The sequence below is a fragment of the Arabidopsis lyrata genome, assembly GCF_000004255.2.
Source record: "Arabidopsis lyrata subsp. lyrata unplaced genomic scaffold ARALYscaffold_8, whole genome shotgun sequence".
Lineage (NCBI taxonomy): Eukaryota > Viridiplantae > Streptophyta > Magnoliopsida > Brassicales > Brassicaceae > Arabidopsis > Arabidopsis lyrata.
In genome coordinates, this window is record NW_003302548.1 from 12317011 (window position 1) to 12387907 (window position 70897).

Here is a 70897-nt window from a genome sequence, read left to right on the forward strand (position 1 = left end):
TCTCTTCTTGGATGCTTAGGAACTTCATATTTTAAAACTACTTCGATGCTTAGGAACCTATTTATTAATAATCCTACTTATATAACTCTAATCTTTCTTTCTAATCTTAACTCATATTTTTCTTTGTTTTTCCTTATATAAATCATAGAATTCATGGACGATATCACGTTGTCCCCCGATAGAAATCATGGACGATATTTTGGCTATCAACCTTATTAAAACAAGGAAACTACATATTTAAATACCCAATAACAATGTCAGAATCTAGCTGCTTTCCACTGTTCTCTCCCCTAATGCCTTACGCTTCCCCATGATTTTTGCCTTCTGTGTTATCACATCAGCTAAAAGGTAACTTTTTATAAATTTATATTATTTTTTCGAGATTTTGGGGCCTAACTTAAAATCCTGTATTTATTCCTCTGCCTTAATGGTCCGAAACTCCACACAGCTTACTCCATCATTTCTACCATCATCTTGTTTTCCACGGACTATGGGCCTCCATAGTTATTCACAGCCATCAGATTCATTCCAAGAATCTCTTAGTTCTTAATTATGGACCTGTTTATCCGGCGCCAATGGCCCTTGACAATCTTGGCGTTCTTGCGAATTCTCTCTCCGAAGACAACCCGGATAGGCAGTTCTATCAGTGCGAGAAGAGACTGGTAAGATTTTCATCACACCTTTACTATATTCGTTGAATGATTCGATCTACTATAGTTACATTTGCTCTCTTTGTATTCAGGACCGACCTGGGCGCCATCTTGTTAAATTGTTGGACGAAGTTTTGATGGACGAGATTTCAGCGATAAAGTGCTCTATTAGGGAATAGGATAAACACCTTAAGTTCCTACTTACCGCCCCTAACGGTGATCACATTGATCTTCCATTGATGTGCGATCGGCTGGACCTTTACCAGGAAGACATTAAATCGCTTCAGCATACTGTTGATCTTCTGCAACGCTCCCCTCGTACCATTGTCGACGTCGTTCGTTTATGTCCTCAAAACCTCATTATCGTCCTCACTCTCATTGTCCTCGTAGCCGCTTTCATGCTTGGCACTTAAATGTAGCGTTCAGAGCTTTACTAGCTCTTTTTTCATCCTTCGGCTCTTATGTTTCCTTCGGCTATTATGTCCCCGACTTGTTATATCGTATTGTTTATCGGGGGGACTAACGTGATATGTTTGTCCCTTTGTACTTGTACCCGAATTCAATATAAAGAAGAAATTTATTTTTATGATTGCCCAGAAATATTTATTTATATGCCAATGTAAATATTTATCTCCATGTCCCCCAATACATTACGAAACAGCCATCCCTTAGAATAGTTATTTACCTAATAATTAGAGAAGTCTTGTCACTTTTGTTAGTATTTATTTTACTACATTCATTGTCCCAACTACTAATTCCAATACTCTAACAACAGCCCTTTAATTTTGTATAGGTTTTTGTCACTTCTAACTTATTAGTTACTTTTCCACATTCAATTGTCCCCAATTACTAATTCATGTACTATAATATTGTCCTCGCCTGTTAATCCCATCTATATATAGTTGTTGTGGCTATATGAAAGCCAACGGTCTTTTAAAGTAAACCATACTGCCAATATGTTTTTCTGGCAAAAGCTTCCCAAACATCTTAGACTTTCGATTGTCCTTCTTGTTGGTAAGTGATGTTACCGGCACTTACGACCGCTAATTCTCTCTGGTAACGCTGGTTGTCGTCTCGCACTTGATCCTTATGTTTTGCGGGAGACTTCTCTGGCTCTCCTTGAAGCGCATCCTCAATATGTTTTCATCGGTTCACCCATTCACTTGTTTGTTTTACGATGTGTAAAGGCTGGGAATCTCGTTGCTTGTTACTTAGAGAACATTAGGCTCGCTGCAGTCGATGGGTTAATCAAAGATGCAATGGACATGCTCGCTCTTTTACCCGATCCATCCCCCAAAATTCTATTCACCAAGGGTCTCTACCTTGTCTCTGTTAATAGACCTATGGAGGCCATCACCGCCATGAATCTTTTCAAACAAGAAGTTATCTCTTCCCGCAACGCTGATCGTGTGGCCACGCAAGTGATGTCCGATATTAAGCTTATCGCCCCAGACCAACTTAGATTCAACTGGACTGGCTGGACGTGCTACTTGATCCACCCCCTCGTCGATATTCAGAATGTTACAAATGTAATTTTTGGAACACTTGTCCTCTATGTGTTAATTGGTGGGTCTTATGATTAATTATATTGTCTCCCGTCCCCCTTTGTCTTCGTAGACCTTTCTATTTAATAACTATAGTACTATTTAAACTTTGAATCAGGATAAAAGCTAGTATTTTTCTTTCAATTATCTTTATATTACATCAACTTTCCCGATACTACATGTCATACTACATCTATTTACCAAAAGATAACCACATGGATTTTATATTCCAAAGGGACCAAAATATGCCGTTGTTTATCCATGGACTAAAAAATATATCCGTTAACTATCCAAACTATAAAACCAAAAAATTTTGGGGATGGATTCTAATCTCTATAAGGAAGAAAGCATTACCAATTACTAAAATCGAATCTCACATGCATGTAGCATGATGATGAGTTAATTGTTTGGTGATTGTGTCTCACGTGCTTAGAGAGAGCATGGGAACGAAAGAGAGGAAGAATAAATAAGTAGATAGAGATGGCTCGAAATGAAAACTCACCAAAACCCTAATTTGTTTTGCTTTAAAACCCCCTCTCAACTCTCTCTTTTTTTTTATCGAAACCATCACCCAGCTCTTTCTTACTACTCTCTCTCTCTCTACCAAACTTTGCTTTTTCTCAAGTTTCTAAATCAATGGAGAAATTCACACTTTCCAAGCTCAAAGCTCGATGGGTAATTTCTGGACTGCTTACTATCTCTGCGATGATGATGAAGATCTTAAGGAATTTGCTTCTAAAGATCTAGCAAGTTTTCCACAAGGGTAAGTATTAGCTACTTTTTCTTTTATTTTTTGTGTTTCTTCTCCTGGTTTTCGTTTTGGCTTGAATCTGTATATGTACTTTTGTTTTGGTTTGTATTTTTGTTTGCATTTGTACGTAGTAGAACCTGATCTTCTTATGTAGTTTTTGTTTTGGTTTGCTTGCATCTGGAAATGTGTTTTTTTTTTTGATCTGTACGTAGTAAAACTGATCTTCTCTTTTTTTTTTTTTTGCATGGATGGATTCTAATCTCTATCCAACCTTAGAAAGGATTTTTGCAAGTTGCTCTGTTGTGGTCATCCTATCCACACGTGGTGCATTTGTTTAGTTTCTTTTTTTTCCTCTTTTGCCCTACACATCCATGGACACAGTTTGTTAGATTTTTATAAAATGTCCTACTTACTTGCTGCTCTCCCTGCGATGGTATGCGTACTGTCCTACGTCTCCCGCCTGGTCTTCTTGTTTTTGGTGGATTCACAACCACCTCACTAATATCGTTCGGGACCTCGGTGTCCTTTTCCTTTGGCAGAGGTAGAATATGCGTACGCCATAGCTTACGCCACTCCGTCACGAATGCATAGCTCCCGACCAGTGAGTACATGTCCACGTTCCTTATCCCCATCGCAGCCAAAGCGTGACAACACGGCACCATTAGCACATCAAATACCCTGCAAGTACATGTCTTCTTCTCTAGATCCACCGTGAAAACGATACCAAAACCGTCATTTACTTGATAAATCCATTCACTTGCTGCTATGACAGCACAATCATTAGCTAATTTAAGATGATCTATTAGCATTTCCTTGATTTCCGGCGTACATCTTGTCCGAGTTCTTGTTGCAACTTCTCTTCTCTCGCAAAACCAACACATTAACATTGTCCTTATGAATTCCACCATCGTCACTATCGAAAAATCTATGGCTTTTTGCATTGCAGCATTTAGGGACTTCGAGATATTGCTGCTCCTCACATTGTATCGCATGCCCGAGAAGTAAGCAAGTGTCCAATGAGAAATCCCAATATCGTAAATCTCCCACAATGTAAGATCTAGCCGCATTAGATACCATTTTTGCAAGCCCCTCACACTTAAAATGGTGGACAACGTTTCTAAACAAATGAACAGTGCATCAAGTATGTTTTGCGAGAGGGTACACTGTCCTTAGTCCAACATAAATGGTTGCATGTCTATCAGAGACGAAGACAAGATCTTCCTCATCAGGGATAAACTTCGACGGCTGTTCGAAAAACCACGTCCACCCTGCTATGTTCTCACTGTCAATAATACCGAATGCTAATGGGAATATTTGGTAATATCTGTCTTGTCCACTCGCAGCAACCAAACAGCTTTTGTATTTTCCTTTCGTCTGTGTTCCATCTATCACTATTACTTTCCTCAAATACTTATACCCAGCAATTGAAGCCCCAAACGAAAAAATAGATATTTGAACCGAATATTCCCCTCCTCAGTGTAATCCGTATGGACTGTGGACATCGTACCTGGATTAGCTGTCCTCAACAGATGCAGATATGTCTACAAGAACTTATAGCTTTCTTCCTCACTGCCACGAACACTTTTCATTGACATCTCTTTCGCGTTCCAAGCTTTCATGTATGATATCGTTACGTTTAGCTCTGCCAATACTATCTCTGGTAGTTCACAAGCCCTCGGTCCCTTCTTCCCTTGCACATATTTTGCTTTTAGCAAATCACCTAGAATTGATTGTGTTGCTTTCATCCCGTACTTAGACCGTGATTTCACATCACAAGTATGTTTTAGAGTTGCTGTTCGAATTTCCACATTCTTCGAGTTCTCGTGAAACGTTGCATATATCCTCCAGTGACATTTTGAATCATGGCATATCACAATTACCCAGATTTTGTCTGAAGCCTTTATTCGGAAATTGAATACCCTTTCATAAAGTACACACACAATGCCCTATGCAACTCGGCTTTGTTCTTGAATACCCGTCCAATATATATTGAATCGCCAGCCTTCCTAAGATTCATGTTTGATGTGTCTTGAGCAACTCCTTTTGCGTTGTCCCTGAACGGTGTGGCATCTCTAATCATCTCAATATCGTCCCCCACCAGTTAAGTAAACATGTTTTCCCCTAATGTAAGTTGCGAACTTGTCTGCCCTATTTGGAATGATATTTATGCACTTTCCTCTCCACCACTACAACCCATGACCTCCTCCTCTAAATTTCCTTGTCCTTCTCCGCCATCAAAAGCTGAAGCATCTGGTCTTTTTTCCAGAAGTCCTATCTTTCTCTGACTTTGTCCACTAGTGTCCCAAGTGGTCCTTACATTATCAATATCAAACGTTTTTGTCCGTTGCGAATTTGTCCCTACTTGTCTCATTTTTCTCTGCCCCATTTGAATTGATATCTCTGGACTTTCCTCTCCAACCCTACAACCCAAGCCCTCCTCCTTGTCCTTCTCCGTCATCAAAAGCTGAAGCATCTTCTCTTCTTGACAACGCTGTAACCGGAACATCCACTAGTCATATCGCTGTCTGACTTCGTCCACATCATGTAGTCCCTCTTCCACAACTACTATCCCAAGAAGGAATTAAATTATCACTATCCGACGTTTTTGTCCCCTGCAAATTTGTCCCTATTTTGCCTCATTCTTATCTGCCCCATTTGGATTGACATTTCAACACTTCCCTCTCCACCACTACAACCTATGTCCTTCTCTAAATTTCCTTGTCCTCCACTTTCTCTTACGCCCATCTCAGTAACCTCAACTTCGACTAGTAAGGGCTCCGGTTGTCCCCTCATTAAATAGTCGATCTCGTCCCCCATCTCATTTTCCTGCATTTTTCCCCGCGATCTTCCGTCTTCAGTCGTTACTGTTTTCTCCCTCGAATTCTTCCAAGGATTCCAATCCGGCGGGTACTCTGTATCTATCAACTCCCTCATGTTATCAAAATCATAGTCTTCTGAATCTTCTCCCTCACTTAACATATTATCTTCTGAGTTGGATGCCCATCCCACGCCTTCACTATCCGTATCCAATTCTCCAACCAGTTCCTTTTCTCGTCGCTTCTTTGCATTTTCCTTTTCAAGCAAAGCTTTTTTCCTCTTAAAAGATTTTTCAAACTCATATATTTCAGCCAAAAAGTCCTCTTCCTCAAAAGTCACTAGGATAAACTGTGTGCTTTCCCCATCACCTATGCGCTCTCTTTCCATGTCTCCCGCACCTCCCACTTCTGCGCTGTCCCCGACAACATTAGAATCTGGTCCACTAATTCCACGTTGTCCCCTGGTGCTTGACAAATCTTTATCGTCTTCTACTAAAGTTAGATACTTGTTCATACCTCCTTTATCTACCCTTATCTTTTTGAACTTCGACAATGAACTCTCGCTATCAACAGAGACATGCGGCATCTTTTGTTGCGTGAAGACAGTGTCTCCTCCTTCGAACCAAAAACTCAGCTCCAATTTTGTCATTTTCCTGTCTACTCCAAACACTGTACAATTTTCTGTTCAACATCAGTAATGTGTCTCCTTCTCCTACATCTACACACTTTGCATATTTCTTTGCCGACATCTTGAATCGCCACTCACCACTTTCTTTGCATTCCCAGGCTCCGACCAATATCATTACTCCTTCGTCCATTGAAACCTATCGTCCTCCATTAAATACACCAAATTAGTATGTGAGTTGGATGCATTTATGACAAACAAACAATCTTACCGTTTTTCGAAGGACTAAACTTTAACAATAAATTTACCTTCAAAAGCTTTTACTGTCCCCTCCTTTTACCACAACTTCAATTTCGTCCAGCATAAGCGTTTTATCCCCAAAATTCCAGTGTATCCAGATCTACACACAAACCTCTTTTACCTGATGTATTAGTAGAGCAATTATGGCCTAATCCTACTCTATTAACATAATATTAAAATTCATAAATCAGCAATTGTAAACGTGCAGCATTAAATGCAGACTGCTCCCTCTTCTCCCACGTCGTCCCAAGTTTTCCTTTTCTCTGACATACACTTCTGTCTCCATCAAGGGCAATTTCGTCTGGCTTTAGACATGTGGCAGGGAAATATGGTACATTTCTAAAGTTTTTCCCAAATGTGGTAGATTTGGAATGCCACATCTCGAAATGTGGTAGATTCAGTCAAATCTCCTTCAATTAAACCAAACCAACTTACAATTAACCAAACCAATATTGAAAACGCTTGGGTTTTTCTAAAAACCAAACCAAATGCAGAACCGATACTTAATTCTTTTTCTTTTTTTGGACAAATAATTCTATTTTTCTTATACACATCTCTAATTAATTCATATTCATATATTTTCTTCATAATTCTTCTTATACTGTTTCAATTCAACGGCTATAATAATAGAGAAAAGCTTCTTATACTGTTCTATATGAATTGTCGTGTACCATTTTCACTTTCAAAAATTTACATTTGTTGCCTAAGAAAAAAAAAATTACCACACATCTAAAACAATGAATTTATTTGATGGACCATTACACACATCTAGAACTTCTCTTTTACGTCTCTATATCTTCCACTCTTGTTTTTTTTTTCTTATTGTGAAATTTTTTTGAATGAGAAAGAACCATTTACAAAGCTATTAAGCAGAGACAAAACAGAGGAGAGAAAAAAAGAAAATAAAGAAAGAAACAGAGAAAAGCAGAGCATAAACAATAAGAAACAAAACTAATCTTAACATTTACACACAAACAAAAAAACAAAACAAAACAAAACTACCAGACGTCATTACGTCAGTCCAACGGTTTAGTAGTTTCCCAAACTTGCTATTAGCCGTGTAATGCAGAGAGATTATGCGATCATGAACCATGGCTCTGATCTTGAAACTAATGGAATTATGCCCTTGTTTTTTTTTAAATTATGCCCTTGTTGATTACGACGACAAGTTTATTGGCCAATATGCTATATGGGCTTAGCCCTTTACGTGTTTAATGTCGGTTTATAAGATAATTATGTCGAATACTATGCTTGTGTTCTTGGCCAATAATATATAAGGCTATACTTTGTTAACTTGAGACTTAAGAAATTAGATTATACTATCAAGGGTTTGTTGACAAAGTTATATATGAATCTTTAAAATCCTGTACCGATCCAAATTTGAATTTTCAAATTAATTAAAACTGAATATATATATATTATGAACGAAAGATATATATATATATATATATATATATATTATGAACGAAAGATGTATCTATGAGCTTCCCTCTGTTAGCTACACCTATTGTTATGATTTCAAACGGTACCTGATAATATGAAACGTCACCATAACAAATTTCAGCCAATTGGTGCCAGTACTAAAACATTGATATTCACATAATAAAGGATTTAATAGAGACTTTTTAGTTTCAACTATGAGCTATAGAGAGGTGTAATTATGGACTTAATTAGCTTTTTCAATTCCAACAGGCACACGAAACTTAAATCCTTTTATCTTAAACGTTTATTTCTTTTGTTTACTTCTTAGAACATCTCCAATACTACTCTATTACAGAGCGATGAAAAAAAAAAAAAAACACTCTATTACAGAGTAACATTTTCTCCAATTTCATTCTATATTTTATTCAAAAATAGAGTAAATAGTAAAATTGCTCTATATATATAGGGCAACTCTATTATCTACTCTATTTTTTTACACTAACTCTATTTTAGAATAAAACAATAGAGATAGAAAAATTTATATGAAAAAAGGAAATACTAATGAAAATGTTACCTTCGAAAAAATTCCTACAAGTATTTGTTCCATCCGTCCTTATTTTCCCAGGCTCTTGGTTTCTTATAATTTGTAGCAAACTAGATTTTACCCCGCGGTACACCGCGGGTCGATTTTTTTATAACTAAAAAATTATTTATCAAAATTTTAAGTTGTATTTGTTTTGTTAATATTGTTTATTTTGTTTAGTGTTTCTGATTTATAATTAAATTTTGATTTTTAATTCTAAAATTTCATCCATAGTATATTGTTTAATATTAATATCAATCTAACCCTGTTGCACCATATAACTCCGTCCCGTAAAATTAAACATCATTTGTTATTTTTTGAATAATATTTTTATCCACTACGGGTCGCAGGTTCATGCGGATAAGCCCGTAGAGAGTTGTGGGTTTGCGTGTCGACCCACCAAAAGAGAAGCTATCTTTTGAAACCTTTTGTTTTATTTAGAGGTTTTGAGAAAGTATCCCTAAAAATAATTTTCATTATATGAAAAAAAAGAAGTAGAAGAAATTGTAATATCAACATTCCCGATTTTTACATCACTCGTTACTATTAATTTTTTTTTTTGCAGATAAAAATCAGAAGTTAACTAAGTTGAGATTTTTAAAAAGATTGTGTAGAGATTTTTGGTAAATTGTTGAGAACATATTTGATTTCAAAATCTTTACTTAAATAGATAAGGAAAGATTTTGTAGAGACTTTTGCTAAATATATGAAAAATGAATTTCATTTAAAAATCTTTACTTAAATAAAACAAATCTAAATAATTAATGCTAATGGCATGCCATTGTAAATATTTCTCAACTTCAGGATTTATTTGCTAATTGTGATCCAAAAATGTATAGATGCATTTTGATATTTTCTTGAATAAAAACTTTGAGACTTAATTCATCATTTACCTTTTTTTACATTTCATCAACATTTTTTTTTATTTTATCTCGTTTCTAAATTACTCACTAAAAATTTCAATTCTTATCAATGTTGAGCTAGCAAAGAAACAACAGAGTTTGTGTATACACAAGGAAAGATTCTCCCGTCTTTTATGTTTACTTTCACCAATAATCCATGCACGAGCATGAGCCATCTTGGAAATGGTGAAAACGTTTCCGGTCTCGTACCGTTATCTTTCTCTTGTAAACTTTGGAGATGAGTTTGATGGACGAATGACAATCCTCACAGATGCGTAGGTTCTTAACAATGCGTATCGGTTTGCCAGGGCTCGTGCTTATCAACCCAAACGCAGTAGCCATCTTCTCGCTGTGATAATGAAGTGCGTTTTCTTTATCCTCTTCCTCTAAATTTAACAGAACCTGTGTGGTGATCGGTCTATACCCGGCTAGTCTCAGTTTGTCTGAGATTTCTACGAGCATTGAGTTGATTTCTTTGGCTCTTGGGTGAGAATCATCTTCCACAAGAAACTCATGAAGCACACCATCTATGTCAATCCAACTACATCCGGGATCTTTTCTTATATCCATCTCCTTCATTCTCAGCCTCATCTCTGAAACCTCTGACCAGTTTCCTTGAGAAGCATACATGTTTGAGAGAGCAACATAAGCTCCACTGTCATGAGGAACCATATCCATCAGAATGTTGGCCACACGCTTGCCCATCTCGACATTTCTGTGCATTCTGCAAGCACCCAAAAGTGCTTTCCAAATAACATCATCTGGTTTTATAGGCATATTAAGTATAAACTCCTCAGCCTCATCAAGAAGACCCAAACGACCCAATAGATCAACCATACACCCGTAGTGTTCAATCCTAGGCTCTAAACCATCTACACTCACCATTTGACTGAAATATCTCCTTCCTTCTTCTACCAAACCAGCATGGCTACAAGCAGTCAAGAGATTAATGTAGGCAACATCGCTAGGCCGAACTCCAGCCTGCCTCATTTTACAAAAACAGTCAATAGCATCACCTGCCTGGCCGTGTATAGCAAACCCGTTTATCATCGCACTCCAAGTAATCACGTTCTCTCGAGGTAATCTCTCAAACACCATAATCGCTTTCTCAATGATCCCACATTTCGAGTACATATCAATCAAAGCAGAGCCAAGCACATCATCAATCCTAATTCCGCTATCCTCAGCATACAAATGCAACCATTCTCCTAACTCTAACGACCCAAGCCGTGAAACCGCAGGAAGAACACTAACCAAAGTAACATAATTCGGACGGATATCCTCCCCTTTCTTCATCTCACGAAAAACCTCAACAGCATCCTTAAAAAAACCGTTCTGCGAATAGCCCGATATCATCGTATTCCACGAAACAACGCTTCTTTGACGCATTTTATCAAACAACATCCTTGCAGCTTTACAATCACCAAGTCTCATATAACCATCAATCATAACATTCCATAAAACAACTTCACCATCTCTCTTTCTTCTATCAATCATCATCACCATCTCTCTCTCAATAATGTTCTTATAAAACAAAACACAAGCATCTTTCATCAAACCACAAATCACATACATTCTAACAAGATTACTCATCACAAACTCATCACCACCAAATCCATACTTCAAAGCCAAACCATGAATCTGCTTACCTTGTTGAATCTTCCCAGTTTTCGCACACGCCTTAAGCACAGACGGAAACGTAAACCGGTTCGGTTCGATAAACTCATCACTCATCATCTCACAGAACAATGTGATTGCAATTAGAGCTTTGTCTTCGTCACTCTCACTAAAACCTCTGATTATAGTATTCCAAGAGAAGCAATTTCGTTGAGGCATTTGATTAAAGATCTTGTGTGCGTAATCAAGGTCACGGTGGTGGAGATCGGAGGTAGCACAGAAACGGAGAATCTCTGCGGCGGCGAGAGTGTCTCGAATTTGACCAGATTTGATGAAAACGGCATGGATTTGAGAGAGGTCTCTTATAGTTCGACAGGTGTTGATTTGAGGAAAGAGGGAAGATGCCGGAGAATTACCGCCGGGAGAGTAAAGGGTCTGTGTTGGGTTCATTGAGAATCAAGAAGAGATTCGTGTGGCTATGTAAGACGCATAACAAGATATAACGATTGTGGCAACAGTCTTTAAGTCTAGTCTTAACGCTTGGGCTACAAATTGTCCAATTAAGCTTTGGTTTTTAGAGAAATTTATTTTATCTTTTTTTCTATCAAACTGAATTTATATTAAATTGGTAAAGTCAATACATAAATTTTATATTGATGTCTATTTGCAGCCACTTATCATAGAATTGAAGGAATTATGGTTTGATGGGATTAAAATGTTAGATGCTTCCACAAAACAAACATTTGATATGCGAGCAACCGTCATGTGGACAATTAGTGATTTTGGAAATTTGCCAGGTTGGAATATTTATACAACATCTGCTTGTCCAAGCTGCAATTATGATGGAACCGCTCAACGTTTAAGCCATGGAAAAAAAATTGTGGAAAAGGAGAAGGTTTTGATGAGTTGCTTGTTGATTTTAATCAAGAGCTATATACTGGATGCACCAAGTTCATGAAGTTGTCATTTATATTGAAGTTGTACCATATCAAGTGTATGTGTGGGATTAGTGACAAGGGGATATCCATGGTGCTTGATTTGCTAAAAGAAGCATTTACACATGCTAATTTGCCACATTCATGTAATGACATGAAAAAGGTAATTCGTAAGTTAGGATTGACTAATGAGTCAATTCATGCATGTCCAAATGATTGCATGTTATATTGGGAAGCAGATGCAGGAAGGGAGAATTGCAAAGTTTGTGAACTCTTGTTGTAAAGAAAATATTTTTACAGAGAGTACGGTATCTGGATCAGAGAATAGAAAAAAGAAAGCTCATGCAAAGGTTTTGCGATGTTTTTCTCTAAAGCCACGATTGCAACATTTATTCATGTCATCGAAAACTGCTACCCACATGAGATGGCATGCAACTGATAGTAAGAATGATGGCAAGCTTCGAGATCGATGAGACGGAGAAGCTTGGAAACCATTTGATCAAAAGTATCCCAAATTTGCATCGCATCCAAGAAATGTAAGATTAGCCTTGGCGATAGAGGGTTTTAACCCATTTGGTACAATGAATAGTAGTTATAGCGTATAGCCAGTGATACTAGTTCCTTATAATTTTCTACCGTGGAGGTCAATGAAGCAAACATCAATGATCCTCTCTATGGTTATCCCTCGAAAGCACATGCATGGTAATGATATTGATGTATCTATTTGCAGCCACTTATCAAAGAATTGAAGGAATTATGGGTTGATGGGATTAAAACGCTAGATGCTTCCACAAAACAAATATTTGATATGCGAGCAACCGTCATGTGGACAATTAGTAATTTTCCTGATCTTCGAAATTTGTCAGGTTGGAATATTTATACATCTGCTTGTCCAAACTGCAACCATGATGGAACCGGTCAACGTTTAAACCATGAAAAAAAAAATTGTTTTATGGGTCATCGTCGTTTTCTTCCTCAAGATCATGGCTTTCGTCAAAATAGAAATAATTTTGACGGAAAGATAGAAATCAGATCTCCGCCAGTCACGTTGTCTGATTCTACAATTATTCATCAACTAGAACAAGTTAATGTTAGTTTTGGTAAGAAGCGTGGTTTAGTTGCAGTTGGAGGAAAGAGATATCGAAGTCATGTAGGAAGATCTAGTTCTCAAGCAGTGGAAGAAAAAAAGTATACCCTTTGGGTTGCCTTATTGGGAATTTATTATATTACGACATAATTTAGATGTCATGCGCATAGAGAAAAATGTGTTTGGCAATCTAGTCTACATATTGTTGGGTGACAAAAAAAAATCCAAAGATAATCGGAGTGCTAGAAAAGATCTTTGTGAGCTAGGTATACGTTATGACTTGTGGTCTGATGATAATGAGAAGTATCAAGCAACATGTTTTACTCTGAACAATGATGGGAAAGACACTTTCTTAAGTGTCTTAAAGAATATAAAACTCCCTGATTGTTATGCTTCTAACTTATCAAGTTGTGTTGATGTTAATAGTCGGAAGGTAGGAGGCTTAAAAAGTCATGACTGTCACATGGTTATGAGAGATTTATTTTCAGTTGCCATTCGGACTATGCTGCCAACAGATGTGACATCAGCCATTGTGGAGCTTTGTCAAAGTTTTAGAGATATATCTGCAAAGGTCCTCGATGTCGATGACTTAATAAATTACAAGACCATATTGTAGTGATTTTATGTCGTATAGAGATGATTTTTCCTTCATCTTTTTTCATAATGATGGTACATTTAATAGTACATCTCATAGAAGAGGCAAAATGGGGTGGCCCAGTTCCATCTCTTTGGATGTATCCAATTGAGAGGTGCTCTTTTATTATTATATATTATATGTTTATATATATATATATATACAGCGAGAAACTTACTTCATTAAATTATCAACAGGACTCCTGAACACTTCAAATCATACGTTTGGAATCGCGCTAAGCCTGAAGGTTCTATATGTGAGCATTATTTAGCTGATGAATGTGTAACATTTTGTTCAATGTATCTCAATGATATAGAGACACGATTTACTCGGATTGGCCGCGTTGATGATCGACCTCAAGCGGAGACTAGCATAAGACCAAATTCAAAACTTCCATTTATATTTCCAAAACTTGAAAGATTTGTTGGAGCATGCTCATGTTATACTCTTAATCATGTAGAGAGGCAGCAAGCACATCAACATGTATTGGTCAATTGTCAACTACTAGATCACTTACGAGAGTAAGATTTTATCATTTTAGAATAACTCATTTTTTTTAAGTTTAATTGAAATTCTCTAATATAGAAGTTCTGGTAATTATTATGTTTGTAGGATGTATAAAAATGAGTTGTGGAAGAGACCATCACATCAAAGCAAAAGGAATCGTGTTATCGATATTGACCGAGAACTGCATCTTAGATTTACGAAATGGTTCAAACGAACAAAAACTGGAGATAAATGAGTTAGAGAGATCACTGATGATTTACGTTGTTTAGCTTTGGATCCATCTGAAAAGGTTGTGAAGTATACGACTTACAATGTTAATGGTTTCAAATTCAGGACAATGGCTAGGGATGCTGACCTGGAAACTCAAAATAGTGGTGGTTTTGTGGCTGCAGAAACTATGACTTATGCTAGTTCTCATGATCTTAACCCAAGAACGGGAACGTAGCTTACTATGGAAATATATAACAATTTTCATTAATTACTAATAAAATGATGTTAATTATTTGCATCACCATTTTCAGAATTATTTATTTAAGTGATGTAAAATTCTTTTGCCTCACTTAAAAGTAATACAAATATTCAAAATATATGATACAACATACCTTTTTGTTATAAAGAGATCTAATACCTAGTATAAGAAGGTTATAATTAGTGATTGGTGATTCTTTCCCCACAACAAAAACTTGATATACTAAGATTGATTTTAGGACAAATATTATTCATTTAGGAACTTCTCCTCTTCTAATCTCGAATCTAATTAGAGATTGATTTCAAATATATATATAAACTCTAGAATGACGATGAAAAATCTTGTGAAGTTTTGATAATGGAAGAAACCAGAAGCAACACTTCTTTCTTTGTTTTTTCTTTTTTTCGTCGAAGCGAAAAAAATCAGTACACTTCTATAACAAATAAAATATTTTAAATACTGAGTCGAGTAAACTAACATTATATCCCTTCATTTCAATATTTCTAAAGTCGACATCAATTTCAATAAACCAGCTTCACCGAACATATTTGATATCAACTTAAATCACTTTGAAAACATTAATATAATAATATAATAAATCAATGCATGTAATTAGTACTTAATGATAGATGACATTATCAATAATATTAAATTATTTTTTGTATATCTAAAGTTAAAATTAACGAGTTGTTAAGCAATATTTTTACTACTGATATATTTTTAAAATTATATTGCTATCATAATTATCAATAAAATTATTATAAATTTAACTAACTTATTTAAAATCAGATATAATTAATTATTACAACAACTAAAAAGTAATTCATATATTTAACATTTGTTCTCATAACCGTAGAAATTAATAATCTCATTTCTATTAACTAATGACAAAAATTTAACATCACTTTTTCGGTAACCTATACATATTAACATCGTTACAATAAGCATTAAATACTTGTTCCAACCAATATAAATTTTTTCAATGTTAATTCTATAGTCAATTACATAAATCATGTAAAAATCTTTTGCAAAACATACTTTTTGTAATGTTAGCACAAACCAATTGGCTAAATCATGTAAAACATACTTTAGCAAAACATACCTTTAAGCGTATTCAGATATATCATAAATATTTTTAAAATTTCTCTATACTTAAAATAATAATCAAAACATATTGTTAAATTTTATCAAGTAATTATTTTTCTAGGTTATTTTTTGTTTAATTTTTCTTTTGTCATATGTTATATCATTATCATAGATAATTGATCATATTTTACAGATAAAATATTGATTTGTCGATCAAATCTAACTACTTGCAACACATGAGATCATAATGAATATTTTCAAAGAAGATTCCACAATGACAACTCTTATTATAACACATGGATACAATATAAACAGTTTGTCTTTCACTATATAACCAATGGACAACTCTTTACACAACACTCGAGATCACGATAAACGACTTTACGTATAACATGTTAAATCTCTTATAAGTTTTACATCAATAATCTGCAAGAAACTATATTTTGTTGAAATTGAATTCAAATTTATTGTAATTTATTAAATATCTTTAGCCATTGAGTCAAAATAACTTACACGAATATTTATATTTATTTACAACATATTTTTAATGGAGTTTCAATACAATTACGTTTTTTTTTAATGACTAAAAGGTTTTGGTCATGAGCCTATATATTCCCTCAAGCCAAAAACCAGAGCATTTTTATATAGTCTCTTGTTAAGTGTCATTCAAACATGTGACTTCTGCTACAATTAATTTTCAGATATATACTTAATTTTCATAAAATTTAACTAAAATAATGCAGTGCTTTAATATAACAAATGCATCAATTGTTTTGCGTTAAGGTAAGGTATAGACAATAAGTATATTGATACAGTAATACACGGAGTTTACTTGAAACGAGGAAGAATCTTTAACGCTCAGCTCAGGTCTCGAAAACAAACCAACTCACAATTCTGACTTAATTGAGGAAAACAATGCAAAACCACATGCTCTCATTTTCCATCTTGTAATTATATTTCAACTTTCGATTTTGTATATTTTTTCTAAAGTACTAGTATTTCATACAACAAATCACATAATGGTAAATCTAAGTACTTATTTATTTATGTTTTTTTTTTCACTCTAACATTTTCTTTTTGGTCAAAAACGCTTTCACATTATTTCTAAAACCTAAAATACATTATTTCCAAAAAGATATACCAACGGTAAGTTTAACTCAATAAGTAGTGGGCATATGAACCACCGATAAATTCATTCTAAAATTGGAGAAGTAGGGTTCAAATCTTTTTATTATCATTCCAACTCGGTTTAAGTCCTAGATTCACTAATAGAAAAAAACACTAGTTTATATAACTATACTAGTGTGTAGTATAACCAATTCTTTTTTCTTTTGAGATATATTTATGTATAACTATTGACTTTTGTCATGTATGGATAGTGTCTAGGCAAACAGATTTCGAAGAAAAAGTTAATGACTGTAATTAATTAATCAGAAAAACAAAGAACAGAACCCCGAGGTAAAAGAAAAAGACAGAGCACATGAAGTTTAAGTACTTTTACATATTTATAATCTTTCTTTCTTCTTCTTGCTTATCTCCAAAGTAAAAAACTTCCCTAAACCCTAAGCCAAAGAGAGAGAAAGAGAGACTCAAATCGATGCAGAACCAAGAAGGCTGGTTTTGGATTTGAGAGCCAAATGCAAAGAAAAAAAAAACTCTTTGTCTTTGCAAATGCCGATTCCAAGAAAAGCCTTAACTGTTTCTCATTTTTCCATTACCTTGTCTCTGTTTTTAGCTTTCTTCATCTCCTCGACCTCTGCATCAACCAATGAAGTCTCAGCTTTGATTTCTTGGCTTCAAAGCTCGAACTCGCCGCCGCCGTCAGTCTTCTCCGGCTGGAATCCTTCTGATTCCGACCCGTGTCAATGGCCTTACATTACTTGTTCCTCCTCAGACAACAAACTCGTTACAGAGATCAATGTCGTCTCTGTTCAGTTAGCTTTACCTTTCCCTCCTAACATTTCTTCTTTTACTTCACTTGAGAAACTCGTTATCTCCAACACTAATCTCACCGGAAGTATATCTTCTGAGATTGGAGATTGTTCTGAACTTAGAGTTATTGATTTGAGCTCAAATAGTCTTGTTGGTGAAATACCTTCGAGTCTAGGGAAGCTCAAGAATCTTCAAGAACTCAGTTTAAACTCCAATGGCCTCACAGGAAAGATCCCACCGGAACTCGGCGACTGCGTTGCTCTCAAGAACCTTGAGATTTTCGACAACTACTTATCCGGGAATCTACCGTTGGAGCTCGGAAAGATCCCGACTCTTGAGAGCATAAGAGCCGGAGGAAACTCAGAGCTTTCAGGGAAGATCCCGGAGGAGATCGGAAACTGTGGGAATCTCAAGGTTTTAGGGCTCGCCGCCACGAAAATATCCGGTTCTTTACCTGTTTCGTTGGGTAAACTAAGCAAGCTCCAGTCTTTATCTGTCTATTCTACAATGCTCTCTGGTGAGATCCCTAAAGAGCTTGGAAACTGCTCTGAACTTATCAATCTGTTTCTATACGACAATGACTTGTCCGGCACGCTTCCAAAAGAACTAGGAAAGCTTCAAAACCTAGAGAAGATGCTTCTATGGCAGAATAATCTCCACGGACTTATCCCTGAGGAGATTGGATTTATGAAGAGCTTAAACGCCATTGATCTCTCTATGAACTATTTCTCAGGAACCATCCCTAAATCGTTTGGTAACTTGTCGAATCTACAAGAGCTTATGCTTAGCAGCAACAACATCACCGGGTCAATACCTTCAGTTCTAAGTAACTGTACACGGCTTGTTCAGTTCCAGATTGATGCCAATCAGATTTCAGGTTTGATTCCGCCAGAGATTGGATTGCTTAAGGAGCTCAACATCTTCTTGGGATGGCAGAATAAGCTAGAAGGGAATATTCCGGTAGAGTTAGCTGGTTGTCAGAATCTTCAAGCTCTTGACTTGTCTCAGAATTATCTCACCGGAGCTTTACCTGCTGGTTTGTTTCATCTTCGTAATCTGACTAAGCTCTTGCTTATATCTAATGCCATCTCCGGTGTTATCCCACCGGAGATCGGAAACTGCACTTCACTTGTCAGATTAAGGCTTGTCAATAACAGAATCACCGGAGAAATCCCTAAAGGAATAGGATTTCTTCAGAACCTTAGCTTCCTCGACTTGTCTGAGAACAATCTCTCCGGTCCAGTTCCTTTGGAGATAAGCAACTGCAGACAACTCCAAATGCTAAACTTGAGCAACAACACTCTTCAAGGTTATCTTCCTCTGCCTTTATCATCTTTAACAAAGCTTCAAGTACTTGATGTCTCTTCAAATGACTTGACTGGCAAGATTCCTGATAGTCTTGGTCATCTCATTTTGCTCAATCGGCTCGTTCTTAGTAAGAATTCCTTTAATGGTGAAATCCCTTCGTCTCTCGGTCACTGCACGAATCTTCAGCTTCTTGATCTCAGCAGTAATAACATCTCTGGAACTATACCAGAGGAACTCTTTGACATTCAAGATCTTGACATTGCCTTAAACTTGAGCTGGAATTCATTAGATGGCTCTATCCCAGCAAGGATTTCAGCGCTTAACCGATTATCCGTGCTGGATATTTCGCATAACATGCTTTCAGGCGACCTCTTTGTGCTGTCCGGTCTTGAAAACTTGGTTTCTCTTAACATCTCTCACAACAGATTCTCAGGTTATCTTCCAGATAGTAAGGTGTTTAGACAGCTGATAAGAGCAGAGATGGAAGGAAACAATGGACTCTGTTCCAAAGGTTTCAGGTCTTGTTTTGTAAGTAACAGTACACAGTTAAGTACACAGCGCGGTGTGCATTCACAGAGACTCAAGATAGCCATTGGATTGCTTATAAGCGTGACAGCGGTTCTTGCGGTATTAGGCGTGTTGGCCGTTTTAAGAGCTAAACAAATGATTCGGGATGGTAACGATTCAGAGACCGGAGAAAATCTATGGACATGGCAATTCACACCTTTTCAGAAACTCAACTTCACAGTGGAACATGTACTCAAGTGTTTGGTAGAAGGTAATGTTATAGGGAAAGGTTGCTCCGGAATAGTGTACAAAGCTGAAATGCCAAACCAAGAAGTCATCGCAGTGAAAAAACTCTGGCCAGTGACAGTGACATTGCCTAATCTGAATGAGAAAACTAAGTCATCAGGAGTTCGAGACTCATTCTCAGCTGAAGTAAAAACACTTGGATCGATCAGACACAAGAACATTGTACGGTTCTTGGGATGTTGTTGGAACAAGAACACTAGACTTCTTATGTACGATTATATGTCAAATGGGAGTTTGGGAAGTTTGCTTCACGAAAGGAGCGGTGTATGTAGCTTAGGATGGGAAGTGAGGTACAAGATTATACTCGGTGCAGCTCAGGGTTTGGCTTACTTGCACCATGACTGTGTTCCTCCCATTGTTCATAGAGACATCAAGGCTAATAATATTCTGATTGGCCCTGATTTTGAACCTTACATTGGAGATTTCGGGCTCGCTAAGCTTGTCGACGATGGCGACTTTGCTCGGTCTTCCAACACCATTGCTGGTTCCTATGGTTATATAGCTCCAGGTACTTTTCACATTTCTGTTTTGCTTCTAATTAATTGACTTGATACATCATAGTGACTAGTAGTCTTAGCCTAGTAAAGATAAAAAGTTTCCGTTGATCTGTTTTGGTTTCGATAAATCTTCCATGGTTTCGATAAATCGGCTTTGGTTTAATTTTTCGATATGATTCAGTTTCATACTAAAGCCATTTTTCTTTCTAAAAAGTAATTCATATTTTCAATGTGATTTAGGTGTAAGCATTTTGGTTTGTATGTCCATCCTTCGTTACTAGCAACAAATATCAATTGGGCATAATCTTATATATTCCTATAATCATGCAGAATACGGATACTCAATGAAGATAACAGAGAAAAGCGACGTGTATAGCTATGGAGTCGTAGTGCTCGAGGTACTAACGGGTAAGCAACCAATCGATCCAACGATACCAGACGGACTCCACATAGTGGACTGGGTCAAGAAAGTCAGAGACATACAAGTAATCGACCAAACATTACAAGCGAGACCAGAGTCAGAGGTTGAAGAGATGATGCAAACGCTAGGAGTCGCGCTTCTATGCATTAATCCATTACCCGAAGACAGGCCTACAATGAAAGATGTGGCTGCTATGCTTAGTGAGATACGTCAAGAAAGAGAGGAATCGATGAAAGTTGATGGTTGCTCGGGAAGTTGTAACAATGGAAGAGAACGTCGCAAAGATGATTCGACGACTTCATCGGTTATGCAACAAACGGCTAAGTATTTGAGAAGTAGTAGCACGAGTTTCTCGGCATCTTCTTTGCTTTACTCTTCTTCTTCTTCTGCTACTTCTAATGCTAGACCAAATCTTAAATAGATGGTTAATTATGTTTCTAAGTGAACAAGTTTCTACGTCTAAAGTTTGTGTTTTATCTATAAATGACGTTGAGATGAACTGAGTTTCAAACCAAGAAATATTAACATAGACTAGTCTCGTCTTACTTTTACATTTTCTTCCGTCAAGTTGATTTTTTTGTCAATCAAATAAAAAGAAGTTGAATTTTCGTTTTGAAAATATTAAGAGAACGCTATATATATATATATATATATGAGATTATTTAGATGAATTTTCACTGCTTATATCGAAAAAACTTTTAAAAAGCAATGGAGTCTACGGCTTTTTTTTTTTTTTTTTTTTTGAATAACCGCGGGTCTCCCAAAAGCTTCCTAGGCCCAAGGACTAATCCCACGAGGCTGGCAATTCCCCTATGTAAACCTGCCAGTGGCCGTGCCTCGAACCCTGGTGGCGGAAGTCACAGTTGTGACCCCTTTACCACTAGGCCACAAGACCCGGTTTACGGCTTTTATATATCCAATGAGCAAGAAAACTGGAATAACGTAAAACAAAATCTCTTTTCACTGGGATTGAATTAAGTAGATTGCTTAAATTAGACATGCTTGAATGGTTGGATACATCTTATTTCATATATAAGTAAACTTGTTGGTTATAACTTGTAAAACATCAAGAAAAACATTTCTATCATCTAGGATGAGGAAACTCTTACAGTTCTCGTTAACCGTTCTAACTATCTCCATCATTCTTGTGCTAGGTTTGTATTAACGTTTAGAATCGTCTGAAGAAATCCATTATGAATACTATGCTATTTTTAAAATATCAGTTCAGCCTCTTCTGTAACATTTATTATCAAGATTATTTTTGATCAAGTCACACACACACAGAGATATAGATATTGTCATAGTCAATTCTTCCCCTTTCATACTGCATAGATAAATGTTTCAAATTACAACTTTTTTTTGTTTCATAAAATTTGATGTTCTGAAAATTTATATGATATTTTCAAATTATATATATATATATATATATATATATATTTGTTTAGTTACAATGTTATATTTTTCTTTGAAGAATGATCAACGAATTAGAAAGAATATACTTGATATTTTATGTTCTAAGTACAAAAATAAATAAAAAACAAAAAGAAAACAACTTCAACTACTAAAATTTTATGTATATATTACAGTAACAGGAGGGTCAGAGACTGCACCAATAGGATATTGTACTAAGAATTTAACAAATAGTAAAGCAACATGTCCAATCAAAGCATGTAAATCTGTGTGTATGAATTAGTTGAAAGGAGACGGTTTTTGCCAGGAAGTGAACAAGAAAGGAGCTATGAATTGCCTATGCTTTTATAGGTGTCCCCCAGGCACGCCCATTCCTAGGTATGGACCCTAAAATGTATAGAATAAGAGAGACCAATGCCTTAACAATGTGTCTGCCTTCAGGGACCTAAGAAGTAAGAATGCACCTGCCTTTATCAGTGCTGTTATTGGTTTATATTAGTGTTGTTAGAAAATTATATTGTACACGAAAATATGGTGATTATGAGTTTGTGGCCTAATGGTTTATATTAGTACTAGATATGGACCCGTGCGTTGCACGGGTTGCCGGTCGAAATTATTATTTTTATTTTATTTTTGTAAGCTTAACTAAAATTCTATAAACATATATATTTTAGAAAATGCAGCATAATTATTTCAAAATATAGATTTATTAGCATAATGCATAAAATAAAACATTATTCATAGTTATGTTATTATAATTATTAAATCATCTAATATAATTATTGGCTTATTTATAAAATTATATAATTTTTTGCTTATTATAAGTTATGAAGTCATAAATGTTCATATGTTGTATTATTGAATTTTAATAAGTTATTTACATCTATCGGAAGAGTGTGTTACATCTTATAATTTCAATGTGGGCAAGATAGAAACAAAACTATGATAATAAGAAAAGATAAAATTATATAGTTATGTAAATATATGAACGATATATGTATAATATGTAAACATGTAGTCTGAGTTACGTAAATATAGATGTTTTTTAGAAAAGTTTAAACGTCATAATAAAATTGTGACAATAAAAGTAGAGAAACATGAGACTGTCTATATCCATGTCATGTAACTTAATTGATAATATGAGATATCCTCAATTCGCTATATAGCTTTTGTCATTTTAGGCCCACATTACAAATTTCTTCATTTTTTCTTCTTTGCAATTCTCAAATCTCTATGTATCTCTCATTACATTTCTCTTATTTTTGTTCGAACTCCTCTTTCTTTCTCATTCTCTCCATCATCTCGTCGGATTTTTTCACCACCATATCTTTATTTTATATTTTTCCCTATCTCAATTTCTCGCATTCGTCGGGCATCACTACCGAGTCTCACTACTCTGACCCACCACCACAACTAAATCTCACTACTATCAAAATCACCACCAACATCAATACCGAATCTCACTAATTCCAACTAACCACCTTTATCAATATTTACCGCCTCCACCACCACCAAGCTTGAACCCCCATCATCAACACCAAACTTGAACCCCCATCATCAACACCAGCACCACTGCTACCGCCTCTTATCCTCTGTCCCCAACTTTTCTTATTACTCCACCTTCTTTTTTTCCTCCGACATTAGATCAAGCCTCTCCGAGAATAACTCTAATCTATGTCTATCGCCGTTCATAATTATTAATTTACCTCAATTGCCATATATTCATTAGATCTGAATATCACATGCTATTTTTATAAAAACATCGTGATTCGAAGTTATTTTTTATAATTAATATAATATAATATCGTTAAGAAATTAGTTTGCTTAATGAGAAAATATGAGACAATCTATTTGTTTATATAAAGGTGACTATTTACTATCTTTTTTCTTATAAGATTAATAACTGATTACATAATTTTTGAAACTTTTTTTCTAATTTTAATTTTTTTTTTTGTACAGTTAGTAACTTATAAATAAAACGTTTAGCATAATTTTATAATTTCGATTTTTATGGAAATATACATATAAATTCTCTATGTATGTATAGTTTGCTAGATAACAAAAACTATTTTGGAAATATATGTACAATTTCCTTATAATTAGCTTTTTACATTTTAAAACTGTTTATATTAATAATTATCCTTTTATTTTTTTTTGAAAAAAAAAGAAAATTTTATTTGACACATGTCAAAATCTTATATCGAAAAATTTGACACGTGTCACGATCTCGTGAGTTATTAACTTTGAAAACCATACTTTATATAATAAGATTAGAGAATTACAATGTAGTTGACTAAGATATGGTAATTTTCGTTTGTGAGTTGTTTATATATATATGTATATATATTATCTTTATGATATAAATGGTTAGTAAAAGATACTTTAGCGTTAGTTCTTACTTAATTTCATAACAAAAATATGAAAGCAAAGAAAGGAAGACGATAAACAACTTGATTATTTCTTTTTACATTTTTTCGCAAAGTCTGTTCACTTTCAGTTTATATGCAAAATCTAACAACCTAGCGTTTTATTCAATCTAACATGCATCATTCTCTAACAATCATTCATGCTTCCTCATTCCTCCATCATGCTTCACATCATTCATTCATGCAACAAACACTCTTCCTTTTAGTCGAGCAGCACCGTCAGTTAATTAATTTACCCCAGCCCTGTAGGTCAAACTCTTAATTACTCGTATCTTCCTTTCCTCTTATCTCCACACAATCAATCAACATGCTCATGACCATGTCGTGACATCTAATAACCTAGGCTCAGTCATCTAACAACTCAATCCCAGACTATGTGTGTGAACATGCAATAAATCTACGAATCACATCTAATTCACAAGGGCGAAATCCCGATTTAAAAACAGAGAGAAAGAACTTTAGAAAACGATTTAGGAAAGATGGTTTTAGAAAACGAGATATGATATCTCTTTCCGTAATCCAAACTAGTTCCCGCAGTCTGGCGGTTTTATGAGCAGCGGATCGCAGGATACAATCACTATGAGACCGATATCGCAACACTCGATAGCGAAATCTACGAACTTGAAATAATACGATATACTCTTGACTTACTTTGAGAAGAAAGGAAGAGATGGGAGAGAGTTTTTGTTGTTGCGTTTTTTGTATAAAAAGCATAAATGAAATGAGAGAGAGAGGTGTTGCTTTTATAGGCTCAGCTCGGTACGGCGGCGGTGGCGCGCTCGCGCGTGTGGTTCGTTTTGCATAATATGCATGTATCTCCTACGCCATAGTCTCCCCTTCCCAATAGCTAGTGAATTATGTTGTATGTGAAACACTATATACTAGAGGAAAAATTTCCAAACTTCCAATGTAGGACAAAATTATATTTGTTGGTATAAGCTTTAAAGCTCACCACTTTGGACCTCAATTACTCATTCAATATAACTTCAATTTTTACATGTAAATACACTATCTTATAGTGCTCATTATAAGGAATCCAAAGACTCTATTATCAGGTCATTCCGGTGATGGACTTCACCGGAAAAGTTGCCGGAAAGTTGGCCGGAGCCACTTTGTAAAAATTGAGTTCCAACAGTTTCAGAGAGATGAAAGTAAAGCCGTGTGTCGTGGTCTCATGTGTTTTGGAAAAAGCATGCTCATAGTGGCGGAGCCTGAATATTTTATCATGGGGTCATATATTAATAAAATTACATAATAATATTAAATTATTTATCTTATATTATTGTTAAAATTAAATTTTGATTATTTTAAGCATTATTTTTGGCTTTTAAATATTAATAAAACACAACTGAAAATAACATCATGTATTATTTTCACAAACCCCATAACTTATAGATGTTTTTCCATAAAAATAGATAAATTTTTAGAAATATTTAAATCTTTGTATACAAAATATATGAAATATAAATATTTTGTTTCTCAAGATGTATAAGAATGAAAAAAAAAAACAAAAATTAATATGTAAGACATTAAAATTATGTAGTAAAACTTAAAACGACTAAAGAGGCACACAAATAAGATCAATTAAATAAAGAAAAATTGCAAGAGATGGTCAAAAGGAATAGTTTAACATGAGTCATAGGGGTCAACTTAGAAGAATCAAGACAAGCCAAAATAAGCCATCATATACCATTTAAGCATGCAAACAAGAATTCTTAAATTTTATGGGGTCAGTTGACCCCCTTGGTCATGAGTTAGCTCCGCCTCTGCATGTTCTTTATGAAGATGTCGTATATGCAGAAGTGTCTGTCGTGTATCCAAATGTTTCATGGAAAGTAGCGTCGTAGAATCGTTGTTCGTTGGACATGTTCAATGTAATCACATATTTGATCTCTAATGATAATGTAGTAAATGACAAAGACAAAAAAAAAAAAAAGTAGAAGCCAAGCAGTTAATATTTTGAAATATTGTTTTTGGTTAATTTTAAATGCAAAGTCGAAACGCAAATAATATCAGAAATTGTAGTTGTATTTAATGTTTTTGTTACTTCATAAGATATTCCCGACTAAAGACAGCTGAGCAACAATATATATATATATATATATATATATATATATATATATATACTTTTGAATATTTCAAAATGTTGTTCTTATGTGATATTTAAAAAAATAATATTTTCCATGTAAATGCAAATAATAAAAGAAAATACTAGGGGAAAAGCACGATCATTTTCATGTGTCTTTTGCTATACACGATCATTTAATGGTTGGTCAGATTTGAGGTGGTCATAACTGTGACTCACTTGCCAATTATACTCACGGTCATAACTGTGGCTTTGTACCCATTTTTTCGATGTTGCCCAGAAGGGCAAAAAATTAGTTGACCTTCACTTTGTTCTCTATAACTCAATAGTTTGTATAGGGGATATCAATTAGATACAAATGTTTAATTAAAAAAAAAAAGAAGTAGCAAACCCTTTAACCAAGACCAATTATATAAATTAACCAAATAAAATTAAAATGAAATTATTGACCAGATAAATAATGAATATAGATTCATGTTTTCGTTTTTTTTTTCTTTTGTCAACTCAAATTTTCAGATTGTTTTTTGTAGTCTAAGTTTGGTTGATGAATTTCAACAAAAAAAATACTATTTTTTATGGAAATATATCTCTTTATTCTCATACAAATTAAATAATTCTTTACAAATGTGGAAGACCTATTATACATATAGACATATATATCAACACAATCATTTATGAGTAAGTTTCTTAATATCATAAATTGAAGAAAATGTTAAAAAGGTTATAAATCTATATATATTTATCTGTTTTAAAAAATGTTGAAAATTTTCTTTTTAAAAAGTCAACAATTTTTTGTATCATACAGTGAAGCTTAATCCTTAAGCTTTCCCTCGAACAATTTTTACCATAAAATAAGATTTAAATTATAACATACCTAATAGTTTTTATCTATATATTCTAACTATCCATGTTCCTATGGTATAATAATATCTTCTAACATTAATTTTGAAACTTGCTTCTCTCTAAATTTTTTTTCCAAAGTGAGATCCAAATTTATTTTAAGAGGTACTTACTAACATACACAATGGCAACAAACAAATTTTCATCTATTGTGTTGCTTTCGTTGATGGTGTTTGCTGCTATTTTGTTGCCAATGATTTCAGGTAACCTATCTATCATCTATTAAAATTTGGTTACTAATGTTATGATAAATAATTTTACTTTAAAATGTTTCTTATGTACTTTTAATAAGGTGACTTGTTTCGGAGTAATCGGTGATATGATATTTTATAAAGTTAACAGAATATATTATTAAAGTTACCGTGTATTTCTAAGAAAAACAAAACCTACAGTAATTTTTTTGTTGAAGTTTTTAATTATCTCATGGGTGTAAAGCATAAACTATCAAAAAATTAAAGTTTTTAAGTTGTATATTTAATTTTACGTGAAAATATTTTTACTCCACTACGACAAAAGGTCACTTTTGCAGTTTATTTTTAAAATTTAAAGATCGCAATATTTACTTTTACGTGAAAATATGTTTACTCCACTACGACAAAAGGTCATTTTTGCAGGTTATTTTTAAAATTTAAAGGTCGCAACTTTTAGATCACCAGTGCAATTAGATTAAAACGAATATTTCATTTTAAACTAACTAGTCATGGTTTTAAAATTAGTGTTTAAAATCAAATCGAAATCAGAAGAAAAAAATGTGCACTAGTAAGAAAATAGTCGTTTATTGAAATTAATCAATTTTTATTTTAAAGTCGTTGAATTTGTTTGTTTATAAACTAAACAGGACAAATGATACCATGTTTAGAGGGGGTATGTACAAACTCATCGGAGTGCAATGAACCCTGCAAATCAAAAGGATACCAAGGAGGGGCTTGTGTACGCATGAGCATAGACACACCCACCGGTGCTTGTTGTTGTAAACCTAATTTCAAATCTCAAGATTCTTTCGAATTTAATGATATTAATAATTAGTACATCACTAGATATGTATGTACTTTTTGATATGACTAAAAAATATATTCAAATATCTTTCGGTATGCAATGTCTTGATTTATATATGTTTCGATGTGGAATCTATAATTATGGATAATCATTCGTAAGTTCATAACGCTGCAAACACCAGATCTTATATATTAGTAAAGCAAGTGAATGATATTCATGTTAGTTATAATCATATAATTTATTTATATCTCACTCTTGCCATACAAATACAATAATAATAAAAAAAAAAAACGATTAAGTGTTAAATGAGAAATAAATAATTGATTTTTATATATATATATATTTTTTTTGTTTTATCAACAATATGTAATATGCCCATTCATCAAAAAAACAATATGTAATATGCGGATTTGAATCTTGGTGGTGACACAATGAAGACACTAGCACAAATTACTAGACTATATTTTTTTGCTAAATCATATAAGTTTTTTCTGTTTAGTTTTAAATGATTTTGATGAGTTTAGGTGAATTTGGAGAAGACATTAGGATCATTTAAATTTTATTTTCTCTTATAAGTAACTTTTATAGTAGCAAGTAAAATAAAATTATAATTGATTTGATAATTTAATGATAATACATAATACAAGATTATGGTAGATTTATTTTTTCCGTCTTTTTTCTGTCTATTACATCATCATTAGAGATTTTTTTTAAGTTAATCATTATATGATGATTTTCAAATACATGTGGCATATACAATTATTATAAAAAATTCTCACGAATAACAATTCCACAACACTCATCTCTCTGCAATACTCGGATCTACAACAGACGGTTCTATACGTACGACATCCGCGATCGACATGATCTAATTGCAAAACTCGAGACCACAACGAACGGCTCTACATGCGATACTCAGGACTTTCGATAATCTTTATACCAATAATCTGCAAGAAATTATACTAATTGAGAATCGAACCACATATCTGGTATAAAAGTATTAATTTATCTTTGGTCAGCCATTAGACCAAAAAAGACTTATACAATTATAATAAATAATATTGGTAACAACAGTGAATATTTTTGTCTACATTGTGTAGCATTTGTGGTACCCGTCCAATCCAATGTTAGAGAAAGGAGTTAATTATGTCAGGCACATTACAAAAGTCGGGAAGTATGTAATTTAAGTCTTGGTGCTGGATTGCCCATAGTATTAGGGAGGTATTTGATTTACTAGAGCTAAGTATGCGGCCATAAAAACAAAAGTATGATTTGAACAAACAAAAAAAAAACAAAAGTATGAAAGATTCACCGTTGTCAAAAAATAAAATATTTCCTATGAAAAGCCCTTCCAGATTATGACTGTAAATCATCTTCTTCTTCTTTCTTTTAAGTTAAATACTCCGATCAAGGATCTAGATTCGGCGTTTTAGCCACAAAGTAGTGGGCCTTGTATTCGACAGTGTTGGTAGAATAGATTCGCTGCTTCTGACCACATCCCAGATCCAACCGCGTTTTCCTGTGTCGAAATTTCTTTCCGTTTTGTAACTTTGTTTCTTTGTAATTTTTAAGTTCAAGCCCATTTTGGGTTGGGTCCTAATTAATAATATATATTTTTTAAAACAAAAGAAATATTTGCATACTCTTTTTCTTCTGCTTAACTTTCTTTATTTTATTTTTTTTGATAATTGACTTTCTTTTTGAAGACAACCTAAAGAGATTAACTCAATCTGAAAGTAAATGAATTTTCATGGATCATATAGTTTATTTTGAAAATCCAAAAAAAAAAGAGAGAGTTTATGCTTATGAATCACAAGATATATTATAGCTCATGCTTGGAAAGAATGTAAAAGCATGGGAGACTCACGCTATGGAGATTTCTCATATTCCTCCAGTAGCACGATAAGTCTTTAGAGCAAATAGGCAAACGATAAAATATATATATTTTGTAAAAGTCATTTTCTAGCAATTTTTTGTTTTCTAGATATTTTGTGAGACAATACAATTGAAACATCGGAAGCAGCAATGAAGTATTTCACGCTTTCATGCATAACCAGAAACCTTAAGATGTACATTTCAGTATGAAGTGTTTGAATCTGACTAAAATAACCTCTTTTCTTGTGGAGTGGTATGCTTTCTTCTCTCTAGTCGACTTATTTTTTATCGTTCATTAATGTTTGCTAATTTCCTACTTTTGTTTCTTTTTAACTCCTCGTGCTTTAAATAAATCATCTATTATTTGGTTGTTTTGCTAAGTTACGTGTAATTAAAATTTCGTGTGGATGATAGTATGCTCCTTACTAAAAGTCTAGAACGTTGGTTGAAGTTATAAAAGGATATAAAACAACCATTGTTTTAGAAAAGTTATATATAGATTATAAATACCAAACGCAATTTATTTTAATTTTACATGAAAGAGTAGTAAACTAGAAAATATAATACACAGTTCACTTACAATACAAATAATAGAAATTCTTTTTGAAAATATATCTTTTACATATCATTTATTACAAAATATGAAAAAATAAATTTAATTCTCTATATACAAGACCAATACAATCACTTTTTTGATAAGTATCTGAATATCATAAATTTAAGAAAAGGTGTTTGATAAAAAAAAATTAGAGAAAAGGTGAAAATAATATATATATATATATATATATATATTAAATTTAAAGTAAAGTTGAAAGTATTTTTTATATTGAAAATTAGAATACAATTTGTATATCAAACAGTCAAGCATTAATTTATTTAGTAAACCCTCAAATAGCTTTATACCATAAAATAAGATTTATAAATTATAATGAATTTAATATTTTTTAAAAGTATATAGTTTTTTTTTTTGGTCAGCAAAAATGCATATATCAAAATGATTATGTAAACGGTAAACCAAATCGACGGTACAGATCCTACATTTTTTTTGATAAGATACAGATCCTACATTAATGAATCATGTGGAGCTTTTATCCATATATATATATATATATATATATGTTTATGTGTGCTAACTATCCATATTCAAATTAATTTTCAACCTTCCTTCTCTTTAATTTTTCTTCAAGTGAGATTGAAGTATATCCCAAGTTGTTGAAATTATGGCGACAAATAAATTTTCATCTTGTTTCTTATTTTCGTTAATGGTGTTTTTTCTCATCCTTTTGCCACTGATTTCAGGTTTCTAAATTAGAAAGAATTTTAAAATCAAAATTTAATCATTATTCTACATATCATGGTGAATCTTTAAGTTGAAATTTCCAAATAAAAATTTGGAATATTAATTTAAGTCAAAGTCTCTAGATACAAAAATCAATGTGTTTGTGTTTTCCTTTGTATATTATCATTTTTTTTTGTCAACCACATATTAATTTAGAAAATCACTCCATGATTGGTAGTCCAGTCTGAAGGAGATTTGTAAACTCGTCTCCTCCGGGCTAGCAATCATGGAGTGATTTTCTAAATAAATGTGTGGTTGACAAAGAAAAAAAAAGATATCATGTCTACTCATGCTTGTAAAATTAGTATTAAAATAGGATAAATATCAGAAACAAAATGTGTAATACTCAATTTTTTATTTTGTTTTTATCATTTTGTATCTAAAATCATGTCAATATGTTTGTTTATGAACTAAACAGGGCAAATGATACCATGTCTACTGGGGAAATGTAAAAACACAAGGACATGCAATGCATCTTGCAAATCTAGAGGATACAAAGGAGGGGCTTGTATAAGCATGGACGTTCGCTCAAAAACCGGTGCTTATTGCTGCAAAGTTAGATTTGAATAATTGAATCTCAAGATTCTTCTGATACAAGCCCCTCATTAATTGATAATTAATTCTTAACTTTATATGTGTAAGGTTTTATATGAATAAAAAAATTAACCAAACATCTTTTATATGTTTCGGCATGGATATACTGTATATGGGCAATTTAGTAGGTAACTTAATTTGTCCCACTGATATGTTTAAATAACATATTCTACTAACACTTCAAATTATTTGACAGAAATAACCTTGAATTGAACCATTTATTCCCCAAAGCTTAAGTTAATACATTTGTGACAATGTACATTACATAGAAATTAGAAAAGAAGAAGAAAATATGAATCTAATATTAAAGTGAAAATTGTTTATTATTAGCTATTGTTATGTGTTAGCTTTGAACTATGTATATCAAATTAGCTTAAAATCCCAGTGTCTACGTTTAGTTTAGTTTTTTTTCAACCAAACATTAATTAAAAACTAACTCAATGATTGGTTGCCTAATTAGGAGGAAAAAACTTTACAAAAGTAACTTCAGAAATAAAAGTCTATAGGATCTTGCTAAACAAAAGTAACTTGAGAAAATAAAGTCTAGAGAATTTTGCTAAAAATCCGCCTTAGAATTACATAAACGTGAAATGGAAGAAAGCGAGAAAAGAGGAAAGGAGACACATAGCAATCCAAGATCTTCTAGAAGATTGGAGAAAGCGGGCCATTCTTCAAGAGATTTTACCATCGAGACTAATTCTGAAAAATCTGTTTCAAACGCCTGACAATTAATCTTGCTTGAAAGGATATTCTTCATCGCCCAGATTAAAACTTCTAGCTCCGAGTGAAGGAGAGAGGGATCCCTTCGAAGATACATTGCACCAATCAAAATTATATCGTCATTTCCTTGAAAACACCACCATCCTAAACCCTTAGTTGGATCTGACGATTTCCATGATCCATCATCCCACATTTTATAGATTGAATTAGAGTATCCAAAGTATCCCTAATAAAACTAGATTCAATCGGGTCTAATTGAGTTTCTTCCCATATTTATTTTTCACTCCAAGCGTAATTTAAAATATTTGTGGACTCGGATTGTAGTCCCTTGAAAACTTTTGTATTCCTATCTTTCCATATTAACCGTTTAGTTTAGTTCTTTGACAAAGAAAAATGATATGTCTTTTAATTCTTTAAAAACAACATGATATATTTCTTGTCACCAACTAGTTGTTTTATCCGTCGACCGTCGGGTATTAGCAAGACTTCGAGGAATCAAACAAATAAGGGATTTTTATTGGATCAATTATTTAAAGTCAAATCTCAAAATAATCTTCAAGATTTAAAATTTTCACTTAATATATTAAAAAATTCAAAGTTTATTAATTGTTGAATAACACCAAATTTTAATAAATGATTGGAGATTTCATTGAATTATCAGATTAAATAACAGTTTAAATTTAATGCAAAATCTATATTCATTGATTAAATAACAAATTATGCTTAAATTAAATTAAAATTCTATGATTTAACTAACAACATCCAAAGATTGTCACATGGTAATCAAATCCTAGCGAGCGGCTTCGTACTAAAGCCCCAATAAGGCCTTTTGTCAATAAACCCATTAGCCCAATAAAAACTCTTCTCCTCTTTCAATTTTTTGACGTTAATTCAATAAACAAACAAATAAGAGTATCAGACGTAACCGAATCAAAAAAAAATTGCTTTGATCGATCGGTAAAATCTAAGAATGGATCCAAAATCGCCGGAATTTATCATTGATCCGCCGCTTAAAGTCTTAGGATTTGTGTTTGAAGAGCTCTCCGCCACCAGAGTCGCCGGCCACCTCACCGTAACTGAAAAATGTTGCCAGCCGTTCAAAGTCTTGCACGGCGGCGTATCGGCTCTGATCGCTGAGGGACTCGCCAGTCTCGGCGCCGGAATCGCCTCCGGTTATAAACGCGTCGCTGGAATCCATCTCTCAATTCACCACCTCCGACCTGCTGCTCTCGGCGATATCGTCTTCGCCGAATCTTTTCCAGTTTCCGTCGGCAAAAATATTCAGGTAACCTATACATATACTGATCATACACATATATAGGCATGACCACCGTTACGGTTATTGCGGTTACGGTTATAAAATTTCTAGAACCGTATCTTTAACCGTTATATATACGGTTAAAACGGTTACAGTTAAATACGGTTACGGTTACAACGGTTACGGTTAAATACGGTTACGGTTATTTAATTATTACGATACGGTTAATATCAAAGAAAAAATTTAGGTATTTTTAATCTTTAGAATAAAAAATTTAATGATGATATATCAAATAATATTTATTTTACAATATATAATATATGTGATTATGTACTTTAATATTTATATTTAATTAGCTTTTTTGTTCTGGTAAGTAAACTAACGAATAACTAAATCAATGGTAATAATTATAATGATTGAAATATTGTTTAATTGACAATACGTATTCCAAACAATACTATAGAAATGATGTTATGAGAAAAACGATTACAGGTGTAGAAATAATAACTTGTAAATTATTTATGATTTGATTTATGAAAAATGAGTAGTAAATTATTTATGATTTGATTTGTGGAAGTGGACTAGTGGAGTGGTTTAATTTAGTAGTGGACATATTGAACCATTTAAGACACTGTTTTAGTGAAATAATTATGTATTTTAGGTTTTAACTGCACGGTTAGCTATGCGGTTAACCGACTGTACGGTTAACTAACGGTTTTGATACGTTTACGGTTAATTAACGGTTACGATTAGTATATTTTTAACCGTAACTAATCTATTTTTACGGTTAACGGTTACGGTTATTAAACGTTTTATACGGTTACGGTTCGGTTTCAGTTGAGAAACAGTCTGGTTACGATCCGAAATACGGTTACGGTTAGCTTTTGGTCATGACTACAAATATACACAGCTATATATGTTTAGACAATTTATGTCAAAAAAAAAAAAAATTTTAATATATATTTAATTAAAGTCTTAAAGAATATATAAATATTGAAAAAAAAATTTGCAGCCGTCAAAAAAAAAAGTTATGCATTTCGAAAGATAACATTAAGATTATTTTTCACGTATTAATTGGTAAAAGTGACAAATTAATGTTTATCCATCATGTTTATTTTTTTTATCAAACCAATTTTTCTTATGACCAGGTAAATTTTTAAAAATTGAAATTAAACATGTGATTGATGCAATTACTAAAGATGTTTTCAACAAAAAAAAAATTACTAAAGATGTTTTACAATTTTTGGTTTATATATATAAATTGTGAACCTTATTTTTGTGAAATCTTAATTATTTCACCTAAAATGAAAATTGGAAAAAAAATATATGTAAATGAGTTTGACTTGTAAACTATTCCGGCAAGCAAAAGCAGGTGTTGTACCAAGTTGTCGGGTACTTTGATTTTGTTAGCATGCATTTGACAAAACCAACGCAAAATATTTTTATTTATTTAATGAATAAACATTATCGTAGATTAAAGACCCAAAATGTGAAAGTGACACGAGTTGTTATGTGTTGATTTGAATGTACTAAAAATTTCTTTTTAGTTTAAATAAACGAGAGGCTTAACACAAATTTGTATCTAACTAGGTGTGGGAGGTCCGGTTATGGAAAACCAAGAAAACCGAGAAAACGGACAACAAGATAATGGTATCAACATCGCGGGTTACCCTCTTCTGCGGTTTACCTATACCAGACCATGTTAAAGATGCTCCGGACGAGTTGAAGAAAGTTATATCCAAGTTGTAATTCAAATTGTATCTCTCTTGTTGTTGGGAATAAGAACAGTTTTAGTTTGGTTTTATTGTATGATCTACCAAACGATTAAATAAACTGATGTATCAGCCTATCAGGGATGACATATAACTATAAGTAATAGAAAATTGACAAGTTATTGTGGGTTTAGTTTATAGATCGTTTTAAAATGTGGTATTAATAGACTATCTTGTTGAAAGGTCCAAATTCTATAGATGGGGTCATAAAACGAAAATCTCTGCAAAAACAAGAGATTCTTCTTTTTTATCGAAGGCTATTCAAGAAAACAATGAACGTGAATGGTATAGCAGTTGTTACATATTTCTCATGTTGTATTCACATAATTGTGTTAATGCCTCTAAACTTATCCAAGTAAGTGTTTGATATAAATTTTGTCTCCATGAATTTGATCTCGAACAATAAGTCATCCTTTCCATGATCTCAATTCATACGTTGTTTATCAAATAATCATTATATAATACTACAACATATTGATATAATATTTTAACATATGGAAAAATTATGTTGGGCATTACTAGACGTGGGTAATATACACTGCTATATAGTTTTTATTAGTGAGAAGACTTTTTTTGTTTTTTTAACGTCATTAGTGAGAAGACTTTTATCCATATTTTTCAATAGAAATATTATTTGGTGACGACTTACGAAGTTCAAATTTCGTTTGGTTGTGGTAATTTGTTTTACCTGGAGACATAAAATCGATGGTAAATTTGTTTGCTGATAGAATTCTATTTTCCGCATAATAGGAAGATAAATAATATTTTAAAAAATTTCTTAGTATGATATGCCCATATATAGTTACCACAATCTAACTGCATGTAGCTCATTTATAAAACTAGAAGATAAATTTTAAGATATGTTTCTTCACATCATAATGTAAAATTTATCAATACCAATATACCATAACATTAAAAATTTCAAACAAAGAAGAAAGTCAAGATGGATATTTAGTTTTTTGATGGATATATTATTTGGTTGAGTTCTTTCTTTTTTAGACAACAACATCCAGTGTGCAGTCTAAATGTTCCACAATACCATCCATTTTTATAGCCTTTGCTTAAGCAAATCGTATCACATACGCTTGTACACTCTGACCGAAAACAAACGGCGTCATGAACGTCAATAGCGTTTATTTTATCTGAAAAAAATATCATAAAAATCTAGTATGATAAATCAAAATAGAAAATTTCCAAATAAATTACTTTTGTTCAAGTTGGTGTATTTTGCTGAATGATGTACAATAATAAGTCATTTAAAAATCTAAGATAATATGGTTTATATCTAGAAAATACCCTACTAGAAATCAATATAGTTTGTGTATAAGGTTTATGGGTTTGTAAATCGACTTACATGCCATCGCAAACAAGAGAACAATTGTTATGGCAATGAATATATGTGATTGTTTCTTGTTTTGCATTGTTTTTGAGGTATCAATAGCTATTGTTACCACTATTTCTCAAAGTATGAAATTTTTTCTCTCTCCCTCTTTTTAGATGTACAGTATCTATTGAGATCAAATTGCTCTTATATAGGTTTTGATTTTTTCAAATAAAATAAATCAATGAGCTAAATTTGTGTTCTATTTTCTGATATTATTAACATATCCAAGTAAATCTCAATGTACAAAAGTAAAAAAAGAACAAGCATTAAAGGAACAAGATCTTTTTTCAAAAAAACAATTAAAGGAAGAAGATCAGCATGGGTTTAAAAATGCCTAAATTATGTAAATGTCAGTAAATAAAATTTTATTTAAGAACATTAAAAAATGAAAAATTGATATAAAAAAAACTATTAATAGAAAATTTGGTAATATTTAATATACTATTTTGTTAAATAATCTTTAAAATATAGTATTTCAGATTTCAGATAAAGAACTGCACAAAATTTATTTTACAAATCTAATATATAATATATATGAGAACAAGATAGAAAGAACTAATAATCTACTAAAATTAAAGATAGAAAGAACTAATGAAAGAAGATCCATATGAGTTAAAATAATTAGGTAAATGCCAAGAAATCAGATTTCTTTAAGAAAATGGCAAATTGGAAAGCTGTTATTAAGAAATAACAAAAAGCTCCTTGTAAAAGTTTTGGAAGACATTTAACGTACGATTTTATTGGATTACCTTTACGTGTATTTCTATTGGGTATCTCATAGATAATAAATATGCCGATATTTAGCGCAGTAAATCATGTGAGCAATTTTTACTGGAGAGTATTAATCCACAAATGCATGGTTTAATTTTTGTGGTCTGGTAGTGTCAGTGAGATCAAATCCAATGACTTAGTTCACACAAAGGATTTGCGAGATTAGTTTTAAGTTATACTTCCCGACGACCGATTTAAATGATTTATGAAGCACAAGAGATCTAGGAGAGTGAGCTTTCATCCAGAAGTAGTCCTGAGTCATTCTCTTTAACGGTTCAAAAGTTATAGATAGTTTAATGAAAACATTTCCAGCAACCTCGCGTATGAAGTGACCATAGAAAGGAGACATGACAAAAAAAACATGAACCTGCGGCTAGAGGCACCGTCCCTGTTACTAGGGTGACATTTCATACAATCCTCCTCTTTTTCCTTTTTCAACTTTGAAAAAACCCTAACCCAACTCTGAAGCCCCAAGACATTATATATACTCATTTTTAATAAGGTTTTCGACACAAACTTCATGAGAGAACATCTTCCAAAACTCTGAACAAAAAACAAATCCAAAAACACTTTTAGATTTAGAGATGTTTATGAACCCGCTATATTCTTTGTACTTCGATATAGAGATGTTTATGAACCCGCTATATTCTATTTCCTTTTATTTATGATTATGAATATGCATTCCTACACAATGTTTCCTGCATGTTCATTGATCATATGATTGAGTAACTTTATTGTTGGGTTTTTAGGGCTTATGAAAGGAGACCTCTTGAATTTGATTAACTTAGATGCTTGGATTTAGAATTGTTTTCCTTCACAAAAGTTCTTCGTTCTTTGCTTGTTCTTATTATTGACTATTGATTTGCTGGTCACTTAGTGATTGATCTTAGGAATAAAAGAACCACGAAAGTGATGCATCTATTATCTTGAACTAGCGTAAACGAGATTGATGCCATAACCTTTGAAAGTATAGTTCTGATGTTCTTGTGTACAAATCGAATCAGATTTTTATCATATGTTTTATTGTTTAGTTGGATGGATGTGAGAGTTGACTCATTAGATTGGTAGATATAAATGATTAACGCTTTGAAAGTAGATTGATTATACACATATAGATTCAAGTAGATTGATTATACAGTAAAACCTCTATAAATTAATACTCTATAAATTAATAACCTCTCTAAATTAATAAATTCTTCCGGTCCCGAGTTGGGATCAATATAAAATATGACATAAATCGATAAATTAATAAGATAATAATTTTTTTGAAAATCTCATATAAACATATGGTTCCATCGATATCATAAATTAATAATTGTATAAACTTATCAATATTTATATATGATATAAATTTATATATGTCATATTTGAATTACTATGATATATATTTAAAATATTCTATGTAAAATATTTAATAAAATATGACTCTATTATTCAAAAAATGTTTGTGTTGTTTTTTTAAACTTAATAATTGCTTCTCTACTTGTAATTAGTTTTTAAAAGATATTACTTATAAAGAAAAAAATTATTTTTAGATAGAAATGTTTTTAAGAAATTACAAAATTAGTAAAATCTCTCTATAAATTAATAATTATTAATTTATCGATAAATTAAAACCTCTCTAAATTAATAAAATTTGCTAGTCCCAACATTATTAATTTATAGAGGTTTTACTGTATGTGGAAATATTTTATGCATATATTATCAATAGAAGGTTTATCCATATAAAGTTTGAACAATACTTTTAAGATGTTTACTTATACAAAAATATTAAACCGCAATATAGTTTGTTTTACGTGGAGACCCGATGGAAAATTGATAGGTTGACTCTTTTTAACGAAAAAAAAATAAAGGTGCTTGCTGACAAAATTCTAATTTTCAAATTAATCAAATGATAAATATTTAATTATTTTAGTTGTTTTTAGTTTGATATGCCCCTACCATATGCCCATATTAAATTCTTTTTAGTTTGATATGCACATATATAATTACCATAGTCATAAATATTTGGTTTTAATATATTTTTCACATAATGTGAAATGAGTTGAGTCAACCCATGAACTCATTTAACTTCAAACTCATTGGGTAATGAGTTGAGTTGGGTTGAGTTGACCATTTTGACACCCCTAGGTATACCCCTTTCTTAAGCAAAGTTTTCCACATTCTTTTGTACACGATGACTGGTGAAAACAGTCAGCGTCATATACAACAATAGCATTTGTTTGAGCTGTAAAAGATATCATCCAGATCAATATATATTGATGTGCAATCATCATATATAGAAACCCTAAGGTTCTACGATTTAAATCAAGAAAATAAACTAATAAATATCAGAACATTTAGTGTATGAGGTTTATGCATTTGTGAATCAACTTGCCTGCCATTGCAAACAAAAGAACAATAGTTATGGCAGTGAATATATGTAAATTTTTCTTGCTCTGCATTTTTTAAGGTATCACTAGCTATTTTTCGAAGTTTGTTTATGTTTTTCGGATTTGTGCATTGAGATCATATTGCTTTTATATAGGGTTTTATTAATAAAATTAATATATAAGAGCTATTTTTACACTCTTTCTTTTTGCTATCATTAATATAAAGCTCTACTAAATCTAAATTTACTAAAGAGAAGATTTGGTTATGACAAGTAGCATATTGATTTAAATCCGCATAATATATGTTGTTGATTGGATTTTTTTTTATCAAATATTTTTTTTTTGTCAACCAGACATTAATTAAAAAGTATTCTCTTGATTGGTTGCCCAATTAGGAGGAGTAGAGTTTACAAAAGTAACTTCAGAAAGTAAAATTCTAGCAGAACGGGCTAAGCAGTCCGCTTGGACATTACATAAGCGAGAAAAAAATTAAATCAAACGACTCCACTGGGGATCGAACCCAGAGTCTCTGGTTTCGTAGACCAGCGCCTTATCCATTGGGACATTGGAATTTATTTTATCAAATATATTTATATTTCACTTTTTTGAAAAATAATTTACTCACTTCTGTTTTATAAATCTACTCTATAAAAAATAGCAAGCATTAAAGACAAAATGGGTTAAAAAGAGTAATTAGGTAAATGCCGGTATATAACTAAAACATATTTTCAGAAAACTAAAAATTTAAAAGTTTTTATCAAGAGATAACAAAAAGCTACTAATATATATTTGGGATGACATTTAATATGCTTAAAATATATTTATTGAGTATGTCAACCCGCATAAATATATATATAGATACATATATATACTAGATTTTAACCCGCGGTACACCGCGGGATGATTTGATTTTAAAGTTAGTATAAAAATATTTTGTAAATTGTATCTCCTTATAACATATTTATTTATATTATAGTTTACAATTGTTATTAAGTAACGGTATACCACGAGTCCACGAGATAATTATTAATAAACTGAGGATTTAACCCGTATTAAAGCGGTATATAAATATTGATTCAAATTCGTCCGCCATATAAATCATTTCCGAAATATAACCCGTTCCGTAATTTCTTAACCCGTCCTGTGATTTGTATTAAAAAAAATAAGGATTAAATCCGTATTGAAGCGGCAGATTAATGATATTTTAATCTTTTTATTATTGTTGATTCAAAAACCCGTCCCGCCAAACCCATCCCGCCAAAAAACTCATTTATTTTATTAATGTTCTTATTTATGATATGATTCTGAATCATTGTCTAAATATTTTAATCGATGTAGAACGTTGAACATACATTTTCGTCAATTGGATAATATATGTCCGTTTTTAAAATTTCGAATCACAGTATATGCAGAAAAAAAATTGATTTTTTTTTTACTTTATGTATTATATGATGATTCAAAACAGTTAAAAACAAATTAAACAAAGATGATAGGAGAATCATAATTATAAATCTTAATCAAATCTTCTAAAAATCTAAATTATTAAATATGGAATATCCGGTGTATGAGTTGGGTTAAATATAACCCGATCCAACAAATTTTTGGAGAAGGAATTTTTAAAATGGGTCGGATATCCGATATACCCGAAAGCTTTTTTACCCACCCGTCACAAAAAGTGCTGCGATTATACTAGTATAGATATGTTGCTGAACAAAATAGAAAGATGATATTATCAAATATATTTGTTCTTTTAGAATTTTTTCTATAAGGTTACCCACTTTTAATTTTTAAATCTAATTTAAAAGAGAAAAAAATAGCAAGCATCTATGAAGAAAGTTTCAAAAAAATTTAGAACTTAATTAAGCACCTAGGTAAATGCTAATAAAATATTTTATTTGAAGAAAAGTACTCGAATAGTTGTTATTATGAATATGGAAAAACAAAACAACTTATAAAAATTGGTCTCGGTCTATGATCTCATTTGCTCAAACGGATATGGTCTTCTTCCATTTTGCTTACACCCTTTGGTATTCTTGGTCTCGACTATGATCTCCCTTCGCTCATAGTTCTCCTTGTCCACTGTCTAGCAGTCATTTTATCTAGTCTTCTTCTTATATAAATATAGAGTCTTTCTGAATTTGACTTTGACTTAACCATCATATTTTTCTCTATTTCATATCCACTTCCTTGAAATAAGCAAAACCAATAACTTCATTATATGCGAGGGTTTTTTTACCACTTACATTCTTCAAAGTATTAACAAAAGAGATGTCTATAGCGTGATCTTCTTCACTTATGTTGACATTTAAGCTTCCTAAATCTAAAATTACTTTCAGAAGCTAAGTTCTCATCTATGCCTTGTGTTCCTCCATTTAAAATTACAAAACTTCTTTTTCATGTAAATTATTTTTGGCTTGGACTTAGGTTAATAATCGCTCTCTAATGCTATACATAGCAAGAGATTTAGGTTCAATATCACCTTAAGGAAAAAATTAACCACCATCATGCTTAACAAATTCTTCTTTGCCTTTCTCGAGCTTCTTAGAATCTCTATTTTTTCGATCACTTTATATTCGTGGGTATCTAATAGTTCTTATCATTTGCCTCTAGAACTGAATCCAATCCCATAATCTCGAGTTACACCAGATCTTATGTTTCTAGAGATCAAAATATCTCTTTATATCAAATTCCTCTATTTTAAAACGACTTCCAACCGTATGCACGAAATCATGTCATATTTGTTTCCAATAACCCTAACAAAGTGATTTTTTTAGATTTAACATTAACTTGTTTTTGTTTTCATGAGACACTCAATCGTCAAACAAATCATACTTTTATGTGGATCTATTATCGTCGGCAGAGCCGGCCCTAACCACAAGCATGTGAAGCATCTGCTTGTGGCCTTAAAATATATAGTTGTTATTCGGCCTCGTTTCCCAAAATATTCATTGGTTCTAGTAGTCAAAGCAACGCGATATAACTCTTAGTATTAAGGATTCAAATCACATGTCCTCCATTTTCTTCTTTTCTTAATCTTTTTCCAAAAAAATCAACAAGAAAATATAACAGGTCCGAAAAACAAGTGGACTTGTGGCCCTAAAAATTATAGAGCCGGCTTTGATCGTCGGGTCAGGGAACCTGGTCACGGCGAGTCGCAAGTCAGGTCGCATATTGAGTTACAAAGATTTTAAAGCTTCCCCCACAAACATCCACTTAAGAAATAGTAAACCTATTAAAAACGTTATATACAACATTTCTAAATCCCATCAACATTAACACAAAAATTTGAGACTAGTTTTGGCAGTAAAACGAAAAACCAAATACTCACATACTAGACTTTCAAGTTCCCGGTCAATGCAAAGTTACACACATGAATTAATAATTTTATTCCAAAATAATATGTCAATTTTTCTTAATTTATTATTTGTTAAAATTTTCTAAACAATTTGAAAATCTCGACTTGATCGAGTATATCCTATATGCTATTTAATTAGTAGTTTCCTGATTTTTTTTTTTTGTTTTGGTTAAATCATTTCATGGTTTATCTAAATTGTTTTTTTTAAAAAAATTTTATAATGAATTAGGAAAATATAATATAATAAAATAATAAGTTGTTTTTTCGCGATTCGTGCGAATAGATTCTGATGCCAAATTTTGCCAAAAAAAAAAAAAAAAAGATTCTGATGCCAAATTTGGATTGCGTCTCTAATTTTATCAGCACATGTTCCTCGTCGTGTCGTGTCTTTTGTATATGAGAGAATCATCATCTCTCAAACTCTCATCTTCTAGAAGTTAAAACCTCACGCCATTTTCCGAATTCAAACGTCGATGTTCTGTCGTTTTCTGTCTCACACACTGGAGCGAGTATAGAGATGTCTAATTTCTCAGTTAACGTTCCCCAACTCTCATCTCTTTACAGTACACAAACGCCCAAAGTGAGAATGAATCTATGTGTCGATCAGGTGTTCGACAAAATGCTTATGTGGAGAGGTATGTCAACGAAGATGAGGTTTCCTTCTTGTTCTAATGCGGAATTACCTGATTTGAGGAAAAGAAGCAAAAGGAGATCTCTTAGGATGATCAAATGCAGAGCCGCCGGAGCTGACGGTGGACGCGTGGCTGTTGGAGATGATGTGTTTTCGGTTACTACTTCTTCTAAGTATGAAGTTGACTATTTGGGTCAAAGTACTAAGGGAGATTTGAATCTCAAGCTTGACCCACTTCAGTCGTTTGGTATATATACAATCTTCCAATTTCTTTTGCTAGTTTTCGAATTTGGAATTGGGGTTTTAGTGAAATGTGGAATAAAGTTTTGGTTTTTGGTTAGGGAACTTGATTTTTGGTTGATGTTTGTTTAATTGAGACGAGTAAGAGCTAAAAAGGTCTAACCTTTGTTGTGAATGTCACGTTGTACGAGCAAAATGTAACTTTGGTATATCCATGTAGGAGATGGGCAGGCTACATTGGAAGGTCCAATTGAGGAGGTAGCGAGAACAGAGGCTCAAGCAGCTGAAAATTTGATTAGAGAGTTGGGTATCCAAGTTCGTTATCTAATCCTTATGACTTGTGTGTTACATATTTTCTGCATTTGGAGTTTGAGGTTGCTTTAGTTGCTTAGATATGATTTTATGAAGTTATTTGTGTCTTGTTTTGTAAGGACTTTCATCTTTCTGGTGTCTCACATTTTCATGCCTTGATATTGCAGGGTCCTTTCTCTGCGCAACATTCTCCTCGTGGTATATTTTGTAGTCGTACATTGAATCTACGGTCCATTAGTGCGATTGGGTATGATATGGATTACACTTTGATGCACTACAATGTCATGGTGAGTTCTTCTTTTCTCATACATAAGTAGGAAACATTTATACAGCAGATAAACCCATAGTTGACGCTAATTTATGGTCTTGTTCAGGCTTGGGAAGGAAAGGCTTATGACTATTGCATGGAAAATCTAAAGAGCATGGGTTTCCCTGTTGATGGACTTGCTTTTGATCCGGAACTGGTGATGTGTTTATTCTTGTGATAGTTGAAAGGTTCCACATTGTAGTATCCTCTCTAGTTTTTAGAGTACTAAGCTGCTCAAACTATATTTTCTCTTATTATAGGTTATCAGGGGTCTTATGATTGACAAAGAGAAAGGTAATTTAGTCAAGGCCGATAGATTTGGGTATGTGAAGAGAGCCATGCACGGTACAAAGATATTATCAAATAAAGCTGTCAGGTATATTTTACTTTTCAACACCATTGGTAATGTGAAGAAAAAGAGAGTTGTTCTTTATTTGAGGAATTCTCATTCTCTTATTGTTTTTTTATGGATGAAAGTGAGATCTATGGAAGGGAGCTAGTTGACCTGCGGAACCAGAGTCGATGGGAGTTTCTGAATACATTTTTTTCTGTTTCAGAGGCTCTAGCTTATGCACAGGTACGTTCTTTTATTACAAGAATTGGTACCTCAATAATTCGCAGTTGGTTTTGGACATAATTTACTTTCTTGATTTATAAATCATAGAATTTTTGCATTTGTTTTCCCAACTGATGCTTCTTCACTCCAATGAGCTTTCTTTTTACAAAATTTTCCGCACGGCCTCTGCTGAGCAATTAAAGTTCAAATTATTTCAGATGGTTGATAGATTGGATGATGGATTTATTTCGGCAGATCTTGGCACTCTTGATTATAAAGGACTGTACAAGGTTGTGTTCATAGAACCTAAGTTTCATTGAATTGAAAGCTTTGCATATTTTTTTCTCTAATCATTTTCTTCCAGGCTGTTGCAAAAGCTCTCTTCAGAGCACATGTTGAAGGACAACTTAAGGTTGATAGTTTGTCCATTCCATAATCATTTTCTTAAAAATCAGTTTTCTCAGGTCCCTCTTGAATAATAGTTACTTTGCAGAGTGAGATAATGTCCAAGCCTGAACTATTCGTCGAGCCAGACCCAGAATTACCTTTAGCTCTTTTAGATCAAAAGGAGGTAATGTTTCAGTCTTCACACGAAATATCTAATTGGTTTCAGTTGTTAATATGGTCCTGTTCGCGCATAGGCTGGTAAGAAGCTCTTGCTTATCACAAACTCGGATTATCACTACACAGACAAAATGATGAAGCATTCATTTAACAAATTCCTTCCCAATGACATGGACTGGCGAGATCTTTTTGACATGGTGAGCATAGTAAATTTGTTTCTACGTGTTAATTGTAAAGCAGTTGTTTTTCCAGAGAGTAGTTTACACTAGAATTTACTGCTTTTGAATTCTTGTTTCCACATAGGTGATAGTTTCTGCGAGGAAACCAGAGTTCTTCCAGATGTCACACCCTTTGTACGAGGTTGTGACTGGGGAGGGTTTGATGCGTCCATGCTTCAAGGCTGAAACAGGTGATTTCTCATTGTTTCTACTGAATGTAAGTAGATAAATTTGCTGTGGGGAAAGCTAAAGTTTTATCCATTTTCTCACTGTTGTCTTCCATAGGAGGTTTGTACTCAGGAGGAAGTGCTCAAATGATAGAGAGTTCACTCAACGTTCATGGAGATGAGATTTTGTATGTTGGTGACCACATCTACACTGATGTCAGCGTATCCAAAGTCCATCTCAGGTGGCGAACTGCACTGATTTGCCGTGAACTGGAAGAAGAGGTTTGGATAAATTATGTTCTCAACTATAATTAATAGATGACAGAACTTGGAGGGCTATCATTCATTGAAGTAACATAAAAAAAATCGATTTGCTCTTGTTTCTTTGCAGTATATGGCTCTAATTGGCAGTCGTGGTCACCGAGAAGAGCTAATAGAGCTTATAAATCAAAAAGAAGTTGTTGGGGATCTCTTTAACCAGCTCCGGCTTGCTCTTCAAAGACGAAGCAAAGGCCGTCCTGCTCAGGTTTGTATACTCCTTACAAGATCTAGAGTTCATGTTCTCTCCCTGTGCTGGACACGATGGATAATAGAATAAAGATTTAAGATGAATATTGCTCACAAAGGTATCTTTTCTTTTCCTTCTAGACCCTTGCTGCTACCAACTTAGATGATCAAGAACTGACAGAGACTATGCAGAAGCTTCTCATTGTAATGCAAAGACTAGATGACAAGATTGGTCTAATGCTGGAAACAGACGGCGAACTCTTCAACAAAAGGTAAAAATAAAATAAAAATTAAAAAGGCAAACAAATCGTAGTTAGATGACTCGGGAAACACATAAAAGGATCTGTCTGACCCATAATTCTGGGGCTGTTTTCCAGATGGGGCTTCCTCTCACGTGCGGGTTTGTGGGATAAAAGCCACTTGATGAGACAAATCGAAAAGTATTTATTCCTCTTCTCTGCATATCTGCGCAACTTGTAAGCTCAAACCGAGCACGCATATATAACCAACAATTACTTCCCTCAAAATTGGTTTCAGGTATGCGGATATATACACATCAAGAGTCTCCAACTTCCTCAATTACACACCCTTCATGTATTTCCGCTCACAAGAGCAGGTAAAAGCTTAACTTAGGTTATCAGAATAGGTACAAACGAAATACGAGGCAGATGCTAATTAAACTCACTCATGTTGTTTCTCTCCTCTGCAGTCACTGGCTCACGATTCTCCTCTTCAAGATGCGGGTATGGAAAACTAGCAGTTGTGCCCAAACTCGTTGTGTTGTAATATTTTTAGATGAAAACTGTGGATAGAAGAAATGTAACAATAGAAATTCTTAAGCTCAAACTCTATTTTATGTATAAAATGTGTATTCCTATTCTCTGAATTGAGGTTGGTATCTTTTTTGTGCAAATGACTTTGAGAATTTTGATGACTGTAATATCCACCACTAGTCACTAGACAGAGTAGACTTTAGCAGGGTTTAGAAAGAAGTATATATCTCACCTTTTTGTTCTTAATGAGAATCACCCAAATATGAACACATGTGTAGGGGTCAATTTGAACCCGCAAATGGGACATAAACTGCCCCGACATGGGACAAATGGAGCATTATTTTTAGATGTCCAAAAAAGGGGTTTGTGGGTTAGCCAGCCAGCCTATTGTTGTTGATAGCAGTTTCAAGCTGGTTATACTTGAGTGAACACTAAACCAAATTTAAGGATATGATATTTTAAAACTGAAATTTTAGTCTTTTTCGAGTATGAACGTTTTATAGTTTTTTAGTTGAATTTTATTAAATGAAAGAAAATTGAATATACTTGGTAATCATTTTTTTATGTCATTTGAATCGAGAAATCCAACTCATCTATATAGAGAAAATTTAGAATCATACATACTGATCTTTAAAATATACAGTCATACGATAGAACATATTAAGGTAGATGACCGCGGTTCTTAGAGGATCGACATGCTAAACCCAAAAATATTTTAACCAGGTGAGTAAATGGATAAAATAGAAATGAATTCATCCGTTTTGAAAACCTATTCTAATAACAAAAAAATCTATTTCCTTTTTAAAAATATTTGTGATATACTACAGTATAAACTCTATGATATTTTTTAATTTATAGTGATGTTAATAAATATTTAGTATAAATTAATATATACTATTAATTTATATATTTTTTTAATTGTTAAAATTCTAGAAACATTTGAATTGAGATAACTTGATCTTCATAAAATTAATGATTTGATAGTTATAAATTTTGTAGTTTGGACTTGAAAATTTAATATTTAGAAATAAACTCATTTAACAATAAATAAAGACTATAATGAATTTACTTCTTTCATGGCTCCGGATGAGTAGTTGTTCATGCCGGCTTCGTTTTCCTTAAAACTCTAGGGCTTTAGTTTCCCGTATCACTCTCGGGTTTTGGTTTCCCATATCACTCTTGGGCTTTGTTTCCGGTTTATCCGGCTTTGTATTCAACGTTGTAACATCTTTAGTACAATATAAATAAAACTTTCCAGTGAAAAAAAAAAAAAAAAGAATTTACTTGTATACAAATAAATTATACATTCATCTAGACCTATGAAGCAGAAAACGCACCGTTTTGCTGACGTCAAAGTTTGAAACCTACGGACTCTTCTCTGTCGTTTCTTCGCTTCTGGATTTTGTTTCTCTAAGCAAAAACTCCGACTTTCAACGAAAAACTCAGTGCGTCGTCTCTCTCTTTCACCTTGGCCTTATCAAAAGGTACCCTTTTTTACTACCCAGTTTAGTTTTTAGGGTTCTTAGTAAATAATATTCAATTTCTGATCTTAGGGTTCCGTAATTTTGAGATTCTCGCTAAATCATGTAGCCTTGCGTTAGCTGAGGATTACAATCCCAATTTGAGTTGGTGTTATTGCTCCTCTCTAAAGTCAGATTCTTTTTGGTTGCAAATTTGAAGGTTTTGGTTATGTCGACGAAGAAAGTGATAGCTATATGTCAGTCAGGAGGAGAGTTTGTGACTAATAAAGATGGATCATTAGCTTATTCTGGTGGTGATGCTTATGCCATAGATATTGATCAGGACACTTCTATGAGCGATTTTAAATCCGAATTGGCGGAGAATTTCGGGTTTAGTTGGGAGACAATGACACTCAAGTACTTCCTCCCTGGAAACAAGAAAACCTTAATTACTATCTCTAAGGATAAAGATTTCAAACGCATGGTTAGCTTTTCCGCAGACGCAGCAAATGTCGAAATCTTTGTCTTACCCGAAGAAGTCGATGCGAGGAATGTCTCCAATATGCCAGCTAGTAGGTGTGTGTTCTTGTTTCTACTTCAAATTGTGAACTTTTTTTTATATATACTTGTTAATGCTATGTTCTAGTTCTAACACCTAACGGTTTATCGACATTGTTTAAGATTTTAATGCATGATGTGTGGATTTCTGTTTTGGACAGATCAAGTAGGACAACTGCATCCGAAGCAGTGGTGCCTGTAGTGTCTGCAGGAGATATTGTTGTGGGAGATGATATGATAACAAATGATTTTCAGATCGAAATGGGAATGCTGCCTGAAGAAAGCAGCCCTTTGCCATGCAATTTTGTTTTGACTGACGAGAAACATCATATAAAAGCAGCACAGCAGTGGGAAAACGCTATTACGGGCGTTGATCAAAGGTTCAACAGCTTTACAGAATTCCGAGATGCATTGCACAAGTACTCAATCGCACATGGGTTCACTTACAAGTACAAGAAGAACGATAGCCACCGTGTTTCAGTCAAGTGCAAAGCTCAAGGTTGTCCATGGCGTATCACTGCCTCGAGGCTTTCGACCACGCAGCTGATTTGCATTAAGAAAATGAATGGGAGGCACACGTGTGAGAGAGCGGTTGTGAAAGCCGGTTACCGTGCTAGTAGAGGTTGGGTTGGAAGTATCATAAAGGAGAAGTTGAAAGCTTTTCCGGATTACAAACCGAAGGATATTGCAGAGGATATAAAAAGAGAGTATGGGATTCAACTGAATTACTCACAGGCATGGAGAGCTAAAGAGATTGCCAGAGAGCAGCTTCAAGGTTCTTATAAAAAGGCATATAGTCAACTTCCTTCTTTCTGCGAGAAGATCAGGGAGACAAATCCTGGAAGTATTGCTATTTTCATGACAAAAGAAGATTCAAGTTTCCATCGGCTTTTCATATCGTTCTATGCATCAATATCTGGGTTTAGACAAGGTTGTCGACCTCTCCTTTTCCTTGACAGTGCCGACTTAAACTCTAAGTACCAAGGGGTTATGCTTGTTGCTACAGCTCCTGATGCCGAAGATGGAATATTTCCAGTAGCTTTTGCAGTTGTGGATTCTGAGACAGAAGATAACTGGGTCTGGTTTTTGGAGAGTCTTAAATTGGCATTGGCCGATTCCCGGACAATCACATTTGTTGCAGATTTCCAAAACGGTCTGAAGACTGCATTGCCTCTGGTATTTGAAAAGCAACACCATCATGCCTATTGTCTGCGCCACCTCGCCGAGAAATTAAATATGGACTTGAAGACTCAGTTTTCTCATGAAGCAATACGGTTTATACTCAATGATTTCTATGCTGCTGCTTATGCGACACAACCTGAGGCATATTACCGTTCCTTGGAGAATATAAAAAGTATTTCCCCTGATGCTTACTCTTGGGTTATTGAAAGTGAACCGCTCCATTGGGCAAATGCTTTGTTTGAAGGGGAGAGATATAACCACATGAACTCCACTTTTGGGGTAGATTTCTACAGCTGGGTTTCTGAAGCACATGAGTTGCCCATAACCCAAATGATAGATGAACTTAGAGCAAAGTTGATGCAATCGATTTATACCCGTCAGGTACAATCCCGGGAATGGGTTGTTACAACGCTAACACCAACCAACGAGGTGAAGCTACATAAAGATATAGAACTTGCAAGGTCACTTCAGGTTTCAGCGCCTCATGTTTCCGCAACTCATAATAGCTTATTCGAGGTTCATGGTGAATCCATCAACATAGTTGATATCAATCAGTGTGATTGCGACTGTAAGCTATGGAGACTAACAGGTTTACCGTGTAGCCACGCAATTGCAGTGATTGAATGCATCGAGAAAAGCCCTTATGAATACTGCTCCAGTTACTTCACCGTAGAGAGTTACCGTTTAATGTACGCTGAGTCCATTAACCCTGTCCCTAACACAACAACAATGATGATGGCGGAGGAGCCGCCTAGTGAGGGTGTTTCAGTGACACCACCGCCCACAAGACTAACACCACCTGGCAGGCCCAAGAGTAAGCAAGTGGAGCCACTGGACATGGTCAAGCGTCAGCTCCAGTGTAGCAACTGCAAGGGTTTAGGACACAACAAGAAGACCTGCCAAGCTTTAGCTTTAGTATAGAAAGAGACAGACATGCTCAGGACAAATTGTAGTTATATAGCTGAATTTGCCCAACATTTTGGTTTTGATTCTTCTGTTTGTTGGAATTTTGGAGTGTGATTTAGAGGAAAATCTCCAAGTGAACAAATTGTGCAATGCATTTTCTTACTGCAATTGTGCAATACATTTTCTTGTATTTTAATTTGATTCATCATCATATAACAATTTTTTCATGGATCTTTTGAATTACATTTTGTATTTCGAACTTTACAAAATCAAAATTCACCACACTTGTTAAAAACTTGAGCAGTTGCCAACACTTTGACGTTTACATGTAATAATAAATAATTCCAAAAATGATCAATGTTTATATGATATACTTAATACACCCGTGAATGGGGCTTTTCGCCTATAAGAAATGCTAGAGACAGTAAGATATAAGTATCAAAAGAGTAAAATCTCTACCAAGAAATTGATTCCAACCAGTCGGAGGTAAACTCATAGGCCACAAAGGTTACAGCACCAGCAGGAGCAGCTTTCACAGTCGATGGCACAATGCCTTTGTACAGACCATGCCACCCTTCTGATATCATAATCTGTCTGAGACCGTCTAACATGTTTCTGTATGCACGTCGCTCCACTCGGGCTCCATATCTTGGATGTCTCTGTAAACCTTCAATCTGCAATAAAAGAGTCTTTCAAAATCTTTCTGGCATTTCTATTATTTCATGTTTGAAGGCAGCTGCATCATCATTGCAATGGAGATCCACTCGCAAGTTTGAGAAGCTTTTATCATTTACGAAATGTTTCACACAAATTTGAGTTTTCTTTCTATAGGTAGGGTGACAAAACAAGTGGGGTACAACCAGGAAACAGTAAGTAGACTCTGCAAGCAAATACCATAGTGCAGCAAATACGAAATTCTAGTCTGGGATAATAAGGATAGACCCAAAACACAGAAACCACGTGAATATGATAAGTCCTTGCGCTAGTTCAGTGTAGGGGCATTGTAATTACCCTAGCTGGTTTGTAGTAGATTGTAAATATGTTGACAACTCAGAAACTATGGTTGAATAAGTAAGCAAGAGAGCTAAGTGGTTAAAAGGAAGTTTGGGAGGATACATTGAGGTTTTAAGGATTTGTCTAGGGCATGGGATTAGTAATTAGGTCGAGTAGAGATTTTCTCATTAATCAAGTCTCTCTATGATGTGTAGTTCTTGCTGAAGTGAATAAATAAGTAGTTTACTAGTTTGATCCTATCAGATTATCCTTCCAGAGAATCAAATGGGTAAGATTAACTGACCTGGAATCGTTTTTTGACCACATCAAGAGGATGGCAGACAAGCTTGGCGCTAGTGCCCGCCCCAAGCCCACAAACAAAAAGCTGCAAGCTAGAAAGGTTGGTGTCCACGTTGATCGGGTTTTTGGAGGATAAAATGTATCGATTCCAGTCCTGTTAAAAAATCAAATTACCTGATTGTAACCAGAAATATAAAAAAAGACAGATTTTTTATAAAACATCACACATGAACCTATGCTCTTACCATCATCCAACGCTTAAACATATCATACGTGCCAAATTGCAGACCAGCGTAAGGCACAATCTCAACAAGAGTTGGTGTTAATCCATTATACAATCCTCTTATGCCTCGAGACTGAATAATATCAACAAACGCAGACCTCATTGTTGGATACACCTGTCGACAGTCATCAATCAGTCATCTATATGTCACTTAAACATGAATAAAGAAGTAAAACAAGAAAATCCCTGCGACATGAAACTTATATTTTATTACAGGGTTCATAAGTCACGTAACTAACCTTAGGCTCCCCTTGTGAGGCCAATATTGTCCTTAGAAGATCAAAAGGATAAGATCCTAGAGTAGCAGCACATCCAGCTAACGCTCCACTGACGAAGGATAGATAAGGGCTCAAATGTATATGATCCTCTGCATTTCCATAAGATTACACGCAGCTAATAAGTAAGGAACCACATTGATTTCTAAACTATAAGAGTCACTTCCAAAACCTATTAAAAGAAATACACATTCAACAAACAGAATCTAAAGAATTAACCCTAAGAAAAGAGATTCACTTTCATAAGTGACAAGAAAGGATACGCGTAAGATAGCCACCAGACTACAACAAAAATAGCACTGGCATCCTACCAAATACCATATCTAGAGAGACTGCAATGTTACTCAGTAGACTAATTACCTGATTTAGTAGAACCCGATGCAAAAGATTTCAGCTTATGTAGTACTGTAAACTGAATTGAAGTATATGGCATGACCATGAGCAAAGCTGGCACATTACCCCGCCAAAACCCCTAAAGAAAACAAGTATCAAACATCAGAACAGAGAACAAGACCTCATAAAACCTAATACCACAGACCTGAAACTACTAACACACACTATAAACAAAAAAAGAAGTGGTTTCAGAAAATGGAAATGTTCAAAGAGACGGACCCGAAAACCTTCTTCTCTAAAAATATCTTTAGTTGCCTGAACCATTCCCGTATACTTAGATGCTCCTGACAAGTTTCCACGAACCAAACCCCATGAAGTCGTCGGTTCTAGTTGAACCTGCAATCACATATAACTTTCTTCAGCCATCTCTAAATAGCCAGAAGCTACAAATCTAACAATGATAATTCTCATTTACAACAAACTCAAATATTCCTTAGCTAAAGCTAAAAAAGCTAAACTTTATCACTCAAGGGAATAGAAAAAGGCCAAACCTGAAATCTAATCTTAATAACATCAAGAGGAGAAGTAAAAGTACGAGAAACACCACCAGAGATAGCTCCGGCAGAAGCATCAATGAGGGCACGTTTAATCTGTCCCGGATCCTCCACCGTCGCCGTCGTAGGACTCATATTTTTTTAGGGTTTTCGTCTCTATAAGCTAAATCAATTAAAAAGTTTCCAAAACCCTCTCATCAATATAATAAACCTCAAACAAAATAAGGAAAGAAACTGAATTCAAGGCAACAAATAAAATCATAATCAAAAACGGAAAATTTTCAGAATCTTTTACCTGATAAAGCGAGAAACGAAAAGGCTCGACATTGATGATTTTCCGGGAAAAAGCATGAAAATTTGAGATGACCCTTAAACGTTTGCCGCGGATTTGAGAGCTGGGTGGAGATTGAAAATGATTTGACTTGGAAAAAGATTATTAAAAAAGTTGAGAGAGATTCTTTCTCCGTCAACGTTCGTGTTCTCCGATAGAGCTGGCTTTTTTATAAAATTTGCCCTTTTTAGGACTCTTGTCGGTTCGGTTTAATGAAATATCAAATCCTCTTTAAGTAAATAAATTGTTTCAAAGGGTTTTATGGTTGGTTTATACTCTTAAACCTTCCTTTACGACTATGAAAGACCCTCAAAAAACAAAAAAACAAAACAAAAAAAAACAACTTCCACTGTCCCCAATATATTAGATGTTTTAGGATTTTTTTTCTTATTTTCATTTTAATAGATTAAAAAAATCTATACATAATTCATGTTTATTTAATATGTTATGAATATTTTTAACTGTGCAATCTTTTTTTAAATTAGCTAAATTTTTTAAAGTAAATATTACATAATATTTTTTAATGTAAAACTAATAAAATATTTATGGTTTTTTAACTTTGTGTTTTTACTTAAAAGATCTTATAAAATAGGACAGATGGAATACTAATTAGAAGATCAAAAAGACTCTCACAAAGTTTTGTTTTAAAAAAGAGAAAGACCATCATGAAATGTGACAAAAGAAGGTTGCAGGAAAGCCAACGCTAGTAACTTCCATTGATAAAAACATGTGTATATTATGAATCTACTTAATTACATGAGCTTGTGCACTTGTATTGGGTTTGTCATGAATCTTAGGGGGTGTTATTGGTTTGTGATTTAAATAGACTTTTAGTGACTTTAAATGTTATGTAGAATCTGTTGTTATTCAATCAAGATTTTTTAAAAGTTTGTTAAAGTTTGGTGTTATTAGTTTAAGATTTGTAAAAAGTAATCTAAAATCTTCATAAATTTGGAGTTATTGGATCCATACTCTTATAAAGTCATTAAAAGTTTTGTGTTATTCAATTACAACAAAAGAATCTATGATTGTTAATGAATTAAATCATTATGTTATTGGTTTATGACTTTCTACACTTTTCTTCACAAAACAAAGTCATGAAAAGTATCATCAAAGTAGAGAGATTGTTTGGGAAATTATGACATACTAATCAACAAGATTATATAAAATTCTCAAAAACTCTCTAACAATAGTTTAAAATCTTTCATTTGTTTACTTTCTATGATTTTATTAAAGTCATCCAAATTCCATGTAAATTAGGAACCAATAACACCCCCTTAGTGTTGGGCTTTTTGTATCTGGTTCTTCATGTCAGATAGGTAGGTGTGGTCGTTCGGGTATCGGTTTGTTTTTTTAGGTAGATCCATTTTTGGTTCCAAGTATTTCAGATATCGGTTTGGTTCTGGATAGATCCATTCGGTTTCAGGTATCTCGGATAGAAGAGCTTAGTATCTATCTATACTAGTATAATCGCAGCACTTTTTGTGACGGGTGGGTAAAAAAGCTTTCGGGTATATCGGATATCCCGACCTATTTTAAAAATTCCTTCACAAAAAATTTGTTGGGTCGGGTTATATTTAACCCAACTCATACACCGGATATTCCATATTTAATAATTTAGATTTTTAGAAGATTTGATTAAGATTTATAATTATGATTCTCCTATCATCTTTGTTTGATTTGTTTTTAACTGTTTTGAATCATCATATAATACATAAAGTAAAAAAAAAATCAATTTTTTTCTGCATATACTGTGATTCGAAATTTTAAAAACGGACATATATTATCCAATTGACGAAAATGTGTGTTCAACGTTCTACATCGATTAAAATATTTAGACAATGATTCAGAATCATATCATAAATAAGAACATTAATAAAATAAATGAGTTTTTTGGCAGGATGGGTTTGACGGGACGGGTTTTTGAATCAACAATAATAAAAAGATTAAAATATCTTTAATCCGCCGCTTCAATACGGATTTAATCCTTATTTTTTTTAATACAAATCACAGGACGGGTTAAGAAATTACGGAAAGGGTTATATTTCGGAAATGATTTATATGGCGGACGAATTTGAATCAATATTTATATACCGCTTTAATACGGGTTAAATTCTCAGTTTATTAATAATTATCTCGTGGACTCGTGGTATACCGTTATTTAATAACAATTGTAAACTATAATATAAATAAATATGTTATAAGGAGATACAATTTACAAAATATTTTTATACTAACTTTAAAATTAAATCATCCCGCGGTGTACCGCGGGTTAAAATCTAGTTTAGATATTATAGAATTTCAGTTCGGGTTTAGGCAATTTCGGTTTGATTCCGAGTATCCGAAATATTGGAAATTTCTTTAAAATGGTTAAATTTTGATAAATATAACTAAAACCTTTAGAATATTTTAGTTATTTTGAGTAAATTGGTTATTTTGGTCTAAAAAATAATTGATATCTTTGAGTTTATAATTTAAATTTTGGGTAACTACTAGGATATATAAAGTCTAAATATAATTAATATTTTTTGGATATATAAATATAGTCGGGTATTTCGAGTACTCATTCAGTTCTCGGTTTGGTTCGAATTAGGTTCCAATTCTTCAAATAGATGAGTCTAGAATATGTTTGGTATTTTGTCGGTTCTGGATTTTTAGTCCCTCTTTTTCGGTTCGATTTTGATTCAGTTCCGATATTTTTTTCAAGGCCTACTTCCTAGCCAATGTAATCCAATCTCAATCCAAAATTCGGATTTTAGGTTTGATTTTTAACTTCTCCTATATAGTAAACCAGATCGCAAATCAAGTAATACACTCTGAGAGATAAAGAAAATAAGTATTTAGTTTACTAAAATTTGGTCCTTTGTAGGTCTAAATCTAAATCTAAATTAACATTGTAAGAAACATCTATTCTTTTTAAAATTCAAAACCTTAAAACCCTTCGTGTTTAAACCTAGCACCAACGTGTGTTGTCTCTCGCCATCTGCTCAATAACTTGGATACGAGCTTCAATGCATTTTCTAAAGAATTACAAATGATGGTCATACATGTAGACACACCTAACGATGATTGTCCTTTAAAGATAGCAAGACATCAGATTTTGAAATAATGCTAAATGTAGAAGGAAAAGCCTCTTTTCAATCAAACATCAGATCTCTTGAACTTTCCATTACATGTATTTAAAGATTACTAGCTTTTTCTTAGATTCTTTAGTTAGGTGGATTGGTATCAAAACCATGTTGTTCTTCGCTTACTCTTAACATATGCGACGAGTACGTATATGACGATCGAGGTTGAAAAAGTGGAACATGCACAATATGTGCAAATATAAACTGCAAAAAATATACTCTTAACTACAAATTGCAAAAGATAGAAATGTTGTGCACATATAAATAGTTCACAACTAAAAACATAATACATAAAAGTGTTATGCAAACTGAGAGATGAAAATATTGTACAAATGAAATATGAATCAATTACGGGGTTGGGCTTTATTCCAACCAAAATTATCAAATCCGGTCTATCTGTCAGGGCTTATAGAAATGGTATTTTCATTTGAGCAAAAAAGACAAATCTACCCTTCTCAAAAAAGCGCTTAAATTTGTTATCGAGAGGAAAAGGAGAAAGAAAAAAAAGCGAAGAGCTTCTTAATTCACAAATTGTTTGCGTTGATCTCTTAGGGTTTCTGCAATGTTAATCTCTTTCAAGAAGACGACGAGTAACAAAGTTCTGGGCCTTAGTTTCCATTCCAAGAAACCATGGGTCCTCGGTAGTCTGCTCAACGATGGGATCGAGCTTTGGGATTATCGTAGGGAGACTCTGATCTAGAGGTTTGATGCTCATCAGGGACATGTTTGTGGCTTGCACTTCCACCAATTAGTGCCACTCTTCATCTCATGAGGTAATGATTACTAGCTTTTTCTTAGATTCTTTAGTTAGGTGGATTGGTATCAAAACCATGTTGTTCTTCGTTTACTCTTAACATATGTGACGCGTACGTATATGACGATCGAGGTTGAAAAAGTGGAACATGCACAATATTTGCAAATATAAACTGCAAAAAATATACTCTTAACTACAAATTGCAAAAGATAGAAATGTTGTGCACATATAAATAGTTTACAACTATAAACATAATACATAAAAGTGTTATGCAAACTGAGAGATGAAAATATTGTACAAATGAAATATGAATCAATTACGGGGTAAGGCTTTATTCTAACCAAAATTATCATGTTTTGGACATGTTTGTGGCTTGCACTTCCACCAATTAGTGCCACTCTTCGTGATGCGGACATCCAAATCAAACCAAACCGGGAGTATACCAAACTAACCGGTACATGTATCAAACCGGTTGATATGGAACATTTTGGAGGATTCTTGCCCAAATGGAGTCCTAATCAAGCACAAGGCCTAGGGTTAATTATTCACCAACAAATTAACCCTAAGAAGACTAACGATAGTTCAAGAGGAATCAAAGACCAGCGAGCCGAATCACCATGTTGTGGAAATTTGACCGTTGCACTCTTTTTCCCTTATCTAGGGTTTGTCCCAATGGGTTTACCTAGAAAGGTTTTTAACGAGGCAACATCAAGTCATCAAGGAATCATTCACCAAGAAATTGATTCGAAGATGTTACAATTACATATAGCTGATGTACTTGCTGACGAACCGGCTGCACTACTTGCTGAACTACTCGCTGAACTACTTTCTGAAGTACTGCGTCAAATGAAGCCAAACAAGGAAATCTTCCTTATTCTACACTTGGACGCACCTCAAAGCTACACATGGAAACCAGGAGAACATCTAGGCTACACAAGACATGTACCACACAAACTTTGGTACACCTTACCACACAAGAACCCGCGGAGTTATTACTTGCCATATATGGAGCCGAAGGAGATCAACTTGCAACAAAGCTTTCCTTCTTTGTTTGTGCGCTTGTGTGAGAATCTTGAGACCCTCCAGAAGCTTCCAAGATGTCACAACTTCCTCCCCAATTTGACAAGATACAAGGCACACCTCACTTGCCTTACTTGGACCGATTTTACATTTAATGTCCAATATTTTCATTAATGTTTTGTTTCTTTCTTTGAAGTCTTAGAAAGTTGTACTCAGCCCTATATAAGCTGATCATTAGTCTCATTGTAAAAGACCCTTGATCATTTTTTTAAAGTAATAGAAACGTTTTCTACTTGTCAAAGTTTGAGTCTTTGTCATTGTTCTGTAGTTCTTTGTGAGTGAGTCACCAAGTACTTCAGGATTCTGCGGATTAAGTTTGTTGAGTGATTCAACATCCTTCACTCGTTCATTGATCGAGTGAGTCGATTATCCCACTGATTGAGCGAGTCAATCACCCTTCTATCCATTAATTCCCCTTGAATCGATCCCACACGAGAGAAGCGATCGCCATCGTGTCAGATCACCACCTTCATCATCCCACCTTCCGCGTGGCAAGCTTGGAACTCTTGATCATTAAGTGATCTAAAGTTGGATTAGCTCCAATTCTTGCATCACTTCGTCTCATGAGGTAATGATTCATATCCTCTCACATAAACAATCAATTATCTCTCGCGGTTTTCTTTCTCATACTCTTCTTGATCTCCATCACCATCCTTTGATTCGTGAGCATGCACTCGCCGCCGTCTCGTTATTAACTTCATCAAGCGTCGTTTCAAGAAAGACGGTGTTCGAACAAGGCGGATTAGGTCCATTACTACGATACTCGAAATCGGATCTCCATCGTTGAAAACAAGAGCCACGGTGGTAATTGAAGGTATAACCGCCGATCCAGAAACCGCTTGGGGCTATCTCAGCTTACGGTGGCGTAACCATATTAATCAAAGCTTGTAGATCAGGATCTGAAGAAGTACAAGAACACATCGCTGGTGCTATTAGCAATATCTCCGCCGTGGAAGAAATCAGAACAACACTAGCTGAAGAAGGAGCTGTACCGGTTCTTCTCCCTCTCTTAATCTCTGGTTCATCGTTGGTTAAAGAAAAGACGGTGAATTTCATCTCCTTAATATCATCTTCCGGTGAGTATTTCAGAGATTTGATTGTTAGAGAAAGAGGATTACAGATTCGAAGATGAATTGGAAGTTTTGATTAAATTAGTGTTTATAATTGGAGCCCTTGGATTTAGTAGATACTATTAGGGTTTAGTTTTTTAATCAAAAAACATTTACTTGACTCCATTGAGTTCATGGAGATGGAGATGGTGTTGAGAGTTGAAATTGACAGACGACGTTGCCGGAGGTTGTGTTGATCGAGCCCAAAATTCAAGGGTAAATGAGTAATTCCACTTAGCCCAGAAATACCTAAAACGTGAAGGCCTGATACTAGTTCCATTTCTCAAATTTTTGGGCCAAAAATGCCTAAATCAGCAATATTCCAAATGAAATATAGAAAGTTTGCAACTAAATAGGTTTTAAGTGCAAAACATAAATATAGTCCAAATAACTTCTAAACAGTTTTGATAGCTGGCTTGAACTTTTTATGCATGCCACTTTGACTTGGACTCTTTTAATGATCCAAAATTCAATAATTCCATAAAACCTTTTTGTGATGCATTTTAATATGATATGATGTCCAATAAAACTTCAAAAGTATTAATGTATTATGACGTTCTTATTCAGTGCCGGTCTAAACATTTGTGAGGCCCTACACGAAAAATAAAATGAGGTCCAATATATTTATAAGTTTTAGGGCTAAAATTTTTTTTTTGATCTATTTTTAGTAAATTATACAAAAATAATGATATTTTGAATATTATTACATTCAAATTTAATTGTTTGGGCCCTATTTTATTTATTTTTTTCAAAAAAAGACTTTAGTTTCTACCAAATATTTTCATTTTATGGGCCTTTTTACCAAAAAAAAAAAAAAAAAAACTTTAGAAAAAAAAAAAAAATTGTGGTGCCCCAAGCCACCGCTTGGGTGGCCTGTCCTGCGGGCCGGCCCTGTTCTTATTATCACTCTTATTAACATTAAAAGAAAAAATGTAATATCTATATTACGAATAAAACAAACGAAAGAAAATATACACACTCATTGTCACCGTAGCGTTTTAGCATGGGAGAGAACTGATGTCATCGTCCTCGATTTGTTTGTTTTTTTTTTTTTTGATAACCGTGGGATCCCAAAGGCTTCCTAGGCCCAAAGACTAATCTACGAGGCCTTGCATCCGGGTACGCTTTACCCCATCGTTAAGGAAGCGGCTAGGTGGCCAACCCGAATCGAACCCAGGAGGGGGAACTCACAGCCGTGAGCCCTTTACCAACTGGACCAACGTGGGTTGGTTTACCAATGTGTGTCCTCGATTTGTTATTGTGCAACTTTAGAAATATTATATTATACAGAGATTTCTGAATCCAGATGAATATTCTGGGAAAGTTACCAATAACCGCGAGGCCCAGAAGCCTGTCTAATAGGTGGAAATCAGCGGTCGTTCAAATTCATCTGCTGGACATGGACCATCTTCTGGCTTTATTATATTACAGATATCAGATTCGCGTTTTCTCAAAAAAGCTTGGAGGTATGTAAAACCTCCACCTTGCATACATGCATGATGTGGTGGGAGAAAACAATCCTCTTGACCACTGTGAAACCTCATAGGATCAACAAAATACCAGTGATTATTAACCCTTCTCAAACTTCTATTAATTTGACTTATAAGGTCAATGATTCGACATTCAGTGACACGGTAGTTGTCGCTATCAATGAACAAAGAAAATTCATCACGAGATCGCACCATGATAGAAATCTCTGAATAAAGATCTATATCTGCATTGTGAGAAGGAAATTTTACGGTCAGGTGTACCCTATCTAACTGAAGCTAATTATGTTATGTGTGTATCCTATACTAATATTTGGGAAGTACATCCTAAGGATCATAACGTTGATTTTGTAAGAAATTACAATATATACCATTAGAGAATTCTAATCATAATCATTTTATTCCATGTCACTAATATATATTAATAGGTCAACGAGTCAAACGGGTTTAAAAATATTAAAAGATTTTGTATATATAATTCGTATAATTCGAAAAATTATTTCTTCAAACGATTACACAATTAATATAATTCGAAAATGTTGTATACTAATCTACTATTCAAAAATGTTATCAAAAATGTTATATAGTAATCCATTATTCGAACATGTTATCAAAAATGTTATTGAAAATGTTAATGAAAATTATATATCATTGAAAACATTTTATATCAATCGAATTTATAAAAAAATGTTATTTTGAATTATAATACTCATATAGTTCGAAAATGTTACTTATCAAAATCGTGACCATGATAGGTGATTATTCTTGAATCAAAATCATCTTCTCAATTTAGAGAGTCTTTTCTCTAGATTATGTAAGGTACTGATTTTACTTATTTTGTTTTTTGCTAGGTGAAGAGATGATCGAGGAGATAGACGTAGTCATCGATTTGCTCCGATTATATAATGGACCAATTAGAGATTTAGAGTGCCGAGTTGAAGTTAGTGTTTCAATTTTTAGTTTTTTCTTTAAATTTGATTTTAAATTTTAGCAATATATTGAAGATTTAAATATACTACGAAAAACTAGCATTTGAAGTTGTTGGCATATAAAAAATTAAGAATTGTTTACACAAGTATAAAGCAAATTTAAGATTTTTGAGCATTTCGTAAAATATTAACACATCATAATTTAAATAAATTTGTAAAGAGAAAATGACAATTTTCAATTCTAATTTTTATTTTACATGTTTTTTTAGTATAGAGACGGGTTAGCCTATTTTTTCTTTAAAATAAATCACTAAAATTGATGCAAGTAGAATTTTAATAATAAATTAAAAACAAAAAAAAATATATCATTACAATATGAAATATAGAGAGATATATATACACTGTTAGAACATAAAAACTACTATTAGACACCAAAATTATCCACAATCAACAAAACTACTATTTAACACTGGCTTAAAAATCCAACATTAAAATTAATGAAAACCTACAAAAACTTAATGAAAACTTAAAAACCCGCGGTACACCGCGGGTCAATCTCTAGTATATTTATATTTATAATATCAACGACATCAACATCTTGTGATGTGTTACATACATATATATATATATATATATATATATATATATATATATATATTCTCTACCGTTTTTCTATGAAAAATGTTCGTAAGAAATTTCCCGTTAAAAAATAGGCCCATCCATTCTAGAAAGTTCTTTTTTCTTATTTTTTTTTTCTTTTTTTATAGACAGTTCTTGATCATGTAATCTTGATAAATTTTACTATTGATCATCCATCAACTACAAAACTAAAGCTTTTTCTTTTTGTAATATACATTTTATATATAATACTTTGTTCAAAAGTAAAAAATTCAGTTTCATATACAATCCTAGTTCCGCCAAAAAAATACTCATATTAAATAGGATTACGGAACCAAATCCGACGAATCATCTCATTGAGATTTCAATTATGGTAGACAATTATTAACATTTTAAAATAGATGTACTTGATAATTACAGGCTTTTTATTAGTACATCCAACATTCAATTCCAACAAAAAGAAAAAATCACCAAACTCAGAGTTAGCTTCACAAGAGACATAATAAATATTAAGCCACACCATGAGACACACAACCCATTATGATCAAGAACTTGAAAATCGAAAATCGGAGAAGAAAAAAATGGTTACATGTCCTTGACTTGGAACATGTTACGGTTCTTGACAACAATGTCGTACATGTGCATCAACTTGAACCTGGAGAAATCACTAGGGAGTGAGATGAGATGAACGGTAGATGCTTTGTGGAACTGAAGGAGATGAGGCTCCTCATAGTAACGTTCCCAACCAAGTGCGTAGAGATGTTGCTGGAGATGTGAGTAAGAGGTTATGACTTCGTTGCTTGGAGTGTAAACCAAAACCTTTCGCTTTGTGTTCTCAATGTTTGTCTCAGCTCCAGGATTCTCCACTAGTCGTACGACGCCATTCTTGAACACCCACACTCCCGACATCTCGAGATCTTGATTTTTTAATTTGAACTTGTTCTTGGGGTTACAGGTTACAGAAGATGAGGGTTTATATAGTAAAAGCAAACTCGGTTACAGGCTATATAGTAGTTTAGGATTAGTAGATTGTTTTTACTCGTTTAATTATTGACAAAACGAAACTTTCAAATATGTATATGCATGTAACCTGCCATGAATTAACAAAAGTTTTCTTGCAAACAAACATTTCAAAATATTTATTTAAATAGGTGGATGTTTAATAAATATTTTTATTTGGAAAACTGACGAATTTGAATTATTATTAGTTTATGTTTTTTGTTTCTTCTTTTTTTTTTGTTTTTGCTTTTTTCAGTTTGTGTGTTTATCTTTAACACAGTCGACCCTTGTGAATAAATTATGTGAAGCCATTCCTCATAAACATGGGCATTGCTTCACTTTATTCGACTGACAAGTCCTTTCGATATTTTATCTCAAGGGGATGGGCAAAGGAGATCCTACGTGTCTAGTGAGTACGTCCTTAAATAGGTCCATAAACAAGAATATGGGATGAATCCAAACTTAAGGAAGAGTTATTGGTTCGTGGATTTATATGGAATTAGAAATCCAAACAAAAATCATTTGTTATTCAATCATTGATTTTAAAATCCTAATTAAATTCATGTGTTATTGGTTCTATGATTTATAAATACTAGTTAAAATCATATGTTATTCGTTTAGTCATTTGTTTTTGGATTTGAGAATCCAAATTATGTTTTAAATGGAATTGAATGGAATTGAAAGAGAAAAATAGAAGGATTCAAATTCATGGGTAAACACATGTTATTTCAAAATCCATATATCTTGATTTAATAATTAATAGAAATTTTCAAATTCTATATGGATTTACAAATTAATAAACCAATAACTTAATGTCTATTTTAGTTGTAAATTGTAATAAAATCCTTCCAACTTTGTCATAGTCTAGTCGCGAATTGTCTTGGTAAAGGAGTATGGATCCTTATGTCATGAGCTCAATACCCAATAAATCATTCAAAAAAGCATCTTACGTATGATATATATCATTCGAAGAGGCATCTTACAATATATTGCAACTAATATTCTCCCAACATTCTTGGGTGAAGAGGATGGATCTCTCCTCTAATCTTAGCAAACACCATATATATTAGGCTCCACATAACCTCTTCGAGTCCTCCGAAAGAACATATTCATGTTTGTTCCCCATATATAAGACCTTCTTGACCATACTCATGTGATGGGATAGCAACATCCGGGAGATGGTAAAAAATGCGGATCCTTGATCACCAAATATCCACATAAGCTCATATTGGTTTGTTTTCTAAAGGTCGAGTCACCTACCCTACGCTTAATAAAAGCAGGGCAAGCATGTGTTTCCAACCTTTAAAGACTTTACTAATTTTGGGGTCAATATTTAGTGAAAAGATTTGACGTGTTTCCTTATGCTACTAGAGGTAAATGGTTTAGGTGTTGATTGGTTCTTCCGCTATCACCCGTCTAGCGGTTGTTAGTGGGCGGTTGCGGTTGTTAACGGTTGGTACCAATCGTAGAAACCGTTCTATACCGCTTCAAACCGTTAGAAATCGCTGGATTTCAAAAGCTCATTTCCATAAGCGTTTGCGGTTGCGGATGATTGCGGTTGGTTTAAAACAAAAAAAAAAAATTAAAAAATGAAAATAAGCAAATTAAAATATAAATTATCAAGTCCTATATAATTCACATTAATTCTCAAACAATAATCATTATCTAACTTTAATTTTCCAATATTAATAATTATTTGTGTTTCACTATAAAAAATATTTTTTAAATATTTGAATAATTATTTAGTAATTGTTTATCGTTTTTAATTATTAATTATGTATAAAAAATTTCTACTTTTCATAAATATAGTTGTTAGTGTTGTTATACTTTTTTTTGGTGAGATGTGTTGTTATACTTAAGCACAATTATATATTACATTTTTTTGGTAAATTTTGGTTTAACTGTTATTGTACCCGCTGATCAACCAGTCGTAAATCTTCCGCAAATACATCGTTTTTAACCGTTAAACCAGTCGGTCAAAACGCTATATAGTGCTTGAAACTACAACCGCCTGCTTCCGCAAACTCTCAAAACCGCAACCGTAACCGCTGCGTTTAAACCAGTCAAGCTTTTAATGTCTGGTCATATTTAATTTCCTTATGCTTTTCTTACATAAATTTATTAATGCAAAAAGAAATTCCTGTTTGGAAACTCATTTTTATTAAGATCGGTTAATTTTTGTTTGGTGGCTACATCGACGACATGATCTATTTTCTTCTTGTTTTCGTTAATTGCTTGTTTCTTAATTATGTAAAGTAAAACATCTACTGGAGCGATCTCGTTAACTTTTTTTTTTTTTTTTTTTGAATGAATGTTAAATATATTCAGATCCAAAAAACCCTGTTGTACAATATATGCAACCTTTAATCAAATAGGTTTAGGCTTAAAATATTCAAAAGAGAAGACTAATGATTAGCCGGGACGTTGTCTCGTGCACCAAACCATATACGGAGAGCATCCGCATACTTGTTCAGGCCTTGTTTCATAACTGTGCTTAAGCGATTTCGAATTAAACGATCAATGAACTTGATGAGCTGGTCCGGAGGTGTAGGCAGGTGACCATGCCTTCGCTTGTTCCTTTCTCTCCATAGAGTGTGTATCGTTGCTTGAAACACATAACGCAGGAGAAAAAGGTGGGTACCTGAAAACTCCGATCTCGAAAGAAGAAGGAGCAAGTCAGGGAAGCTGGTTGTGTAACGGTGAAGAAAGAGTCTTCGAGTAAGCCTATCCTGTTGTTAATCCTCCTAGTCAGGGGCGGACCCACTAAGACTTAAAGGGGGTCAGCTGACCCACCTAAAATTCTGAAATTGTGTTATAGTCCTTTAAGATTTGTAGTATTGTTTATATTTCTTTCTCTTTTGACCCTCCTAAAATTCTGAAATTATGTTACAGTCCTTTAAGATTCATAGTATTGTTTATATTTCTTCTGTTATGACCCTCTAAAAATTATTAATTTGTATTTAAACCCTTTAAATTTTATAATAGTTTTTTACTTCTTACTTTTTTTAATACAATTCATCACATATTTTTACCTTTTTTGTTTGCTTCACCCATAAATATTGAACCTAAAATGTGTTTTTTTTTAAAGTGTTTTTTGCTTTTTTATTGTTTTAAAAATTATTAATTATTTTAGTGATATTTTGACCCCCCTAATAAATATTTCTAGGTCCGCCACTGCTCCTAGTGGAGGAGGAAAATATATATATATATATATATATATATATATATAAAAAGAAGAAAAAGGAAAATATATGTTGGTGTCGGCAAGAGTTGTCAAAGATACAACACACAAGGAAAAGAAAAAAAAAAAACAAAAAGAGAGAGAAGAGAAAAAGAGAGAGAAAGGGGATTTCGGCCAGATTATTCAAGACAACGTTTGAGGGCTCTAAAGTGTTCTGATCGGGCTGATATTTTGTGGATAGCTTCGTGACTCAGTGATCTTCAGATTCAACGGTGGAGATTTGGTTTCAACGGTTGTTTTGTGAGAAATCCGAGTTTTAGCGTAGCTGGTCGCCATAGTTCTTCAGCTGGTGTGGTCTTGAGTGTTTGAAAGATCCAACGGTGAGTTCTTCTCGGTTTGAGCTGAAATTTTGCAGAGGTGTTCCTGACCTGTTTATCTAGGATTTGTACGGTGGAGATTTGATTTGGTGACCGGAATCTTAGCGAACCTAGGGTCGTTTGGAACTGCATATTTTAGGCTCTTGTTGCTCTCTGTTGTTGAGTTTTTCTTGTGTTGGAGATTGCTCTTTGGAGCCTTAGTCTCTGTATCTGTTCTTTTGGAACAGGGAGGACGTGGTTGTAACACTCATACATTTGATATAGTGGATTTTGAGTGGACTACGGTCCCGTGGTTTTTCTTTCTCACATCGAGAAGGTTTTCCACGTAAAAAAATTGGTGGTCTCATTTACTTTAAGTTTTGAAGTTATTGCTGCCAAGTCCATTGTATTTTTCCTCACAAGGTTCACATTAGTTCGGGTGAAACTTTAGTCCGCTGCGTAATCGTGTGTCGTTTCCCCAACATAGTGGTATCAGAGCTTCTTGGTTTTGAGCTTTGGGTTTGATAACTTTGGGTTATTAATTTACTTCTGTGAGCGATGGAAAATATGGGCAGAATGATAAGCTTGAATGGTTCTAATTATCATCTATGGATAGGCAAGATGGAAGATTTGCTTTTTGTGAAAGAATTTCATGTTCCAGTCTTTGAGGAGAAGAAACCTGTAGAGAAGACTGATGATCAGTGGAAGTTGCAACATCGCCAAGTGTGTGGTTTGATAAGGCAATGGGTAGATGATAATGTGTTGAATCATATTGAAAATGAGATTGATGCTCGTTCTTTGTGGTTGAAGCTAGAGCAATTGTACGCTCGGAAGACCGGGAATGATAAGATGTACATGATCAAGAAGTTGATTGAGTTGAGGTATCAGGAGGGAACTCCAATGACTGATCACTTAAATGTATTTCAGGGGCTGCTCAATAAACTGTCTGATATGGGAATCAAGTTTGAGGATGAGATTCACGGTCTGTGGCTTCTTGGTACACTACCAGATTCATGGGAGGTGTTTAGGATGTCTCTTTGTAACTCTACTTCGAATGGTGTTATTTCGATGGATATGGTGAAGAACAGTGTCTTGAATGAGGAAACTAGAAGGCAGTCAAATGCTAGTTCCTCAAGATCAGATGTGTTAGTCACTGAGTCAAGGGGGAGGAGTTCATCTAGAGATCCCAAGAAAGACAAGAACAGGAGCAGGAGCAAATCTAACAAATTTGCGAATTTAGAGTGCCATTATTGTCATAAGAAAGGGCACATAAAGAAAGACTGCTGGAAGTTGAAGAAAGACAAGCAACAAGGGAAGCAAGAAGAAGTAGATCGTGTGACAATCACTGACGATCAATTTCTCATTCTTCTTGAAGATGATGCCATTAATGTATGTCAAGACACCAGTTGGGTGGTTGATAGTGGAGCTACTACTCATGCTACATCACAGCGGGATTTGTTCTCTACCTATACTTCAGGTAGTTATGGTTCTGTGAAGATGGGGAATGATGGTTTGGCTCAGGTTGTTGGCATTGGTGATATTTGCTTGGAGACTAGTATTGGGACTAGACTTATGCTTAAAGATGTTAAGCATGTCCCAGATCTTCGGATGAATTTGATATCTACGGGAAGACTTGATGATGAAGGTTT

The 70897-nt window shown here is 33.6% G+C and overlaps 9 protein-coding genes and 1 long non-coding RNA gene across 10 annotated transcripts; 6 read left to right on the forward strand and 4 right to left on the reverse strand.

The window, feature by feature from the left end:
- Window positions 1–9548: 9548 nt before the first annotated feature.
- On the reverse strand, window positions 9549–11746 carry LOC9301767 (pentatricopeptide repeat-containing protein At5g48910). The gene has a single exon (XM_002865647.2). It carries the CDS (start codon window positions 11658–11660, stop codon window positions 9738–9740), a length of 1923 nt encoding a protein of 640 aa, XP_002865693.1. The 5' UTR covers window positions 11661–11746; the 3' UTR covers window positions 9549–9737.
- A 5616-nt stretch (window positions 11747–17362) lies between these two features.
- LOC9300006 (LRR receptor-like serine/threonine-protein kinase RCH1) lies at window positions 17363–21433 on the forward strand. The gene is made up of 2 exons (XM_002863884.2): window positions 17363–20489; window positions 20809–21433. The coding sequence occupies exons 1-2, from the start codon at window positions 17600–17602 to the stop codon at window positions 21318–21320; spliced, it is 3402 nt and encodes a 1133-aa protein (XP_002863930.1). The 5' UTR covers window positions 17363–17599; the 3' UTR covers window positions 21321–21433.
- A 6317-nt stretch (window positions 21434–27750) lies between these two features.
- Window positions 27751–28858, forward strand: LOC9300007 (putative defensin-like protein 83). The gene is made up of 2 exons (XM_002863885.2): window positions 27751–27924; window positions 28560–28858. The coding sequence occupies exons 1-2, from the start codon at window positions 27846–27848 to the stop codon at window positions 28745–28747; spliced, it is 267 nt and encodes an 88-aa protein (XP_002863931.1). The 5' UTR covers window positions 27751–27845; the 3' UTR covers window positions 28748–28858.
- Window positions 28859–31751: 2893 nt separating this feature from the next.
- On the forward strand, window positions 31752–32671 carry LOC9300008. Its single transcript, XR_002331913.1, has 2 exons — window positions 31752–31891; window positions 32350–32671. It is a non-coding gene; the product is annotated as an uncharacterized LOC9300008 (long non-coding RNA).
- Window positions 32672–34053: 1382 nt separating this feature from the next.
- On the forward strand, window positions 34054–36413 carry LOC9300009 (1,4-dihydroxy-2-naphthoyl-CoA thioesterase 2). Its single transcript, XM_002863887.2, has 2 exons — window positions 34054–34530; window positions 36094–36413. The coding sequence occupies exons 1-2, from the start codon at window positions 34216–34218 to the stop codon at window positions 36250–36252; spliced, it is 474 nt and encodes a 157-aa protein (XP_002863933.1). The 5' UTR covers window positions 34054–34215; the 3' UTR covers window positions 36253–36413.
- Window positions 36414–37077: 664 nt separating this feature from the next.
- LOC9300010 (defensin-like protein 76) lies at window positions 37078–37755 on the reverse strand. The gene is made up of 2 exons (XM_002865648.2): window positions 37630–37755; window positions 37078–37417 (listed from the first exon to the last, which is right to left on the reverse strand). The coding sequence occupies exons 1-2, from the start codon at window positions 37694–37696 to the stop codon at window positions 37227–37229; spliced, it is 258 nt and encodes an 85-aa protein (XP_002865694.1). The 5' UTR covers window positions 37697–37755; the 3' UTR covers window positions 37078–37226.
- Window positions 37756–44526: 6771 nt separating this feature from the next.
- On the forward strand, window positions 44527–48593 carry LOC9301769 (5'-nucleotidase domain-containing protein 4). The gene is made up of 17 exons (XM_002863888.2): window positions 44527–45035; window positions 45249–45343; window positions 45508–45627; window positions 45715–45804; window positions 45908–46023; window positions 46125–46224; window positions 46422–46493; window positions 46568–46615; window positions 46697–46774; window positions 46845–46964; window positions 47071–47176; window positions 47271–47434; window positions 47544–47678; window positions 47801–47931; window positions 48037–48099; window positions 48197–48275; window positions 48369–48593. The coding sequence occupies exons 1-17, from the start codon at window positions 44675–44677 to the stop codon at window positions 48414–48416; spliced, it is 1926 nt and encodes a 641-aa protein (XP_002863934.1). The 5' UTR covers window positions 44527–44674; the 3' UTR covers window positions 48417–48593.
- Window positions 48594–49803: 1210 nt separating this feature from the next.
- On the forward strand, window positions 49804–52769 carry LOC110230688. Its single transcript, XM_021034222.1, has 3 exons — window positions 49804–49916; window positions 50113–50468; window positions 50612–52769. The coding sequence occupies exons 2-3, from the start codon at window positions 50122–50124 to the stop codon at window positions 52551–52553; spliced, it is 2289 nt and encodes a 762-aa protein (XP_020889881.1). The 5' UTR covers window positions 49804–49916; window positions 50113–50121; the 3' UTR covers window positions 52554–52769.
- A 29-nt stretch (window positions 52770–52798) lies between these two features.
- LOC9300011 (mitochondrial thiamine pyrophosphate carrier) lies at window positions 52799–55846 on the reverse strand. Its single transcript, XM_021034226.1, has 8 exons — window positions 55572–55846; window positions 55274–55439; window positions 55002–55118; window positions 54750–54861; window positions 54354–54481; window positions 54077–54229; window positions 53836–53985; window positions 52799–53212 (listed from the first exon to the last, which is right to left on the reverse strand). The coding sequence occupies exons 2-8, from the start codon at window positions 55409–55411 to the stop codon at window positions 52994–52996; spliced, it is 1017 nt and encodes a 338-aa protein (XP_020889885.1). The 5' UTR covers window positions 55412–55439; window positions 55572–55846; the 3' UTR covers window positions 52799–52993.
- A 9261-nt stretch (window positions 55847–65107) lies between these two features.
- On the reverse strand, window positions 65108–65653 carry LOC9300012 (flowering-promoting factor 1-like protein 3). The gene has a single exon (XM_002865650.2). The coding sequence runs from the start codon at window positions 65619–65621 to the stop codon at window positions 65298–65300; it is 324 nt and encodes a 107-aa protein (XP_002865696.1). The 5' UTR covers window positions 65622–65653; the 3' UTR covers window positions 65108–65297.
- Between the last annotated feature and the right edge of the window lie 5244 nt (window positions 65654–70897).

What these genes read in the sequence shown, in the direction of transcription:
- LOC9301767 (XM_002865647.2), bottom strand. Translation starts at nt 11,660, where the DNA reads ATGAACCCAACACAGACCCTTTACTCTCCCGGCGGTAATTCTCCGGCA.
- LOC9300006 (XM_002863884.2), top strand. Translation starts at nt 17,600, where the DNA reads ATGCCGATTCCAAGAAAAGCCTTAACTGTTTCTCATTTTTCCATTACC. An exon ending in CTATGGTTATATAGCTCCAG is followed by an intron (nt 20,490 to 20,808) that starts GTACTTTTCACA and finishes ATAATCATGCAG; the next exon opens with AATACGGATACTCAATGAAG.
- LOC9300007 (XM_002863885.2), top strand. Translation starts at nt 27,846, where the DNA reads ATGGCAACAAACAAATTTTCATCTATTGTGTTGCTTTCGTTGATGGTG. An exon ending in TTTGTTGCCAATGATTTCAG is followed by an intron (nt 27,925 to 28,559) that starts GTAACCTATCTA and finishes TAAACTAAACAG; the next exon opens with GACAAATGATACCATGTTTA.
- LOC9300009 (XM_002863887.2), top strand. Translation starts at nt 34,216, where the DNA reads ATGGATCCAAAATCGCCGGAATTTATCATTGATCCGCCGCTTAAAGTC. An exon ending in CCGTCGGCAAAAATATTCAG is followed by an intron (nt 34,531 to 36,093) that starts GTAACCTATACA and finishes GTATCTAACTAG; the next exon opens with GTGTGGGAGGTCCGGTTATG.
- LOC9300010 (XM_002865648.2), bottom strand. Translation starts at nt 37,696, where the DNA reads ATGCAAAACAAGAAACAATCACATATATTCATTGCCATAACAATTGTT. An exon ending in TCTCTTGTTTGCGATGGCAT is followed by an intron (nt 37,418 to 37,629) that starts GTAAGTCGATTT and finishes TATTTTTTTCAG; the next exon opens with ATAAAATAAACGCTATTGAC.
- LOC9301769 (XM_002863888.2), top strand. Translation starts at nt 44,675, where the DNA reads ATGTCTAATTTCTCAGTTAACGTTCCCCAACTCTCATCTCTTTACAGT. An exon ending in ATTATAAAGGACTGTACAAG is followed by an intron (nt 46,494 to 46,567) that starts GTTGTGTTCATA and finishes ATTTTCTTCCAG; the next exon opens with GCTGTTGCAAAAGCTCTCTT. An exon ending in GGCGAACTCTTCAACAAAAG is followed by an intron (nt 47,932 to 48,036) that starts GTAAAAATAAAA and finishes GCTGTTTTCCAG; the next exon opens with ATGGGGCTTCCTCTCACGTG.
- LOC110230688 (XM_021034222.1), top strand. Translation starts at nt 50,122, where the DNA reads ATGTCGACGAAGAAAGTGATAGCTATATGTCAGTCAGGAGGAGAGTTT. An exon ending in TCCAATATGCCAGCTAGTAG is followed by an intron (nt 50,469 to 50,611) that starts GTGTGTGTTCTT and finishes TGTTTTGGACAG; the next exon opens with ATCAAGTAGGACAACTGCAT.
- LOC9300011 (XM_021034226.1), bottom strand. Translation starts at nt 55,411, where the DNA reads ATGAGTCCTACGACGGCGACGGTGGAGGATCCGGGACAGATTAAACGT. An exon ending in TTAGAGAAGAAGGTTTTCGG is followed by an intron (nt 54,862 to 55,001) that starts GTCCGTCTCTTT and finishes TGTTTTCTTTAG; the next exon opens with GGGTTTTGGCGGGGTAATGT. An exon ending in TGGTCAAAAAACGATTCCAG is followed by an intron (nt 53,213 to 53,835) that starts GTCAGTTAATCT and finishes CTTTTATTGCAG; the next exon opens with ATTGAAGGTTTACAGAGACA.
- LOC9300012 (XM_002865650.2), bottom strand. Translation starts at nt 65,621, where the DNA reads ATGTCGGGAGTGTGGGTGTTCAAGAATGGCGTCGTACGACTAGTGGAG.